General features: G+C 34.4%; 1 long non-coding RNA gene across 1 annotated transcript; it reads left to right on the forward strand.

Moving 5' to 3' along the window:
* The first annotated feature begins 13,109 nt into the window (after positions 1-13,109).
* Positions 13,110-46,809, forward strand: LOC129059784 (uncharacterized). Its single transcript, XR_008525870.1, has 3 exons — positions 13,110-13,292; positions 18,067-18,259; positions 46,431-46,809. It is a non-coding gene; the product is annotated as an uncharacterized LOC129059784 (long non-coding RNA).
* The last annotated feature ends 25,280 nt before the right edge of the window (positions 46,810-72,089 follow it).

Here is a 72,089-nt window from a genome sequence, read left to right on the forward strand (position 1 = left end):
TGCTTCTGTCTTGTATCGTCTGCTCCAGCCACACTGTATTCTTTGTTGTTTTTTGAACACATCAGGCACGCTCCTGCTTCAAAGGCTTTTCACCCACTCTTCCCTGTGCCTGGAACATTGAACCCCAAGACATGGTCTCTCCCTCATTGTCTGTCTTCAGGCTTTACTCAGCTACATTTACTCAGTGCTCAAAATTTTTGGCCATTTTAATTTACCTATGGACTTCATAAGAATATTAGATTGATTTCTTTTGTTTACTGTTACAGCTTTTGTTAAGGTTACTAAATTAAGAAGTGTCATAGTTATCTAAAATACATCAATTTTTTAAATTATAAATATCAAATGTTTTTCTGTAATTCTGAAATATTAGGAGATTTTCTATGAATACCTTTTAAAATGGCAATACCTTTTATTTTATTAAAGTTTTTAGCCTGTAAAATGTCACACAGATATGTGTTTCTCATAAAACCCAATCAAATTTTCTTAGAGTCAACCTTTACCTTCCTTAAGCTCCATTTAATAGAATCTCATCATTTTAACTTCATGCCCTCTTGCACAGATTACTATGTTTCTTAACCAGAGATAAAAACTCTAAAACTTTCTTCAGTCGTTCACTTCATTGTAGTCAAATATGAGATCAAAATGCATTTTATTTGAAAAGGATATAACACATTCTTAATACATATTAAATTTATATGCTTAAAAATTGCTTTGTACAGATATAGAGGTTAGGAAATGAAAACTTAAAGTTTTGCTCTGATATAAACAATTATATAATTAGTATTACTTAGATTCTATATTGAAGCAAATATGTATTTTCCAATATCATAAAAAAAGTCATTTGCAATTTTATATTCACATATTTTTATGAAAGACCATATGTAACAGATATATATGTTATTTTTAACATTTGAAAATTTATACTATTCTATTATTATCAAAATTCCAGCAAATCTGAAAGTTCTATGAAATATATAAAGCTTAATTGACAGTTTTTACTTAGCTAATTTTACTTTATCATCAATCTTTAATACAGATATTAAAACTGGTTTGTTCTGAATAATGAACACTAATGCCAAGAAAAGTAAAGAAATGTACAATGCCAGAAACTAAAGTAAAATGAAAAGAGATTTTTTCCTAGAATATAATAGCTTGTATTTCTTATTTTTGATCTTTAAAACAAAATCTCAAAAATAGTTTATGGTTTTATTTCTTGGCTTTGGGCAAGACTGCATACAGAAATGACCTTCTGTTTTGCTCTGTATTCACTGTAGAGTTTCTAGAATATCCGTGGTTTACTTTGATATGTTTTTCTTCAGATCTTGTTTTTTAGGGAGTGGGAAGTAAACCAAGATTTTTCAATATCTTTCTTATAATCATCTTTTATTTTCTTTGTTTTTTTTTCTGTTTACAAAAGAAAACAAAATAGAGAAATTGTTTTTACTTTCTATATATATCATTTCTAAGTTGGCATTTTATTTTTAAGGTAGAAATATATAATGTTACATCCAGTTCAATTTAAGCTCTTTGGCACCTTGGTTCTGATTCAAGAAATTAAGTGTGGTGAATATAAAAGCTAGAACATGGAAAAATTTCCAAGTGAAGAAAATGACATAAGTAAAGGCGCAACTGTGAGAAATTTTGGACAGATTTGGGCATCCTTAACTGAGCTGCCTTACATGAATTGAAGAGGAAAAGCATAAGCATAAACTTGCATGTTAGGATCATGTGAAAAGCCCTGAATGTCAGGTTAAACTTTACAGCAAACAACAAAATAAAATGTTTTCAAGAAGCAGGGATGGGAAAAAAGTATGTGTAGGTTATGTAAAATATTCTAAAGGGTGTGAATGTGGCATTGCAAAAGTGAATGGGTGCTTTCTCAGTGTATGAAGGGAAAAGCAGCATAGCAATGCATGGACAAAGACTCAGCTTTCTCTTACACACACACACACACACACACACACACACACACACACACACACTTATTAACACACTGTAAGTTTTTCAATATACCCATGTTCAAATATAGATAGAAGAATGTATTATCATGGCTGGCTAATTTAGCTAAAGGAGAAATTGATTGGAGTTCAACTGTTAACTGCAATAATGTTCATAGCAAACAGCATCAAAATCTCATTGGCTGGCAACAAACAAAATTAGTATTTTCTCATTCACATGTTGGCCAGAAGCAGGGATGACATTTAGATACAGATTTACCTCAAAAGCCTCCTTTTTCTCCTTGACTAATGCCTTCTTAGTACATGCATTCTCACAGCAAATGGCAGAACCATTATAGGTGCAAATGAGAACAGGCAATAGCTATTAAGTGTTCAGCTTGCTACTAATCATTTTCTGTCTTCCACCCACCTTCCATTGGCCCAAACAAATCATATGGATACCTGATATGGTTTGACTTTGTCCCCACCCAAGTCTCATCTTGAATTGTAACTGCTACAATTCCCACGTGGTGTGGGAGGAACCCAGAGGGAGGTGATTGAATTATAGGGGCAGGTCTTTCCTGCACTGTTCTCTTGATAGTGAATGAGTCTCATGAGATCTGATAATTTTAAAAATGGGAGTTTCCTTGCACAAGATCTCTTTTTGCCTGCTGCCATCCATGGAAGACATGACTTGATCTTTCTTGCCTTCCACCATGATTGTGAGGTCTCCCAGGCAATGTGGAACTGTACGTCCCTTAAATATCTTTCTCTTCCCAGTCTCATGTATGTCTTGGTCAGCAGCGTGGAAAGGGACTAATACAGTACATTGGTACCAGTAGAGTGGGGCACTGCTGAAAAGATATCCAAAAATGTGGAAGCGACTTGAACTGGGTAACAGGCAGAGGTTGAAACAGTTTGGAGGGCTCAGAAGAAGACAGAAAAATGTGTGAAATTTTGGAACTCCCTAGAGACTTGTTGAATGGCTTTGACAAGAATGCTGATCATGATATGAACAATAAGGTTCAGGCTGAGGTGGTCTCAGATGGAGATGAGGAACTTGTTGGGAATTGGAGTAAAGGTGACTCTTGTTATGTTTTAATGAAGAGATTAGCAGCATTTTGCCCTGCTCTCGAGATTTGTGGAACTTTGAACTTGAGAGAAGTGACTTAGAGTATCTGATGGAAGAAAGTTCTAAGCAGCAAAGCATTCAAGAGGTGACTTGGGTGCTGTTAAAGGCATTCAGTTTGAAAAGGGAAACAGAGCATAAAAGTTCAGAAAATTTGCAGCCTGATAATGAGATAGAAAAGGAAATCCCACTTTCTGAGGAGAAATCCAAGCCTGCACAGAAATTTGCATAAGTAACAGGGAGCCAAATGTTAATCCTAAATACAATGAGGAAAATATCTCCAGGGCATGTCGGGGGTCTTCACGGCAGCCCCTCACGTCACAGAACCAGAGGCCTAGGAGGAAAAATTGGTTTCATTGGCCAGGCCCAGGGCCCCTGTGCTGTGTGCAGTCTAGGACTTGGTGCTCCGTGTTCAAGCTGGTCCAGCCTTGACTAAAAGGGGCCAAGGTAAAGCTTAGGCCATGGCTTCAGAGGATACAAGCTGCAAGCCTTGGAAGCTTCCATGTGGTGTTGAGCCTGTGAGTGCACAGAAGTCAAGAATTAGTGTTGGGAAACCTCTGTCTACATTTCAGAGGATGTATGGAAATGCCTAGATGTCCAGGCAGAAGTTTGCTGTGGTGGCAGGCACTCATGGAGAACCTCTGTTAGGGCAGTGCAAAAGGGAAATGTTGGGTCAGAGGCCCACACAGAGTCCCTACTGGGGCACTTCCTAGTGAAGCTGTCAGAAGAGGGCCACTTTCCTCTAGATCCCAGAATGGTAGATCCATTGACAACTTGCACCATGCACCTGCAAAAGCAAAGACACTCAATGGCAGCCCACAAAAGCAGCCAAGAAGGAAGCCGTACCCTGCACAGCCACAAGGGTTGTGCTGCTCAAGACCATGGGAACCCACTTCTTTCATCAGCATGACCTGGATGTGAGATATGGAGTCAAAGGAGATCATTTTGGAGCTTTAAGATTTGACTGCCCCACTGGATTTTGAACTTGCATGGGGCCTTTAGCCCCTTTGTTTTAGCCAATTTCTCTCATTTGGAATGGCTGTATTTATCCAATGACTGTAACCCTATTATATCTAGGAAATTACTAACCTGCATTTGATTTTACAGGCTCATAGGCTGAAGGGACTTGCCTTGTCTCAGATGAGACATTGGACTGTGAACTTTTGAGTTAATGCTGAAATGAGTTAAGACTTTGGGGGACTGTTGCAAAGGCATGATTGGTTTTGAAATGTGAGGACATGAGATTTGGGAGGGGGCAGGAGTGGAATGATATGGTTTGGTTGTATCCCCACACAAATCTCATCTTGAATTGTAACTCCCACAATTCCCAGGTTTTGTGGGAGGATCCCAGTGGTAGGTGATTGCATTATGGGGGCAGGTCTTTCCTGCACTGTTCTCATAATAGTGAATGAGTCTCATGAGATCTGGTGGTTTTATAAACACGAGTTTCTCTGCACAAGCTCTCTTTTTGCCTGCCACCATCCATGGAAGACATGACCTGCTCCTCCTTGCCTTCCACCATGATTGTGAGGCATCCCCAGCCATGTGAAACTGTAAGTTCATTGAACCTCTTTTTCTTCCCAGTCTCTGGTATGTCTTTATCAGCATTGTGAAAAGGGATTAATACAATAACCAACTGCAATGGGTGAAAATTATATTATAGGCCCAGTTAACTGTGATAATTAATGTTGAGAAAGGGTAGAAGAACTGTAACAAAATTAAATAATCTTTCACAGTCTGTTAGAGGCCCAATTTGTTAATGGTGAAGCATATTCTACATATCAAGTTTACAAGTCAACACTTGTTTACAAGCCAGAACCTAAGTAAAATTATTAGGGCCCTACTCCTACCAATATTTGATCCTAAATTTCTGTCTTTCTAGTTTCTGCCACAGAAATTCATTTATACATTTGCAAAAAAATTTAAAAACCTTCACATGTGATTTGACTAATATATATTTCCTTTTATTCTGTTATAAAAGACTGAAGCTTAAGAAACAAATATTTAGCTCTTAAATTTAAGGAGTTATTATTTTATTTATTTATGAGGGCAACTGAAAATTTATTATATTGGTTGTAATCTATTCCACATGCTTGCATGCCAACTCTGATGTAATACTTTGTGTCAATGATTTCCAAATGGTGGTAACTACACATAAGGGAGTTTTTAAAAATATCTTTAAGAATATTTTAAGTGGTCATTATGGCCATGTTTAATACATGTATGCTTTCTCACTTCATTTTCAAGTTATGTACTAAAATGTCAAATAATTTGAGATTACAGAGAAACATGTATTAAAAAATGTAAAAGCTATTTTTCTTGACTTTTTTCCACTTAATATATATTAGTACCATTCTTTATAAACAACTTAGAATGTATTATAGTTTCTATCCAAAAATATATTGTCTTTTTTAACCATACATAGTAAAAATAAGTGTAATTTGTTTCCTTCTTTTAGATTAATTTTCCTTTAAACCTTAAATTACATGTTTTTAAACCTACGCAAATTAAAAATAAAACCACTAAAATATCCCAAAGATAAATTATAATATAACTGAATACATAGATCATCTGGCCCTTTTCAATGTCATGTGATATCAAAGAATAGACTGAAAAGTTTCTCAGAGTCAACTTAAAATAAATGTCTCTGTGGCCTTCTAATAATCAAAGCACAGTAAAAATGTGTATAGATCATATATAATATATGTATAATGTAATTTCAGACATTGTGATGGTTAATTTTACTCATCAACTTGACTGTCTATAGGGTGCTGAGATTAAACATTATTTCTGGGTATGTCTGTGACAGTGTTCTTGGAGGAGATTGGCATTTGAATCTTTAGGTTGAGTAAAGCAGATTGTACTCCCCAGTGTCAGTGGGCACCATCCGATCCCTTGAAGGCTAAATAGAACAAAGGTGAAAAAAAGGAAGAATTCACTTCTTTTTCCCTGTCTCAGTGACTGAGCTAGGACATCTCATCCCAGTTCCTCTGGCCCTTGGACTGAATTTTACACCATGGACTTCCCTGGTTCGCAGGCCCTCAGATTCAGGTGTAAGGAATTATACCATCAGCTTCCTTAAATCTCCAGCTTATAGACAGCGTATCTTGGGACCTCTCAACTTCCACAAGTATGTGAGCCAATTCCTCACAATAATTTATATATATTGGAATTATCTCACATAATATTCTATATATAATATATATGATTGGGCCAGGCATGGTGGCTCATGCCTGTAATTTCAGCACTTTGAGAGTCTGAGGCAGGCAGATCACTTGAGATCAGGAGTTAGACACCAGCCTGGCCAACATGGTGAAACCTCGTATCTACTAAAAATACAGAAATTAGCCAGGTATGGTGGCATGGGCCTGTAGTCCCAGTTACCTGGGAGACTGAGGTGGGAGAATTGCTTGAACCCAGGAGGCAGAGGCCTCAGTAAGCCAAGACTGTGCAAAGACACTTCAACCTTGGAGACAGAGCAAGACTCCATCAAAAAAAAAAAAAAAAAAAAAGAAAAGAAAAAAACTATGTATTTCTCTATAATTGAATTATATATAATTTGTGTGTGTGTATCTCCTACTGATTCTATTTCTCCAAAGATCCCTGACTAATGAAATATTCATCATTATAAAAATTTTTATAATCATTTTGAACACAGCACAGAAAAATTTTACAATGATATAATAATTTTCTGTTACTTTATTATCTTTTCAGAGTAGTTTTAGGTTGACAGCAAAATTCAAACGAAGGTATGGAGATTTCTCATATGCTCCTTTGTCCCTACCCATGCATAGCTTCTTCCATTATTAATATACCCAACCAGAGCCACCAGAGTGGCACATCTGTTATAATTGATTAACCTACACTGCTATATTATAATCACCCACAATCCATGGTTTACATTACGGCTCACTATTGCTACTGTACATTCTATGGGTTTGAACAAATGCATAATGACATGCATCCACTACTCTAGTATCATAGGATATTTTCACTGCCTGAAAATTCCTCTGTGCTCTGCATATTCATTCTTCCATCCTACTCAGCCCCTGGCAAGCGATCACTGATGTTTTTACTTTCTGTATCATTTTGGCTTTAACAGAATGCTGTAATATACCTTGATTTATTTATCCATGATAATTTTTTTAAATGTCATATTTCCTTATGGCTGAACATATGAATAATTCTCTTTCTGAACATATATGTGATATTTAAACTTTAGAGTTTACTATATATAAGCATGCTAGATGTAAATAACTACTACTATATAAATATGGCTGTATAAATAAAACTAGTAAACCTCAGCAATCTTGACTTTCTAATAGCTACTCCTAAATCAGTGAAAACAAAACTTACTCTGAACATTTATAAGATTTCACAACAATATGTTAGCAGAAATAATAAAAACACAAATTCTCAAATTGGCACCAAAAATAGTGACCACAAGGAGCCTACAGCTTTACATGCTCATCTTGGTTTGCTCAAAAATTATGTGCAAAAAAATCAAGAACAAATATAAAATACTGTCATGCATTGCCTAATGGCATTTTGGTCAACAATGAACCACATATAAGAAAATGGTCCTGAAAGATTGTAATATATTTTTACTGAAACTTTTTAATTTTTAGATGCACAATACTTACCATTGTGTTACAAATGCCTGCAGTATTCAGTAGAGTAACATGTTGTACAGGGTTGTTGGAGCAATAGGCTATAATGTATAGCCTAGGTGTGTGGTACACTGCATCATCTAGGTTTGTGTAAGTAAACTCCTCGATATTCACACAACGATGAAATTGCCTAACAACACATTTCTCAGAACATATTTCTGTCATTAAGCAGTGCTTGACTGCAATGGGGCAATTTTTTTTTTTTTTTGAATGGTCTGTCACTCTGTTGTCCAGGCTGGGGTACACTGGTGCAATCATGGCTCACTGCCTCTCCAGGCTCTGGTGATTCTCCTGCCTCAGTGTTTGTATTTTATTTATATTTTTACTTTTTTAGTAGAGGTGGGGTTTCATCATGTTGCCCAGGTTGGTCTCCAACTCCTGGTCTGAAGCAATCCACTCACCTTGGCCTCTCAAAATGCTAGGATTACAGGTGTGAGTCATTGCGCTCGGCTGAAAAAGTTTTTAAATCATGTATTTCTCCAAATCTTAAAATTATTTCAAAAAATATTTACTCATTCCTAAATTATCGTATAACCCGAGGAGTTCTGTTGCAGTGAAAGAACACATATTTTAATAAATTCAATAAAGACAAAAGTAAAGTATAAATTCATATTAATCATAATTATTCTTCACTTATATTTGTTTGTATTTATGAGAAGTTTATAAGCCAGAATGAATATTTTTTATTGCATTCCCCCAAACTTAATTTTGAAACATCTGATTCTAGTAATTTATATTACTCATTTTATTTATTTGTGGTGTCATCTTGGGCTCATTAGTTTTAGAAGAAAAGCAATTTTTAAAAAGTCATTTGCTAAATAAATATTGGTATTGATAAACCTTTTTGTTGTTTTTGTTTTTACAAAACAGCAGCCAAATAATTTTCAAAAATGCCCATCTTTAAGAAATTGATAGATACAAATTTGTTTAAAACAATAATAAATATAAGCAATAACATTTTTAACTAAATTAAACCAACAGCTTAAAGTATGACTGATTGTAGTTAACACATGTTATTTAATAATAGACAGTGGGAGTCAATTAAAAACTTCTGTTAAGCATACTTTTCTTTTTATTGCATAATGTTCATTCTACTTTCACTATCCATTTTTGGAACATGCCTTTTAAAGCTTGAAATCAGCAGCATTACTTTTTCTGCCAGTTTTATATACACTTATGTGGTACCTACGGAAAATTTACATATTTTTTATTACAACTAAAACAAGTTTAATACTGCTAAAACTTGTCAAAGTCAGCTTACCTATTCTTAAATAGTGTGATTTAAAATATTTTAGAGGTTTAAACTGAAATATAGGAAAGCTAATTTGAATCTTTAAATTGAAGTTTTTTTGTTTCAAAACTCAAGGTTGTCTCTGGATAAAAAAAATCAAATTGACAAATATGATCATGCTTCTGCTATGTATCAGATCCTTGAGCAGTTCACTGTGAAGGTAAAGACATTTTGTACCCTCCACGTTTGCAATTTATATCTTAATGTTAATAGTTTACTGCCAGTATCCAGTGACTTACTGTTGCATGTTGGTGCATGAAGTTTCTAATAAGTTTCCTGCATTGGGTCAGTCCAATTTCCAATTAAAGTGGGTGATGGAATGCTAATATTTGCTGTCACTTCACACCAGATGTGTTAAATGTATGCTAGATAAAAAGAAAACAAATGTTAAGGCACAACTCACAATTCATTTTGCTCCTATTCATGAGTTTGAGGGGACACACTTGAGACAGAAAGAAGGCAGGTGATCCCGGTCTAATCTAGTAAGCACACTAATAACTGACCTTCCGGCAAACTAATGACATACGCCAGCAAGAGTCTTTATATGAGCCTAGAAAATATGCTCCCGTAAACATCTTAAATGTCAGATGTCCCTGGTCTAAGATTGCTTACTATAAATAAATCTGGAATCTATGGATTTCTGGGGGATGGCTCTCTGGAAAATGCCACACAATTTATTTATTTATCTGAATAGTAAATGGAGATAGTTCATGACTGAATTGGCTTCAGATTGTGTCAGTAAGGAGACCACACACTTCCTTAACTTGAGACCTCAACTTTCAACTTGGCCAAGAGGGTGTATCCGGTGTGGGTAAAAAGGCACACAGAAAATCCTCACCTCTTGTTTCATCTATGCCTCTTAAAAGCTTGTTTACTTGAAATTATTAATAAAGCTTGAAGCTGAGTAAAATCTCTGATTTGTGTGTCTCATTTGACAACTTGATTATTTTATGCTAACTCATTTGCTTAAGTGTTTGGTGGGATTGTGATGAAATTTTTCTAATAATGAAAATTGTACACAAAAAGAGACTTGCTTCCTTGTCTACTTCTGGCTAAAGTAGAGAATACATTATTTATTTCTAAAAAATTACTAAACGTTTCTGACTTTTCTAGAGTTTTTCTCTGTCTTCAGATAGGTTTAGAAAATTTCCAGTTTACAGAACATTTTGGAATTATAGTTATATCTGTGATTTAGGTAATAAAATAAATTACTTTTTTTGGTTTAACTAAAATGTACCATGTGACATTTGGCTTAAAAATCCATTTGTGAATGTATATGCTCAATGAAAAATTAATTAGGCTGAGATGAGTTTTCTCTAGATATATTTGTTCTTGTCAGTTTTTATTCTTATTTTAATTTCAGTCTAAGGAAAGTGCCTCTATTGGTAAAATTGTGAATATTTAACACTCTTAGTGACTGTGATGTCTAGATGTAAGTGGCCCTCACAGATGAGCAAACTTGGCAGCTATCTCCCCTTCACTGTTTTTGCAACCACTCAGATTTTCCTCTTTCCTGAAGCACTTTTTTTGAATATTTATTTATATAATCATTCCCATGTGAAAAGGAAAACTTCCATGTATTCTACGTGCTTGAACCTCATACCTACATACAAAAATGAGAAAACTAAATATCAAATATCTTTATAAATTATTGACAATGAACTAGAAATATGCAATATGGTATAGGAATAGATGAATATTCATGAAAAATAGAATATGTGGCATGTAGTACAAGATATGCCAGTATTTTAAGAAATAACTGCAACCCATGATTTCAGGGAGATAGTTTGTTAGATAAACGACAGGATAGGAATCAACTTTTTAATTAAATTGTTTTAAGCTACCAACTTAGGAAGAAGATACAACTATATAAATAAAAAATAAAAGATCAAAATGACAGCAGTAATTTGTACTCCTTTGGGCCAATAGATCAGATGTTGTGACCATAAGAAGCCATTCAATAGACCTCATATGCCCCATAGAATGCCATGAAAGTTAGATCATTGTTCAAATTCAAATATTTCAATATTGTTTTGAAATTATAAATGACATTTTAAGAAAGCATAACTGGTAAAATTTTTATTTCTCTCAAAGGGTTATCAAGTATATTTTGACTTTGTAATCAGTACTCCGAAAGATTATTTTTGTAATTCTTTCTCTTTGTGATGAGCCAGATGGTGGCATCATTTTCATTCAAATTGTAGCTTTGAACTTTATTATCTAAATATTTTGGTTATTTATGTCACAATAGATTCTGAGTGGTGTTTTTATGGCAGATTTTAGTTTACACAAATTTATAAAATGTCAACTCTGATTTGGCATCTTGCTAAGAGATGGGGATAAAACGATGAATGTTGCCTGCCCTTACAAAACTTTTATTTTGCTGAGAGAGGCAAAACTTTCAAATAAACAATTAAAATTATTATTTTATATGTTTTTCTAGAAATATGTAGAAACAAAACTGGTACCATGTACCGTGATTATCTTCATCTATTAATATTTCTATTAGGAAAGCAATATAAAACACAAAGGAAAAAGTGACATCTAACTCGGCTTCTAAGGAAACACCTAAGGAATAGGTATTTACTGAGCAGAGGAAAAGGATATTTGGGGCAGAACTGGAAGTTGGTGTAAAGCCATAGAGGAAAACTATAATGCTGGGTTATGACTTTACATGTGGAAGGGTATTATGGAAAATAACAACGAAAACTGAGAATGTAGTACCAAGTCAACAAAAATCAAATATATGGTGAGAGAACATACACACAATGACTGGAAGTATGAGACTGGATCATCGGTAAGAGTGTGGCTCTTCTGTCAACCATTTAATTTTGGGTCAAGGCCAAGGGATAAAGCAAGAACAGATGTTAGGTTCTGGGAGAGGGACCCAGCCCTTGGGCTGTGGGGCTATTTAAACTGCATAATTAAAAATCACCATCCCCTCCAAGGTAAGATTCTATAGCACTCTGATGGGCAAGAATATTAGTGCAAGGCCAAATTTCCCAGATCAGCATCCGTGGTTAGAGAAATACCAGTGTGGAGAAGCAACATAGTGTGATCGGAAGGCTGGGTTCTCAGACATGTGATTGCATCAGTACAACACACTAGGCCGGTGTCTCGGTCCTTCTTCTCAGCCTCATACAAGGTTGGCTGCCTGAGAGCTCAGCAGTTGTTGGTTTCCATGGAGGTTTGGAGGAGACCTAACTTCAGCGACCTCATCATAGGAAAATTGACTCTTATTTATCTAAAGTGTTTACAACCCATTCTTGCATAAAATCACATCTAAAAATATTTATTGTTTTTTATAAATATTTCCAGTTGGTTTGTGGTAGTTGGCATTTAAATTTAGTCATGCTTGACTTTTCAGCACACAATTCTAAATACTATACTATGATGACCTTGGGATCATTCAGTGTATTTTCATTCATGTTTGGGAAGAATAAGGTGATCTTTCGTTCCAGATAGTTTGGGCAAAATAAGGTGTTTTTCTTTAATATTTCCCTTCCATTTTCTGAAGTAGTAGAAATGACTGCAGTAAGAAAAGAAAGAAAGGGATTATATTGCATTCTGTTTGCAATAAATGAATGGAAGAATCAAGCACGATGCATTTGCTAAATAGGTAGTGTTGAACAAAAGTAATATTCAAAATCATAGACTATAAAATATGTTGAATATACCCAAATATGTTCTTGAAATTTTGGGGCTAAATTTTGAAGAAAGAGAATAAAGACTAAATGTTATGGCCATTTTTAAAAATCTTGGAGTTTGTAGCTGAGGCAGTTCATGCAATTTGAGAGACATTTTCAGTTCAAAATCAATCTAGGCATTACTTTGTCATCAAAACTCCAAGAGCATTAAAATTATTTTATTAAGGCAAAGGAAGAGATGAGAGAGTACACATAGAATCTTAGCAAGAACACAGGATGGACTCTATTCCTAGGCGTTGGTACTCAGAATATGTTGGAGGCTGTAGGGGCTTTATAATCTGCATAATTGAAAATAGAGATAGCTGACGTATTGGAAATACATTTTACAGAAACCTTTAAGTAAGCTTATGTTTCTCTCTTTCTTTGTCATCAAAGGAAATATTGCTATGTGGACCGGAGTGGCACAAGATTCTCACAGAACAGAAATTTTAAATGAATCAGAAACTCAGAGTAAAAGAGTGGAATAAACAAAGAGATGGAATCCAGTAGAACCCTCAAGTTTCAGGACTTCATAACTGAGTATATACTTATGACACTAGCCAAGATAAGAAACGGATAGTAAGAACACATTTATTTGATGATATGATTGGTTCCATTTGTGGTATTTTGAGGTAATTCAGATGATTAATAAAAATGCAGTACGATGGAGACATTTAGTTGTATTAGGAATCCAAAACTAGGCAAAGGCTCAGGAATAAACTGTCTAATTAGCAGAAAATTAAGATGACAAAGAAGTAACTTAAGCCCTAGCCAATTCTGTGAGGAGCATGAAAATCCAAGAAAGACATAGTTTTTCATTTTAGAAAAACACAACATGCTGAAATGTAGAAATACATTTTAGATGATTAAATTCTTATTATTGTTAAATGTTCTTGATTTTTTACTCCTTTCTATAATTTTCATCTATAATTTTATCCCTATATATTCTAAAATATAATGAATCCAAGCATTACACTTCATCTATAATAACGACTTCATCTATAATGACTTAGCTGAGCTAACTATTCAAAGTTTCTGAAATATTTTGAACTTATTGGTTGATATATGTTTACTTGATTCATGTATGAATCTCCAAATACATCTAAAAAATTGAAACTGTACAGAGATAAAAAAATTAAGTCTACACACTCATGAAATAAGTATTTGGTATATTTTGATACAAATTTGATTTTAATATGAGTATGATATATAATCTGTGTCTATTCAATATATAGGCATATACCATGTATATCTATTCAATATATAGGCATATGTTATGTACTGCATCAATGCATACAAAATAGACAAAACTAACACACGCTGTAATGCTGTTACTAACATTAAATCTTAGACTAAGTGATTTAAAAAATATAAACAGGAAGCCAAAATAATTCTTAGTATTGTAGATAATTCTACATTCCAGTTTCTTTTTTTTTGGGGGGGTGGCTATTTATTTCATTGTCTTGACTTTTCTCATTTACATCCCTGACAACACTGGCTTTTGTCATTTCTCTGCTGGTTTATTGCATTTACCTATGACTATCTGCCCTAACTTCAGTCTTTTCTTGGCTTAGAAATATTGTCTACTTAACTGAAGAAGAAATCACCCAAAACAAAAATCTGACCATGTAATTATTAACTCTAAAGCATTGATAGTGTTCTGTTTACTCAGACAGGGAAAGGAGTTAACATTTGGTAAGTAACTGCTATGTGGGAGAAATACAGAGGAGTCTTGCATGATTCACTAAGCTTCATTAATTCAGTTAGCTGAAATTGTTATGGAAGAGCAAATATAAACAACAGACAAGCATGGAAATAGAAATACCTGTAAATAAAATACATTTTGTGCATGTGGAAACCCGGTGTTTGGATTGCTTCATACTAGAAAAACAAAAGCAAAACCAATGAATTCAAAGATGACTCAAATATTAAAATCACAAGAACTCTGGTAAAATGTATTAATCTATCCCAGGATAATCTTTCCACTTTTTGCTTTGTATTATATCTCTTCTATTTCCTCAGGATTTTACACCATAGATTATTTATTCTCACTCTTGTATATTTACCTCTTTTCCCTATCCAATGGATAATTATCCTTTAAGTTAAATTCATTCATTCAATTCATTCGCATTCTTTCAATGAAGATGAATGTGTAGATAGATAAATGGATAGATAGATATGTACATACATATGTAGATATACAGATCTCCCACTTGACAACTCATGGTCCCGGAGCTATTGCACTTTGTTTTCTTTCACAACCAAGTATTGAAGATTTTATCCATAATGTTGTACTAATTCTCCAATCTCTCATTAATTCTTCAAACCACTCCTTTCTTGCTTTCACCATAACACTCTTCTGAAAATGGGAAATCTCACTATTTTTTTCAAATACTTGCTACTGTCCACAATTGATTATTTCGTCTGCCTTTGCTTATTTTTTTGAGACGGTGTCTTGCTCTGTCGCCCAGGCTGGAGTGCAGTGGTGCGATCTCAGTTCACTGCAACTTCCGCCTCTCTGGTTCAAGCAATTCTGTCTCAGCTTCCCAAGTAGCTGGGATTACAGGTGCCTGCCACTACACCCGACTAATTTTTGTATTTTTAGCAGAGACAGGGTTTCACTATGTTGGCCAGGCTGGTCTCTAACTCCTGATCTAAAGAGATCACCCCGCTTCGGCCACCCAAAGTGCTGGGATTACAGGCATGAGCCACTGCACCCGGCCTGCCTTTGCTTCTTAACAGCATTCAGACCTGTTCACCATTTCCCATATTTTGAAGTGTTTTATGTCCTTGAGTTTAATAATGCAAACTCCTTGGTCTTCCACATTACTTGTCTGGTCATTATTTCTCTTCTGTTTAAAGATAGCATTCAGCAAGTAGCAGCTCTATTCGTTACTCTTCCTCTAACACCTTTATTTACCCCTTCCTGCAGGAAAATCACAAATTGAATTTTTACCTAGACCAGTGTACTCCCACAGAATTATCCACTAAGATGGAAATTTTTTATATTGGGACTGACTACAACAGTAGCCATTAGCTACACTTGGCTATAGGGCACTTGACATGAAGCTAGTGAGATTGAAAAACTGAATTTTAAATTTAATTTTAATAACCACATGTCTACTGGCTACCGATTGGACCATACAGATCTAGACCTCCCAACAGTCTATTTGGCCTTACCTCTTGAATGTCTGCATACCACCTCTCACTAAAGGAATCAGACTGAATTCATCTTCCTCCTATTCAAATTTGCATTTCTTCTAGATTCTACAACTTGTCTATTATGTAAACGGAATATCCAGGAGTCATCAGACAATGCCCTCTTCAATTTTCCTGTGGACTTTTCCTTCAAAGTACATCTCAAATCAGATCACTTCACTGGTATCTACCAGAAACCACTCAGTCTAACTACTATTTCTATCTGTTTTGCTTCATCAGCCTCTTATTATAATCTAATTTACCTAATTCATGTTTAAACACACCACAGTACTCTTGAGGAAACACAAATCTGATGGCCTTCATTGGCTCCACCCCCATTCCTGTCTATCCAATTTAAAACTTTCTAAGAGTTATATTTGTTTTAAAGTGCAGACAGAACTCCTTAAAATGACCTACAATAGTCTTACATTTTGAGGGCCACATGTACCTCACTGGCCTCGTCTCAAAGCACATTTACACTTGTTCAATGTAAAGACAATATTAAATATAGAATTGTTCTTAATATTTGCAAGACCCTTTATCAACTTATAAAGCACTTTTTTTTTTTTACACCTATCTGGTTTAATTCTCACATTCTCCTAAGCTGCATCCATTCCAGCCACACAGGGTTTTTTTGTTTTGTTTTGTTTTTCTTTTTTTTTCATTTCATTGAACACGATATACTGCCTTCAACCACAGGGTCCTGGAACACATTTCCGTCTTTCTCATTGTATCCAATTTCTATCTAAGCATCTCTTTCTAATCTAGCTCCTTTTTTTATTATAAATGTTGCAAAAAGCTAATAAAATTTAAGCTTCAGAGTCTCTCATTTGCATGGGCTGCTTCCAAGACTCTCTGCTTAGTTTGAATTATTTTTCTTAAAGTGGGCCCACAGATTTTGGTATACTAAACTGGACCCAATGATGGACACAAAATGCAACAATTTTGCTTCTTAATCTTTTAAAATATCTTATGATAATTGCCAACTGGGTGAATTCTTATAATGAATTGGGAGAAATCTCTATAATCTACTGTTTAATTTTTGTAAGATTGTCTGGAGCTTATCCTGTGTACAAAGTCAGAAGAAGAAAATGAGTTTTTGAGAGGTTAAGACATTTTTCCATGACAATCAACTAGTGATTTCCTAACTACAATCTAACTCTTCTCCTACCTGGTAGAGGGCTCTCGTATGCTTTATACCTCAGAGAAGAAATGTTGAAAGTATTAGTATATTGTTATTTTGTTATAATATGCTTTTATCTTAAAAATTGTATTGCTAAAAGCTTTTGAAAAATAACGCAAATAACAAAACAATGATTTAATAAATAAAATGTAATATGCATTCAATTGGCTGTTAAAATGTAATCACGTCTATATTTTAATAGTAAGTTTATATATTATTTGAAATAAAAAAGAGAAAATTACTCACTGGCTATTCAAAGTAATATAATAATTTTATTCAGAGTATGTAAAAAAATCAAATGTATTTTTTCTATCTTGCTTAAAAAATCTTAAAAGCAGATGGTAAATTCAAAACAATAAAATTTGTTATCTTTTATTTCATTAGATTATATATCTGCTAGAGTGTACTGGACCTTGATTAAAATGGGTTTGAGCTGTGCAGGTCCACTTATACATGGATTTTAAAAAATAAACATATGGGAATAATTTTTGGAGATTTGTGACAATTTGAGAAAACTCACAGATGAACTGCGACCCTAGATATATCAAAAAATAAGAAAATGTTATGTATGTCATGTATGCAAAAATATATGTAGATATAAGTCTGTGGTATCATTTCCCACCATAAATTATACACAAATTTTAATAAAAATGTAATATTTATAAAAACTTAACACGCACAAACACAGACAGTACATGGTGCCATTTGCAGTGGAGAGAAATGTAAACAAATATAAAGATGCAGTATTAAATTATAACTGCATAAAATCAACCATAGTACATACTGTACTGCTGTAATAATTCCATAGCTGTTTCTTATTGCTACTGCAGTGAGCTTAAGTGTTGTGAGTATATGCTTAAAACACCGTGTGATGCTAATCATCTCTGCATGAGCAGTTCATTTCTCCAGTAAATTGCGTATCACATACAAAGTGATCTCTCATGGTTCTCACGTATTTTTCATTGTGTTTAGTGCAATACTGTAAACGTTGAGTAACATCATGGAACTCATGCAAAGTGCCACTAGTGATGCTGGAAGTGCTTCCAAGAAGCAGAGAAAAGTCATGACATTACAAGAAAATTGCTTGATATGTACCAGAGATTGAGGTCTGCAGCTGTGATTGCCTGCCATTTCAGACAGAAGATTCATCTGATAAAGAGATAAGGTAAACTTATGGTATCAATAAATACAATAAGGTACTGTAAATACATTTTCTCTTTCTTATCATTGTCTTAATAACATTTTCTTTAGCTTACCTATTGTAAGAATACAGATAATACATATAACATACAAAATATGTATATAATACATATAACATACAAAATATATGTTAAATGACTATGTTATCCATAAGGCTTCCAGTCAACATAAACTATTAGTAGAGATGTTGTTGGGAGCCAAAAGTTATAAACGGATTTTCGACTGTGACAGCAGTTGGAGGGGGGTCAGTGCCCCTAAACCCTACATTGTTCAAGGGTTAACTGCATTTAGAATGGCTCAATTAACTTTTTCATTGTAAAAATTGAGCACTATTTTCTATATTATAAGGAATGACTGACATATACTCTTCAAATGTGGGTTCTCTATGGAATGTTGAGGACATGTTTCAAGAACAGATCAGCAATGAGCAAAGAAGTGGGTTTACTTATCTTTTTATGAGAGTAAAGTATTTAACATGAGAGGTATAGAGTAATAATTTGTTTAAATCCTTTTGTATTTATGGAAGATGTAAAAATGCACAATGATTTATAGGGAGAGATTTTTGAAAGTATAAACTCATACAAAAAATATGATAAAGTCTCTCCAAAGATTGCAATATTATTGGGGAGGGGGAAGGACTTCAATTTTTGTTCAGTTTAAAAATATGGCAACATTTTTTAAAGCTTGTCAATGTGATATTGAAAGAAAAAATCTTCTTTACACTCAACACGTATGACACCAGATGTGTGGGGGTTTTGCCACACCAAGCGATTCTCCAATTTTTAGTGAACACTGATTGAGTATCCTACAATCTAACTCAATTCTGACACTAAATTTATGGATTTAATGCCTATCCCACAGGTTAACGGTTCAGTCCCACAAGACTATCCCTGACCTCAGACACCAATTACAAGTCCAGATTGTCACTTGTGTGTCTAACAGACTGCTGCAAATCAGGCATTCCTACAACCTCCTCCTAAAACTTTATAATGTGCTAGAATGGCTCATGCAACTCAGAGGAACATATACTGACATTTACCAATTTATCACAAAGGATGGATTAAAGGATACAGATGAATAGTCAGATGAAAAGGTATGTAGATGGAGGTCCAGGAGGGTTTCTACTGCAGGAGTTTCTGTCCCAGTGGAGTTGAGGTGCACAACCCTCCTGGCATGTGGATATGTTCACCAACCTGAAACAATTTTGTTCAGAATATGAATTATGGAAGCTCTCCAAACCTTGTACTTCAGGTTTTTTTTTGTTTTTTTGTTTTTTTTTGAGGCTTAATCACAGTGTAATCGATAATTAACTCAGTCTCCAGCTTTTCTCCAATTCCCAGAGGATTAGGTGGGCTGAAAATTCCAACCTTCAATAATTATGGCTGAATCCTTTGGTGACCAGCCCCTATCCAGAAGCCCAACAACAGTTGCTTCATTGGAACAAAAAATGCTCCTATTACCCTGGTTCCAAGGAGCTCTGTGTGTGAAACTGATGTCAAAGACCAAATATTTTTAAAAAGATTATTTTAGCACCCCTATAACTCAGGAGACTAGGAGAGTTCTAGGAGCTCTGTGTTAGAAACTGGGGGCACATGGCTTATGCCTGTAATCCCAGCACTTTGGGATGCCTGAGATCAGGCGTTTGAGACCAGCCTGGCCAACAAGGAGAAACCCAGTCTCTACTAAAAATACAAAGATTAGCCCAGCGTGGTGGTGAGCACCTGCAATCTCAGCTACTCAGGAGGCTGAGGCAGTCTGGCAGGCAGAGTTTGCAGTGAGCCTAGATCACACTATTGCACTCCAGCCTGGGCAACAGGGCGGGACTCAGTCTCAAAAAAAAAAAGGCAAGGAAAGAAACTGGGGGCACAAACATACATCATACAAACATTGCGTTTACATATATAAGTGCATAAAATGAATAAGAATTTTCTAAAATTCTATACAGAGTTTACACCTCTGTTATTGGAAAATGATGCAAAGATTAAATACATAGCATAACAAATTGTTTTACCAGGTTCTAGATAGTTCTTAATCTCAAATTATCGTCTAAAATTAATTCAACTAGTCCACCCATTGTCAGCTTGACATCCATATGCATCAAACTTAATTTTCAAGTAAAGACAATGACAAGTTTCTAGTTCTATCTAACATGATGATGTTATGCTGTGATTGTGATTGTGATTTTGGGGATTTCAGACATCAGCGATTTTTGACTTTAGTAATTTAGACTTTAAAGATTTTGATATTTTGAGATTTTGACATTTGGTATTTTTGCATTCAGCACTGTATTTTTCAGGAATATGATTCAACCCCAAAAATTATTATAAAAATAAACATTTAAAGGAAAAATATAAAATAAAAGATAAGGTTTCATTCTTATTATGGGACCACTTACATGTTTACCTGTGAAAGCAAATAAAAGTTTTGTTTTCACTGACAATTATTTGATAAAATTTGATAAAATTTTCTCATACCACATAATAGTGAAACTATGCAACCCGTTCATGAGGAATTAGTGTAGGAATCTGTTTGGCACTGAAGAAACCACTCATACTACTAGCGGGGAGAGAGAGATACAATGTAAGATATTTTTCCTCAAATGTTCACCTGGAAAAATCTTCTCATTACCTAGATGGTGAGACCTAAGCCCAAGAATTTTAAGCGATGTGCCTAAAGACCATTGTTTTCTAGCTGCTTCTCCAAAGATCATCTAGAGCACAGATTGCTTAAGGAGTGGACAGTTCTAGTGCTCAGTAATACAGGGAGTTATTTAATCAATCACCATTATCTATCAAGATAAGATTAACCATTTTTGTATACTTAACCGAGGTACCAAATGCATACCTCAGACTGATCTCCTATTTTGGTGGAGATAACTATTTTATGAGACTTTCTGTATATTTGGTAAATAGCACAGTGCTCGGTACACAGTTAATACACACTATTTTTTTCAATTAGCTTGAATACATCTCCTAAAATTCTAATGTTTGAATATCTATTTTAATAAAGTTATACATAATGCTTTTTAAATAAAAATACATCTATTAACTTTGCAATAAGAAGGATTTGAATTGCAATAAAAAGGATTTAAATAATTAGCATACTCAATAACTTTCCCTACAGTATACAATAGATTTATTTGAGGATAATATGATTCCTTAAATTTCTATGTAATAATATATTTCAGAGTTTAAAATTGCATTCCACTTGAGAAATTTCAGAAACACAGTATACAACAATGCTTTACATAGTATGATTGGAATAAGCCAAATTATAAGAAATAAAACTATCTCAGAGTTAATATTAGGAACAAATTGGTAAAACGTTAATGAACATTATAGCCATTGTGTTTTATGTATTGAAATCTAGGCACTGAGATGCACAAATGGTTTCCCCCACTTAATTGAGAAAGGCACAAATAAGATGGAATTCCTCCAAGGTCAGTACTGAGAGAAGTAAAATATATGCAAGATAATCATATTGAATTTACACAATACAGAATAGGAAATACATATTCTTTGCCTGTTCAGATTTTCAAATTGCCTCCAGTTAAGGAATTTTTTTTTCCCTGTGGCAGGAAAAACAGCTTTTATTTAGCAAAAAGTAGGTTTTTTTTGTGAAGATAACTGAAATGTCAAGAAAATGATGAGAAGGAAATTGCTTGGAAAATTGCAAAAGATAGGCATGAAAACTGAAAAAGTTCTTAAAATGTCATAAAACTCTAAATTAATGCCGACGTGAGATTTTGCTAGTTTCATCACACTCTTCATATATACAAAACTTAATTCAATTTTGACTCACATTTTGAGCAGTTTCATAATTAATTTTTATTATTTTGTCCTCAGAGTATTTATGTAGTTATTTTGTCATTTAGTTTTATCATAATATATAAATTTTGAGTATATTTAAAAAAAATCTTTATTTGAAGCTTGATTTGTTGAATTTCAAGCAATGTGGATAATAAATCTTGTTAGGGCTTTCATTTGGAACACTTCTCTGGTTTGTTATGTTTGAGAAAAAGCAAATTCATATCCTTTGTGAAATATGATGAGAAAATTTTGAGAAATTATTTTTATTAAGAAGGTTAAGGATTCAAATTTTACATTCAAATTGCACAATTCTTCAATCCTCATTCTGTCTAAATTGCTTTTAAGTAATACAAAATATTCAAAATAGTTTTTTAGGATATTAGTTTATATCCTTCAATAGATTAATAAATTGGTAAATCCTCAAGCGAGAACCACTTGTGCAAAAATAGTTTAAACTAAAATTTTATATTTATTAATAAATAGGGCATTTTGGCAGCTTTTGAGCATTTTAGAAAATATAGATAAGTTTAACATAAAATTTTTCTCATAAGGTTTCCCATTCCTGATTTTGCCCGAATTTATTTTTCCAGTTCTTTTTTTTTTAATTAAAATTAAAGCATAGCACAAGTACAAGATTCTTGAGATTGGTAACCCTAAAATGTGTATTTTTTTGCTCAATATTCTGAATCCTCAGAGCAAGTTGGGCAGCCAGTAATTCATGATGTCAGGCTGAATACCCATTACTTATTTTATTGAAAACTTGCATTTGTGTGAACTTCACTTAAGTCCGTTTTAATGTAAATGATTGTTAAATAGAGTATTGTTTGTAAGGTACTGACAGTGTTTGTAGGATCTCATTTAACTTGATATTGTAAAATATGAAGAAATTTTCTAAGAATAACATTAGGTACTAAACTATCACAAATCTGATCCATGATTTTCAATAAACTTTTTTTTTTTTAATTCAGAATTATGGTTTATAAAGCACCAGGCACTCTCTTTGGGAAAGAAACTTTAAAGTGTAAATGATTAGAGAAATTGAAATCATTTACTATTTTCAGAAAACTCTTTTGAAGATTAGATTTAAAAATTTAAATGGTATTGATTTATTTTATTACTTCAATAAAAACTAGATCAGATAAATGAATAGGAAAACTCTGGACATGTCAGTTTCGTGTACATAGTAAATATGATGTTTATAAGAAAGTGTGTGGTTAATTTTCTTGACTTAACAATGCAAAATAGTTTTAAAGATTACCAAACATAGCAGTAAAGGAGATGTTATTAGCTTGTGCACAAGGGAACTAGTCCCTAGAAAGGAAAAAGGAGCAGGCTGCTCCCTGAGGGTGGTGTGTAGCTCAGAGTCTTTTCATAAGGAAGGGTCACTTCAGGGCATGTATAAGAGGAGTCTTCTAGCACTTGTGCAGTTGCTCAACATGCTTCTTCATACATTGCATGTAACATTGGCATTTTAAATCTCTATCCCTCAGCATGAATCTTAGCATTAAAATGAGGAAAATGTAACTTTAGGTTAAAGTCTAACTGCACACGTGGGGCTCCACGAAAGTCGTTAGCCCCTGAAATAGAAACTTATGATTAACAGCTTACTGAGCCTTTTGTTACTGATTGGTTGTGGGTTAGATAAGCTAGAGCTTGATTGAAGGGCTTTTATCCTTTTCCTTAGACCATCTTAAAATAGGAAATCAGCCAGCCCACCTGTCCCAAAACCCTGAAGAAACTTTATTTTCTTAACTTTTCAAAATAATGTCAGATAAAAATACTTCAAATGTATAATTACTGAAAAAAAAATACAGTTTTCATATAAGGCCAACACTCTTTACATTTAAATTAAAAAAAATTTGTAGAGATGGGTCTCACTATGTTGCTGGTCTCTAAATTCCTGGGCTCAAGCAATTTTTCTATCTTAGTCTTCCTGTGTGCTATGATTGCAGGCATGAGCCACCATACCAGGCCTCCTTTATCTTTTTAAAGATGTATTTTGTTTTTGAGAAATTTATAGATTAAAAAATAATTTATTTGTGGTTTCTTTATCCTTTGCCTGAATTTGTGAGATCTTTTCTAACCTAGAATTCACATATGAACACAAGATTCTTTTATTTATCTGAAATTTAGTTTTGGAATGGGGTAAGATATACTTTTTTTATATAAGTAAGTAGATGATTATCTTAATACTAAAGAGAACTTTCCTTGTTCACTAAATGTGAAATGACACATTTATCACAAGCAAAGCTCACATATATTTGTATATGTATACACACATATACATTTGTCTATTTTGCATAAATATCACACAGCTATGATATATATAAAATAATATGATCCCTCTCAGGAATGAAATATAGAACCCTGATTTGGATACAGATCCTAGAAAGATAATGGAACTCACCTAAGATCACATAATTAGCAATACGGTGTTTGAACCTTAACCCTACCAATTGCTAATTATGTGATCTTAGGCAAGTTCCATTATTTCTCTATTGTTAGATTCTCATCTTATAAAATGGGTATAATAAGTATATCACATAAGATTGACATAATGATTAAATGAATATATGTATAGTGTTTACAATGTTGTTCAGCACATAGCATTATATGTGTTAACTCTTGTGTTATCAACAAATTTTCCAATTTTAAAATATTTTAATTCATTTTCTTTGTGAAGCACATCATGGGATACATAAAAATCTTTTGGAATTTTGATTGGGATTATACTAACTTTTAAAATTTATTTGATTTTGAAAGTAACCCTGAAATACATTTTCCTTCCAAAATATATTTTTTAAATGTTAAAAAGAGGAATGTTATTTGATTACTGATAGTTTGGGATGTAGCATTGTAAATATATTTTCTATGCCTGTGACAACATAAGCATATGTCCAGCCAACACATTGCATTATATATTATAGTTGGTATTATTTTTCTTTTACATGAATAGTATATAGCTGTAATTCATCTTGGTAATATTTGGTTGCTCAAAAATACATCCTTCAGATGTTTGTATTTTGTTTTAAAACCTTCTTAATCCAAAAATTTTATTGATAAACATATAGAATATTTCAAAGAGATGGAAAAATGCTTAAGTTTTACAGTAGCTTGCATGCCTCCTTTTGTGCATATCTGTAACCTATTCTTTGAGTAAATATAAAGAGAGAATTTACTGGCATTTTGAAACAATTAAATTTGTTTTAAAGACATAGGGCAAAAGATGTAAAGTATTTTCCTGTGGCCTAAAAAATTGTCAGGTATGAGAGATAGTGTTTCAAACATTAATTTGGCCTGAACGAGAGCTGGCTGATTAATTTGAGCAATGTATGCACTTATGGGCTCTTTTTATTTTTATATAAACTATTTTATTACAAAACAAAAAACAGATTTCAAAGGTCACACAAAGTAATGTACAATTCAAGGTGAAAATATTTGTAACCATCACCCAGGTCAAGAAAATAGTCCTGGGCTGGGCGTGGTGGCTCACACCTTTAACCCCAGCACTTTGGGAGGTCCAGGTGGGCAGATCACCAGGTCAGGAGTTAGAGACTAGTCTGGCCAATATGATGAAACCCCGTCTCTGCGAAAAATACAAAAAACTTAGAACTTAGCCAGGTGTAGTGGTACGCACCTGTAGTCCCAGCTTCTCAGGAGGCTGAGGCAGGAGAATCACTTGAACCCAGGAGGTGGGGGTTGCAGTGAGCTGAGATTGTGCCACTGACTCCAGCCTGGGTGACAGAGTGAGACTCCATCTCAAAAAATAAATAAATAAATAAATAAAATAGAATAATCCCTCCGTGTGATCTATCCTAAACCTAATTTCCTTCTATTTTTCAAAATTAATCACTATTGTGACTTTTCTATAAATGTCTTTCTTTCATTATACTTTTAATTTCTCAGTCTATATCACTAGATTTTATAGCTTACTTATGTGTCCCTCACTTTTGTGATAGTTCTTTAATAAGTCTATCATTTAATGTGTATGTATTCTCTTGACCTCACTTTCAAACAATTTTTCCCTTGGTTCCTAGGCTACTTAACACATAAGGTTGAATTTTCTAAAAGCAAATGCCTTGTTTCTTTGTTGACTTTCTGTCTTGATGACCTGTCTAGTGCTGTCAGTGGAGTATTGAAGTCCCCCCACTATTATTGTGTTGCTGTCTAACTCATTTCTTAGGTCTGTTAGTAATCTTTGTAGACATTTGGGAGCTCCAATGTTAGGTGCATATATGTTTAGGATTGTGATATTTTCCTGTTGGACAAGGTCTTTTACTATTATATAATGTCCTTCTTTGTCTGTTTTAACTACTGTTGCTTTAAAGGTTGTTTTGTCTGATACAAGAATAGCTACCCTGCTTGTTTTTGGTGTCCATTTGCATGAAATGCCTTTTTCCACCCCTTTGCTTAAATGTATATGAGTCCTTATGTGTTAGGTGAGTCTCCTGAAGGCAGCAGATAGTTGGTTGTTGAGTTCTTATCCATTCCTTGGTTCCATATCTTTTAAGTGGAACATTTAGGCCATTTACATTCAATATTAGTATTGAGATGTGAGGTACCATTCCATTCATTGTGCTATTTGTTACCTGTGTACATTGTTTTTGTTTTTTAACTTGTATTTTTGTTTCATAAGTCCTGTGTGACTTATGCTTTAAAGAGGTTCTGTTTTGATGTGTTTCCAGGATTCGGTTCAAGATTTAGAGCTTCTTTTATACTTATTATTCATTTTACATTTTTCAGCCTGCTATCAATTTAAATACTTTGTGCATTTGTCATGTTTTTAATATTCTGCTTTTTACTTTGAAAGATTTTCCTTTAGCCCTTGTACCCCACATTAACCCAACAAACACATGCACACGTACATACACATTTCTCTGTATCTTCTTCTTCTTTTATCCACTTATTGTGAATTTTTAAGATTACAGCTTCAGGATTTTAGAGATTGCAAATAGCTCTTCCAAATCTGTGATTCATGAAATAATTTTGGTTGTGTTATTTTTCACAGAACACAAAACCTTTGTTTTTCCTTTGTTGCTTCTGTTTTGTGGGTATTATGATAAATCTTTTACCCACTCAGTTCTACATTTTTTAAGTTACTGTTTTGGTTTATTACCCATAATTGCAATCTCATTTGGTATAATCTACTGGGAACTTATTATTTATATGGTAATTATATTTTATAAAGTGATCTAGTTATGCAGTGTCATCAGTGTTGTCTCCCACTGATTTTTTACACAATATCTATCAGTTATTTTGTTGCTTTTGATATTTAGGTCCGTTTCTGGGTTATGTGATTTTATTGTTTTATTTCTTTGTTCCAGTACAATATTTTTATTATTATAACTTTGTAGGATATTTAAAATCTGGTAGGGTAAATCCTGATATTTTCTCTATTTAAAAAACTGTGGGCCTTATATTGTAAATTTTAATTTTTCTACATAAACTTTACATCTATTTAATTTTATGTTGTTGAAATCATGACTGGAATTGCATGTAATATGTACATTTTAAAAATCAAAGCTCATATAATTTAATGTTATATAATTCTACATATGAAAATGATATATTTTGTGTCTATTAGAAAAACTTATACTTAACTGTATTTTTATCTTTCCCTTTATCTTAAATTCCAGGTCTTTATTTTCATTAATTTTTGCTGGGTATTGCCCAGCAAATATCCTTTTTACATTTTTTTAAAAGGACATATAGTAAATATAACTCTAAAATTTCCAAAGTATCTTTATTTTGCCCATGTATACCTTTGAAGAAATTTTTCTAAACTCTTCTGGCATCTATTGATGTTAACTTTATTTCCATTATGCTGAAATACATTGTTTTTATTTTTTGGAAGATTTTACTAGCATCTTCATTCTTATCAATCTACTTATTTAGAAATTATTAACAATTTTGTCTGTTTATGAAACTTTCAAATTGCCATTGGTTTTTGTAGACATGGATATGCTTATGGATGTGGATAGATTTATATAGATAAGGATACACAGTTAACTAGCACAATATCTATTTTTAAGGGATTCAATGTATCTGCCTAATCCACATTAATTGAGAAGCTCTACTTTGATTTGTTTAATTTGTTTATTCTCACTTCTTTAAGAAAGTTTATCTATTCCCTTAATTAAAAAAAATCTTCAAAAATGGGTATCTGTAAGCTCTGACTTTATTCTTTTATTCCAAACATTTTAGATAGAGTATATTAACTGCTGTTACAAAAACCTCTAAAATCATAGAGATTTACTTAAAGAAGGGTTATTTCTTACTCACGTTATAAGACAGTATGAACTGGAAGAGAGGAACACTCTATGTCATCATTCAGGGACATAAGTTCCTTTCTTTTCGTGGTTCAGGCATCCTCATGGTCTTCAGAATCCTCCACTGGACCTTCTACATTCATCAGTAAGAAGAGTGATAAGAGAGCATTGCAGAATCCTACCATTTTTTTTTTTATGGAGTCAGACAAGTATCTGCTCACCAAACTGCAGAGAATTCTGAGGAATATATTGTAGCTTTGGGCCCAGGAAACATGAGGAATTAACTTTAATGAATGGCTACAATTGTCTCAGTCTCAGTTTCCCTTTCTTGTCACCAAATGTGTCAGTATGCTTAGAGTAGAAAAGCAGAACCACTATGAGTGAAATACAGTTAAGAATATATAATTGGGGCTGGGTGCAGTGGCTCACACCTGTAATCCCAGCACTTTCGGAGGTGGAGGCAAGAAGATCACAAGGTCAGGAGTTTGACACCAGCCTGACCAACATGGTGAAACGCTGTCTCTACTAAAAATATAAAAATTAGCCAGGCGTGGTAGTGCACACTTGTAATCCGAGCTACTCAGGAGGCTGAGGCAGGAGAATCGCTTGAACCTGGGAGGTGGAGGTTGCAGTAAGCCAAGATGCACCACTGCACTCCAGCCTGGGCAACAGAGTGAGAGTACATCTCAAAAAATAAAAAAATAAAATAAAATAAAGAACATATAATGGGGATTCAATCTTACACGAGTCTGAGAGCAGCTGCAGTGGTAGCATCCACTTATTGGATGCAAAATAGGGAAAAAGTAGAATAGACAGGATGACACAATAAAAAACAAAAAACAAAAAACAAAAACATTGTAATCTACAAAGACAAAGTGGAATTTCTGAGAATGAGCTGGAACCCACTTCAGTGTCTCCTGATATTTAACACTGATAACATGAAAGACTTGCAAAAAATACTAAGTGCCCTTTTTCACAGAACTGCACATGTGCTTAATCTGGGACTCAAACTAAAGGAAGAGATCTTGCAGGTGTAGAAGGAACTGTAATCCAGTTATCTACCTCAGAGCCAAATTAGTAAATGTGAGCTGCAGTGATGTCTTTGGCTCTGCACTGATTGCTGGGAAAACTTGCTGCTTCTTTACTTCCGCTTTCCAAATCTAGCACAAATTTCTCTTGTGACCAAGTCTAACCTAGAACCACACAGGGAACAAAAATCAGACAATATAATTGCAATTTAACTTCAACTAACCACAAAATAATTTACAATGATTTTGAAAACCCCACTGTACTATACAGACATATCACTCTGACTCTGTGGTTACAAAATTACATTGGCAAAATAATTTTTTAATGTGCCTTGAGGTTCTTCATATTAATATATTCTTATGCTATAGACTCAGTAGTGCCTGTCAAGTATATAATTACATATTAAGCCCATTTAAAAATGTCAGGAGACCAGCTGCAGTTGCTCATGCCTGTAATCCCAGCACTTTGGGAGGCTGAGGCGGGAGGATCACCTGAGGTCATGTGTTTGAGACCAGCCTGACCAACATGGTGAAACCTCATCTCTACCGAAAATACAAAATTAGCCTGGTGTGGTCTGGGCACATGTCTGTAATCCCAGCTACTCGGGAGGCTGAGGCAGAAGAATCGCTTGAACCCAGGAGGCAGAGGTTGAAGCGAGACGAGATGGTGCCATTGCACTCCAGCCTGGGCAACAAGAGTGAAACTTTGTCTCAATAAATGAAATAAAATAAAAATGTCACAGGAGAGAAAACAATGCGTCATTTCTTTCTAGACTAATGGAGGAGAAGTATCATTGACACAGTTGAAAAATCATAACAACATTTTATTATTTTATTAATTAAAGGTTTTCATTATTTTCCTTAAAACTAACTTTTTAAATTCTGCAATCTTAAAGAATGTAAACCTGTAGACTTAAGATTTAAGCCTCTTAAGTTCAGCAAACTTTTGCTAACAAAGTTTGCTTGCCAAGCAATTTTTCACCAGTTCTCACAGCTATCTAAACACAGCTCCTTTTTTCAGTATCTGACCTAAATGTATTTTCTTTAAATGGAAAGAACCTAAAGAACAAGGCCTCAGGGATATGGTATTTCTTGAGCCATTCACTTTGAGACAAAGAAAACATAAATTCATTCTTTCCAAGGTAGTGGGAGTTTGGGAGGCACTGTAAATTGTTTTGTGATAGATGAACCCTAGGAAAATACATTGGCTGAGGAAGAACAATCAAAGACACAATATTCGAGTATGACCCTTCTATCTATGGCACAGTTGAGATGATGGTTAAGATACTACATATAGTGTCATAGAACCTGAAAAATGCCAAATCCTTACAACCAGGAAAATGTCAACAGAGTCGAAGTAATCACATAGCCCAAATACAACAGTCAGGCAGGATGACAAATGATTCCTCTAAAATATAAATGGATATATTAAAATCTCACAATTCTGAAAAAATATACACTCATGTAGTGTTGTAGCATAATCAATTTTTCACGTATTTGCTGTTACAGGGAGAAGTAAACATTTGTCATTCATCCCGGCGTTCTCTTTCCAGGTTTGTAGGTTGTAACATCCATCATAGCTGATGAAAATAGAAACGAAAGAAATATTTTGCTTTACATTTTTCCCATGTTGTTTCTTTTAGGTAATCACCTACTTTTGCTTTGAAATATGATTTTTTCTTTATAAATTTCTCAGCTAAATGAAGTTACATAATATTGTAATTGATGTTAATTAAGAGAAAGGAGGAAAAGACGATGGCAGATATGGAACATTTATATATAAATGGAATCACATATAATGTTATATAACTTATGCAATTATATATTGTATGTTATATATAATATGTACATATAAAATATAAATATATTAACATATAAACAGATACATGTGTACATTTCTAAATATATAAGTTATCTGTTTACATAAATGTATAAACAAGTTATATACATATGTAATATATTAAAATATATATTTACTTTCTTTTTCACATTCTTACTTGAAAAATAGAGGACTACTTTCCTCTAGTTCATTGTGAGGTGGTGGAGAAACAAAATGGGAATATGTGGGGTCCTTGTGACTACCTTTCTGTTGATGGATTCATAAGACTGAGATAAAGAAAACCAACAGATCCATTTCTGAATGATTTTTCAGGGGTTGTTTTATTCTGATTTGGGTTTAGCATGAGTAAAATTAAAGAGAAATGACTCTGTGTATTCCAATACAAGGAGGTTAAATAAACACCCTTGAGTAGAGAAGAAATTTTCCCTTTACCCTCTAAATGTACTTAACTATGTTATGGAACAGGAAACAATGAAAACAGCTTCTCCTTAGAAGAGCAATGCTAATACAATGTAGTCATGACTCCATAATAGCATAGTTTGACATAACTTCCCAGAAATAAATACTAATTCATGTACAAATTTTATATTACCACAAAAGAATAATAGTTGTACAAGGGACTGAATTATCTGAGAAGGAAATACATATCCAGGTCATCAGCCCAAAACATACACACAAATATAAGCATACACAAAATAGGAGGTGGAACAGAGTTAAACTTACTATATATAATTCTTATATACACAATATATAGAATATATTACTGTTGTGTTTAAAAGCAGAATCAACCAAAATAAGATTAACAGATTTGCCTCTATAAACATTTTAAAGTTTCTGTCAAAATAATAACCACAGAACCACAATGAACTTATAATTAAAATGAAAGGATGAACACTAATTTAGGTGAAAAATTTTTGCTACAAGTATGAAGATGATCAATATTTATAATAAATAAATTCATATCAATCAATAAAGACACCAATACAAGCTTAACTAGAAAAAAAATAGATCAGAAAGAGAATATCTATATAAAGAATACAAAGGGCTGTCAAATATTTTTCAATGTTCAGCTTCAGGAAAATAATAAAATAACAATCACTAAAAATTTTTCTATACCTAGAAAATTAACAAAATTTGGAAACATTATAATATTATAATATTTAATTCCATTTAGTAATGTCAATAAAGATAGTTTTGGCCAGACACGGTGGCTCATGCCTGTAATCCCAGCACTTTGAGAGGCCGAGGCATGAGGATCATGAGGTCAGGAGATCGAGACCATCCTGGTAACATGGTGAAAACCTGTCTCTACTAAAAATACAAAAATTAGCCAAGTGTGGTGGTGCACGCCTGTAGTCCCCACTACAAGGAGTCTGAGGCAGGAGAATCTCTTGAACCTGGGAGGCAGAGGCTGCAGTGAGCTGACATCACGCCACTGCACTCCAGCCTGGGTGAAAGAGTGAGACTCTGTCTCAAAAAAAAAAAAAAAAAAAGGTAGTTTCAAGTAATATCAGTAGGAGTTATATTTGTTAAAGCATCTTGTAAATTTTTTAGTATATTAATTAATTAATTAATTCTATTTAGAGTGATAATTTTATTCCTGAGAAATCTATTGTTGAAACTAGCTAGAATTGCCAATCAGTGTCAGAAAAATATTCTAAGACTTAGATGTGGGCAAAAGAGACTACTGGGTATCCTTTTGTAGACACTTCATAATAGCCTCTTCTAAGGTAATCTGATAATATAAGGAAATTAATTAGGATGTGAACCTTAGTATTTATTAGGATGCAAGCATTTGCACTTTTGATTTTCATTCTAATGTCTAATCTAGTTGATAGCTTTGTAAGTGTACAAGCTGTGTTGTTGAATAATGATAATACAAATTACTCTTATCCTTAGCAAAGCAAATGGATGCCATCCACTACAGAAAAAATGGGCTTATCACCTCAAAAATGTAACTCTAACCATTACATTTTATATTCTCAGAGGATACTAAACAAAATTACATTATTAATATATTAAGTTGAGCATTTCTAATTGTTTTTATTTATCTCTGGTTTTCAAATTTTCCTTTGCAGTGCTTAACATCTTAATGGTTTCCTCATTGATCAATAAGTTGAATAAAATATTTGATGAGTGATTGATTATATTGCATGATACTCATATTTTAACATTTTGAAAATTATGTTTTAACAAAAGATTATGCTCTACAACATGCATTGTAGTTTTATTTACACAATAATTTTATAATAACCAACAGTAATAAATGGATAAAGGTAAGATCTTAGGATGGAGCAACATACTTGAGAATTTGTAATAACCTTGAAACATTCTTATGTTATAATGTATGGTAATTAAAAGCAAATGTCACATTAAACTTGGAAAAAGAGGGAGTCTAGCAATAAATACATCAAAGCTAATAGAGTTTTTCTCTTGTTGGTGATTTATTTTTCTTTTCTGCATTTTTTCTTTTTATATTATAATCAAGTTTTATACTTTATTTTATTCACTAACCTTACGTCTGAAAATGTTGTTGATTAGAAATAAGGTAATAGAAATATAAGATATCATATACTTTTGCTAAACAAATGCTATATAATATCTATTTTGTCAATAGTGAAGTCTTTGTCTAAGGAGTTAGATGTTACATTTACGACAAAATATGCTACGCACACTTTTCTAAACACACTGGTCTACTTTATAGTGTAATTTAGAGAGGCACTTCATAAAGATCTCACTCATAATCCTAATAAATACATACACTGCTTCATTATGATTTTCTAAATCCAAACTAATATTTTAATGGATGACTTAACATGAGACCACTTCCCAAAGATATTTGCAATTTACTGGGAGTTTTCTCCAATATTATCTAAATCCACAGCTCCAACTTTTCATTAAAGCACCTTTCTAATTATTCAAGTGTGAAACATCAAGGGAAGCAGTGGTGGGGATAATCTCTGCAGCTAAGTTAAGACCATGGATTCAACTACCTTCAGGAAAGCCTGAACCCAGACAAAAAAAAAAAACAAAAAACAAAAAACTTCTGCATCAAACTGAGCTTGATATTCTCTGTATAAAAAAAAAAAAAAAACAGTATTGGCTCTCCTCAAGACTTGTAAAGTCCTTTTGGTAGTTTCATACTACCTTATTTAGATCATTAATTTTCTGAGGATAAATGTGTTTTTATCATGTTCATGTGTACCTTCCCAGTACTCTCTCTGTATATAGTCTTTGAGTGTTTGAAATATATGACATCAAATTTGAAGAAACTATTTATATACTTCATAATTAATTCTGACTATAAAGAGACTATGTGAAGAAGTCACAAAGAACATTAAGAAATTGAATCAAGAATTAGCCATCAACAATGAATTTGGGCCCAAAATAAAACAAGACTGAATTACCCACGTCAAAGATGAATTCAAAGAAAATATATGTAATGGGAGAGTCAGCAAAACATTTACATATTAACATAACTTAAAATGGGAATGAACTGATAAATAACATTGCACGGTAAAGAAGGAAAGAACCTTTTGTAGAAGTGATATATTCAAGAAAGAAAGTATTTTCCTCCTCTAATAAATACTTCTAACTCAACACAATGGAAAAGGTGATATAATAAGGATTGCAAAATCAATTAAAAGAAAACTGATTAGGATGAAAAAGCAAAATTATATAATTAAAATATGTATTTGACTCCAAAAAGATTATTATTATATAATCAATAGAGGAACAAAAATCACCAGACAGAAAACTCAATCAGATAATTAGAAAATGTTCTTGGTAATGATAAATGCACAGCAAAGAAAAAAACAATTGGAGGAGATAGTAGTTTTCAAAGATAGGTAATTGAGACAGATCACAGAGGCTGAGGGTATTTTATAACTAGACAAAAGATTATATACCAACAATCTTAAAAGTGTTATAGATAAAAAGTTGTCTTAAATGAAGAAATAACAGAATCTACACATTTAAGACAATATATCATGCTAACGAAAAATTCAATTCAATCTAATCAACATTGCTTAGATTTTGACTAAGTTTTTTTCTTTTTTTTAGCATGAAGGAAAAAACATCAAGTCCATAAAAGAGAATGTGTCAGATGGCTGCATAGCCTGTATATACACATTCAAAAAAGTTAAGTAAGGTCTGAATGAATTATCATTGAACTCAATAATTTTCCAGTCAAATTTCCTTTCAGTCATAAATGCAACAGAGAAATTTTTAAACAGTCAAGGCCTTGGGGCACAGTTCCATTTCTTCCCTCATCCTTTTCTTTCTGTACTTTTTATCTTAAACAAAAGGTAACATTTTTATCCAGACTGAGAGTTGGCATATGTAGGGTATAAGGGAATATTTTAACCTTGTGTTAATTCTACAGCCTTTTAATCTATATTAGAAATCTTTTGCAGCTTCCTATAGATTAAGCAGTTTGGTACAGCAAATTTAGTTTTAATTATACTTTTTGCCCTGGTGCATCCTTCCTCTGAGGTAAAGAACGCCGAGTGATTCATCTAATTTTATTGTGGTGGGGTGGGGAAAATAGTTAGAAAAAGCAGGAACAATTGTTAATCTCAAATAACTAACACAGAACAATCTATTAATAATAAATATTTGTATCCTTATTATATCAATCAAGGTCCCATCAGGAGGCAAAATTATACCACTAGTTGAACAGGGAAAATTCAATGTCAATGTGTTAAATACTAAAGGGGAATTAGCTGTTAATAAAAATAAACATGCATTTATAAGAAACAGGAATAGCAGATATGAAGATACAGTCAGAACTACTGGGGCTGATAGATTACCTAAGGAAGAAAAAGACTTGGGAGAGTCACCAACTTCCTATCTCTAGTATCCTGAAGCTAAAGTTAAAATGTGTTAAATAAATTTTAACCTCTTACCTCCAATACCCTAAAACAGAGCTTATTGCTTTAGCACACTTCATAACAAAGTTAACTGAAGAGAAATTTGATGTAGTGGAGAGCAGAAAGCTTCCCACGGGTGCTGGCTAGAGTTGTTGGGAATCTACTCAATAAAATATTGCAAAAATTCCCTGGAAGCCAATGGTGTGCCATAGCCCATCTCGAGTATTGCAAAGGAGAAAAAAAAGGGTGAATATTAACGAAGAGCCCGTAATTTGATAACTGGTAAACCCATAGAAATAATTACTATATCCAAACTTTCTCTCCTAAAAAAATTAGAACTTGGACATCTATACTACATTGAGTTCACCATAACCAAAACTGCAGCACTAAAAATAGAACAAGACTATATGAATATTTTTTTCAAACGTTACTTTGAGTTGATAAATCAAGACTCAGGGTGAAAGTTTTTTCTTTTTAAATATGAGGATAACTAATTGTCCCCACTCCATCATCACATGAATAAGTTCCTTCTAGATTCTAGTTTCTTCATTCTTCTGCAAGCTCTCCTCCTTCTACTCCCTTTCCCCTTTTTTTAATTTTAACATTTCTATGTGTCTCCTGATTTTTGTATTACCACTGATATGGTTTGTTTCTGTGTCCCTAACCAAATCACATCTGAATTGTAATCCCCATAATCCCCACGTGTTCAGGTAGGAACCTGATGGGAGCTGATTGGACCACTGGGGCTGTTTTCCCCATGCTGTTCTCATGGCAGTGAGTTCTCCTGAGGTATGGTGCTTTTATAAGTGTTGAACAGTTCCTCCTTCACATACTCTCTCTTGCCTACTGCTATATAAGATGTGCCTTGCTTCCCGTTTGCCTTCTGCCATGTTTGTAAGTTTCCGGAGGCCTCTCCAGCCATGCAGAACATTGAGTCAATTAAACCTCTTTTCTTTATAAGTCATCCAGTCTCAGGTATTTCTTTATAGCATTGTGAAAATGGACTAAAACACCCACCTAACATGTGACTCTGACTTTACCATTTTTTAGCCCCTAGTGAGTTAGGATTACTAATTATCAGCTTTATTTTAGTGACTGTTCCTAGTCTCTCCTCTGGAGAGTATAGAAGTAAATGTTCCAATATGTTTTCCTATAGGTCAAGGTTATTCTTTGGAATTATTTTAACTTGTCCTTCTCCATTCTTTTTCCACACTTGGTAAATGGGAGAATTTCTGAATATTTCTGAGATGATGCCAGAATGCTTGTGCAAGACATCTAAAGTGTTTACAGCAAAATCTTCCCTTTCTCTGCAACTACCAAGGCCCTGTGTGATGCTTACAGTGAGAACAGAAAGGATTTGAAGTTTAGTGGATATATATATACATACACATAATGGTTGGAAGTCAACTATTTCTTCATGTTCTGTGATCAACATAGAAGTCACACCCCAAGAACGGGGTTAATTAACAAGGATTCTGTCTTATACATCATCCTCCCCAGAACCTAAAACGGTGCCTGAAATATTTAGTGCTTAACTGTTATACACTGAAGGCCAGGTGCTATGGCTCACGCCTGTAATCCCAACACTTTGGGAGGCTGAGGTGGGCACATCACTTGAGGTCAGGAGTTTGAGACCATCTTGGCCAACATGGTGAAAACCCATTTCTACTAAAAATACAAAAAAAAAATAGGTGGGCATGGTGGCAGGGGGCTGTAATCCCAGCTATTTGGGAGGCTGAGACAGGAGAATCGCTTGAACCTGGGAGGCTGAGGTTGCAGTGAGCCAAAATCGCCCCACTACACTCCAGCCTGGAAGAAAGAGCGAGACTCCATCTCAAAAAAAAAAAAAAAAAGTTATACATTGAATAAGTGAATAATAATTTTGTTTTTTCATTTCTTCTATATTCTGTCATCTGTTTTTCCTGTTATTTTCTAATAAGCTTAAATAGTAATGCTTGTGGAACTCCGGTGGTCTCTGCCTCTTCTTGAAATGCTACAGTTAAAATAGAGAATTATCTTGCTCATCATAGGTCATTAAGCGCTTTGTATTATGCTCTCCAGTTTACTCTAGCTTTTATTTTTATTGGTGTATCTGTATTTTTCATTATTATTTTTAAATTACAGAATTACCAAGTAGCCAAGGTAAGCCTAAGAATGTAGCCTCTACACTGTCACATTTAAAGGCCACTGGCAGCTCATGATACGTTTTAATTTTTGCTTTGTTTCTACCTTTTTCTATTTGATTATGTGTCCAGGGCTCTCTCTTTTTTGTTTGTTTGACTTCATTTCGTTTTTGTGTTTAATACAGATATTTATCAATCAGTATATGTATAACTTTTTTATGCGAGCCTCTGCTTTATTTTTCTTGATACAGTTTATCCACACAACATGCCTTCTCTAGAGTGAGCATAAATTTGAATTTGTGCACAATAACTTATTATTTTAGGACCTTGGGAAAAATAGTTAACTTAATTTCCAGTGAAATTAATCTGAAGATAAGTCTCTTATTGAAAGAGTTACTTCTATAATGAATATTCCTGGCATATATTAATAGTTATTACTATTTTTAAATGCTGAGTATTCCTTTATTATTTAAGGACACGTATTTAAATTCAATTCATATGCTTCTCTTATTAAAAAATTAAGTTTATACATTGTTTTTCCAAGTACTATTGCATTGAGTTTTTCTTGTTTTGTTTGTTTGTTTGTTTTGGTGTGTTTTTGTTTTCTTTTGCTATCAAGAAAGGGGAAAAGAAAACAAAACTTTACCTACATTGATCAAGCGTTAAACAAATGAATAAAAACAGTTGAATGTCACCAAGGAGATTTGAAGAGAACCTCATAGTTATAAATAATTAAGAAATCCCTCTGATTAAACTCCACATGATGTGATCAGTGGCAATGAGAAATTGTTAATAAATGTCTTGATTAATTCAGAGACAAATCTTAAAACAAGTGAGAGTAAATAATCAAGTTACTTTACTATTCTAACAAATTGGTGATATGTTTGATCAAGAAATATGAGATTCAATAAAAGATGAGAACTTTTAAGTATGCTACTTCTAGTCAGTGCTCTCCAAATTAGCGGCCAGAAAATTCTTCCAGGTGCAGCTGCAAAAAAGTCAATCTCCACCTGGTTTCTAAATTATACATCCTTCCTGAATGAGAAGTCATCAGCCTAATCTATTACCAAGCACACAATTCTTTTTAACAGAATGAGCATAATATGATTGAGAGAACATGCTGTGGGTTTCTTGTCGATAGTCATCTAAAACTCTGGTTTCTTAATATTTGGCCAACATCATATTGGCTTGGTTCGCTGGATTTTTACATTAGAATTTTTTAAGAATTTCCCAAATATCTATTGATTTAAAGATAGAAATTTTATTTTTAATTAACTTGCTGGTCTTGGCCTGTTCTAAAAGATAGGATAATGGATTTTAGCTTCTCAAAAATGGAAATATCTCTGTAGAAATTTCTATTTAATTATTAGCAAAATTAATCCAATTTCATATTGAAATTTGATATTAATTTTATATTGTTTGGTGCATATTTTATCAACTAATTCTATTTAAATATTACATTTATATAATCTTGATACATCATGACCAGGTGGGGTTATTCTAAAAATGCAAAAGTACAAGACAAGGATGCCCTGTTCTCACCACTCCTACTTAACACAGTATTGGAAGCTCTGGCCACGGCAATCAGGCAAGAGAAAGAAGTAAAGGGTATTCAAATAGTAAAAGAGGAAGTCAAATTTTCTCTATTTGCAGATGATATGATTGTATATTTAGAAAACCCCATCGTCTCAGCCCCAAATCTCCTTAAGCTGATAAGCAAATTCAGCAAGTCTCAAAATCAAGGTATAAAAATCACAAGCATTCCTATACACCAATAACAGACAAACAGAGGGCCAAATCATGAGAAAACTCCCATTCACAATTGCTACAAAGAGAATAAAATACCTAGGAATACAACTTACAAGAGATGTGAAAGACCTCTTCAAGGAGAACTACAAACCACTGCTCAAGGAAATAAGAGAGGACACAAACACATGGAAAAACATTCCATACTCATGGATCTGAAGAATCAATATCATGAAAATGCCCATACTGCCCTAAGTAATTTATATATTCAATTCTATACCCATCAAGTTACCATTGACTTTCTTCACAGAATTGGAAAAAACTACAATAAATTTCATGTGAAACCAAAAAAGAGCCTGCATAGCCAAGACAATCCTAAGCAAAAAGAACAAAGCTGGAGGCATCATGCTACCTGACTTCAAACTATACAACAAGGCTACAGTAAGCAAAAGAGCATGGTACTGCTACCAAAACAGATACATAGACCAATGGAACAGAACAGTGGCCTCAGAAATAATGCCACAGATTACAACCATCATATCTTTCACAAACCTGACAAAAAACAGCAATGGAGAAAAGAGTCCCTATTTAATAAATGGTGTTGGGAAAACTGCCTAGCCATATGCAGAAAACAGAAACTGGACCCCTTCCTTACACCTCATACAAAAATTAACTCAAGATGCTTGAAGATTAAATGTAAGACCTAAAACAATAAAAAAACCCTAGAAAAAAATGTAGGCAATACCATTCAGGACATAGGAATGGGCAAAGACTTCATGACTAAAACACCAAAAGCAATGGCAATAAAAGCCATAATTGAAAAATGGCATCTAATAAAACTAAAGAGTTTCTGCACAGCAAAATAAACTATCATCAGAATGAACAGGCCACTTACAGAACAGGAGAAAATTTTTGCAATCTATCCATCTAACAAAACTCTAATATCCAGAATCTTCTAAGAACTTAAACAAATGTACAAGAAAAAAACAACCCCATCAAAAAGTGGGCAAAGGATATGAACAGACACTTCTCAAAAGAAGACACTTATGCAGCCAACAAACATGTGACAAAAAGCTCATCATCACTGGTCATTAGAGAAATGCAAATCAAAACCATAATGAGATACCATTTCACACCAGTTAGAATGGTGATCATTAAAAAGTCAAGAAACAACAGAGGCTGAAGAGGATGTGGAGAAATAGGAATGCTTTTACACTGTTGGTGGGAATGTAAATTAGTTCAACCATTGTGGAAGACAGTGTGGTGATTCCTCAAGGATCTAGAACCAGAAATACCATTTGACCCAGCAATCCCATTACTGGGTATATACCCAAAGGATTATAAATCATTCTACTGTAAAGACACATGCACACATATGTTTATTGCAGCACTGTTCACAATAGCAAAGACTTGGAACCAACCCAAATGCCCATCAGTAATAGACTGGATAAAGTAAATGTGGCACATATAAACCATGGAATACTATGCAGCCATAAAAAAGGATGAGTTCATGTCCTTTCCAGGGACATGGATGAAGTTGGAAACCATCATTCTCAGCAAACTAACACAAGAATAGAAAACCAAACACCAAATGTTCTCACTCATAAGTGGCAGTTGAACAATGAGAACACATGGACACAGGAAGGGAAACATCACACACTGGGGCCCTTTGTGGGCGGGTGGCTAGGGGAGCGATAGCATTAGGAGAAATACCTAATGTAGATGATGGGTTGATGGGTGCTGCAGACCACCATGGCACGTGTATACCTATGTAACAAACCTGCATGTTCTGCACATGTATCCCAGAACTTGAAGCATAATAATAAAAAAGAAAAAAATGCAAAGTTAGTTCAATATTTTGAAATCAATGAATATAATTACAATATTAATAGAGCTCAGTAGGAAAAAGTCATATTATCTTCAGTGATCTAGATAAGGCATTTGTCAACATCCAATACTTTTTTCTATTAAAAAAGCCTCAATAAAATAAGAATAGACAAATATTTTCATATGTGTAATATACACTATAAATATTTATATATTACATATAAATTAATATGTATATTTGGTATGAAAAGCAGTATCTTAGTTGGGAAATGATGTAATTAGGAGTAAGACAGGGATGCTCATTATCTTCCTATTTAGTGTTATGTGGAGGTATTACAGAATGCCATTTGACACAACAAAACAAATTAGAGGCATAATAACTGGAAAGGTTAGATGGTATAATTGCATGTGGAAAATACAAAGAATTCAACGGAAAACCACTACCAAAAACAAAGAGAATTAATAATATAAGAAATCATAAAATCAACATAACAACAAAAAATTTTTATAGGAATGATGAAAATTTGTCTACAGATAACAGGAAAGAGAATTTGAAAACAAAACAATAAAAACTGTAAACGCAAACTTAATAAAAAATGTGGAAAACATATATGAGACCTATAATAAAGTGCTCTTGAAAGGCAGAAGGCTTGAACAAATGCAAAGACATACTATGTTCCTGGATAGGTAGATATAATGTAAAAATATCACTTATCTTTAAGTTATAACCAGAATTTTCTTCCGAGCTAGAGCAATGGATTACAAGGTTCATTTGGAAGAAATTTGCGTGGATAAAAAGGGAAATTATGATAAAAGAGAATCAATGAAGTGGGAAAAGATTGATACTAAAACATAAAATCTCTGTAATTAAAACACGACATTTGCACATGATTAGATAATAAAACCAATACAACAATATAAAACCCAGAAAGTGGCCAGGTGCAGTGGTTCACACCTACAATCCCAGAACTTTGGGAGTCTGAGGCAGGCAGATCATTTGAGGTTAGGAGTTTGAGACCAGCCTGAACAACATGGTGAAACCCCTTCTCTACATAAAATACAAAAATAAAATAAAATATAAAATCCAGAAAATGACCAGTTTTATGTAGACATACAATACATAATAATGTTTTTTCAAATGAATAGTGAAATATGCTATTTTTAGCAAGTGATGTTTGGATAACAAGAACACATAAAAATAGAAAGATAAAATTAGATTATTGTTTTTATATCATGCTCCAGGACACATTTTAAATAAATGAAATATTTTAATGTAACATACCAGAAAATACAAGTTCTTAAAGAGAATGTGTATCTATGTCTCTCTGTTCTAGTTACTATGTGTGTGTTATAGCCCAGGCACCAGAGAAGCAAGTGAAAAAATCTTAAGGTGATTTCTGTCCCCAACCTTTAAGTGTTCCAACAGAGATCACCAACACTATTGTGAAGCAGAGACACATTATCCCAACTTTGCCCTCTTCAAATTTCTGGCCCCTAGTATACATGAACATAAGAAGTTATTTTTTATTCTATTAAGTTTTGGGAAAATTTGTTTGTTTTCTGACTATTGTTAATGATAACTTAAAAGAGGAAACTTTGAGGGTACCTAAGTTTTGAGGGTACCTATGGTTTTATGTAAACATAATTGTTGCTTAGTTTATCATATAGTGTATTTTTGAGTGCATGAGTACTAACTTTCCAGGCTCCTTAAGAACCATGCTAAAGAAATCATTGAGCCATATCCCTTTAAAACTTAAGTATGGATGAAAACATGCAATGCTTGTCTTTCTATGCCTGGCTTATTTCCCTTAATATAATGATCTGGAATTTTTCTGCCTACATAAAGAATCATAACCTTTTATATGTATGCAAAATTAGAAATTCGGTTTTCAAAATGTTTCTTGATCATCCAGGCATTTCTCTTTTCTCTTTGTAAGACCAAACAGGAGTTACAGAAAACCAATCAGTTAAGATGATTCTGACTGGAGAGTTATAGAATGAGAACAAAGAAAGTTACAAAATAATATTGATGAAACAATAAAATCATGTGTTCAAATAAGAGTAAATTGATAAAGCTGATATATTTGTATATTAAGTTGCGACTTTAGTGAGGCATGAAAAGACTAAATGTTATATGAGCTTTGAAATCATATGTAATTTATAATTATTACATATATAATTTTCTATAAATGTATATAACAACTACCACACACTACAATTATTTATACCTGTAGAATAATATTTTGAACAATACATGAATAATATATATGAACAGGAGTATACATATTAATAATAGAACGATATATATAGTAATGCCTTGGTATATGTGGTGGATTTTTCCAAGATCCTCATGTATACCAAAATCAGCTTATTTATTTATTTATTTAGAGACAGGTTCTCACCCTGTTGCTCAGGCTGGCATGCAGTGGCACAATTACAGGTCACTGTAGCCTCAATCTCCCAGTCTCAAGTGATCCTCCCACCTCAGCTTCCCAAGTAGCTAGGATCACAGGTGGCACCGTCATGCCCAAGATAATTTTTTATTTTTTGCAGAGAGTGAGTCTCCTGATGTTGCCCAGGCTACTCTCCAGCTCCTGGCCTCAAATGAACCTCCTCCACCTTGGCCTCCCAAACACTGGGATTACAGGCATGAGCCACAATGGCCAGCCTCAAAATCAGCTCTTATTCAAATCCGTAGTTGTCCCTGTGGAATCCACTTATATGAAAAGTCAGCTCCCTGAACACATAGGTTTTGCATTCCATGAATTGTTTATTTTCCATTTGTGTTTGATAGAAAAAAAATCCTTATAAGTTGACCCACATGATTTAGACCTTTGTTGTTCAAAGGTCAACTATATTTTTCCATTTGCCACAAAGCAGCTTTCCTCAAGATGTATTCCATGTAATAATAGCTTACACGTATTCAGAAACGGGGGCACCATTTTATCTGTGACTTAGACAAATATTATCTTACATTTTACTTTTGAAATAATCAAGATTTAAATATTTGCCCCGAATTTCATCTACAAAGTAATAGTGCTGAAGTTTGAGTTTGGCAGCATATATTTGTCGCTAGAAATTTAAGTGAAAATGTGTCTGTGGTAAAATTGATTTGGGACAGAGTTTAACAACATTGCACATGTTCCTTTATTGCTGAAATTTTCAGTCTTTAATATACTAATGCATATTGTGTATATATAAGAAACGTATAATATGCAGACTTGTTCAAATTTATTGTATTAGGTCACTCTTGAATTGCTAGAAAGAAATACCTGAGGCTTAGTAATTTATAAAGAAAAGAAGTTTAATTGGCTCCCGGTTCTTCGGGCTTTACAGGAAGCATGGTACTGGCATCTGCTTCCGGGGAGGCCTTAGGAAGTTTACAATCATGGCGGAAGGTGAAAAGGGAGTGGGCATATCACATGACCAGAGCAGGAGCAAAAGAGAGAGAGTGGGGTGAGAGGTGCCACACACATTTAAACGACCAGGATGGCATGTGAACTCAGTGCAAGAACTCACTTATCACGGAGGGGTTGGCCCAAGCCATTCATGAGGGATGATCCAAATACCTCCTACCAGGCCCCATTTCCAACACTGGGAATCTCACAATTCAACATGAGATTTGGTGGGTTTATACATTCAAACTGTATCACTTATTGACCACATGCTCCTTTATACTCCCCTCAAAACATTTTTAGTACTATTATTTCAAGTAATTATTTTGGAAACTACTACTAAAGCAACGCATGTAAAAGCACTATCATTGGAATGCATTTATTCCAGAAATTAGATAAAATGAGCACTGAGCACATTTAAGTAATATTTGATATTTTGTCTGTGGATGCAAGTTATATACAAGTAGGTAAAAAATGACAAAAAGGGACAATCAATCTCCTGCACCTTTACTTCTTTCTTCTGACCTTGCTCCCACTTATATTTCCACTGGTTTCTTATTTATGTTGTTTTTTTCACCAACTTTATTGTACATAAGAATCACCTGAGGCAATTGTAAAAACGCATATTCTGGTTTGTAATACTAAAACCCAAGATTTGGCATTTCTAGTGAACTCCTAGGTGATGCTGATTCTGCTGGTGTTGGACCACACTTAGTAGTTAAGAGTTAAGACGTCTTGCTGTATTAATAAGTATAATTTGAAAAGGTTTTTAGAGTAATGAAAGTCTATCCCAAGCAAACTCTGATCTTATATAGTTGTTCTACTGAGAAATGGTAATGTCATAATGTGGTGAAAATGTATAATAAGAACAAAGTGATTTTTCCTTCTTCTGAATATTTGTATTATAACAAGATATAAACATACTTTAAAAAGAGATACCTTAGTGGAAACTTTTTTTGCATTTTGATACTAATTTTATTGCTTTCATAATGTTGTAAAATAATTATGAAATACATGTCAAGAAAGATGATTCTGTAAGAATAACTTGGGAGAATTTGGTGACATGGTGTTATGGGCTCAATGTGTCTTTCCCAAATTTATATATTGAAGTCCTAAACTCCAGTACCTCAGAATGTGACTGTATTTCACAATAGGGCCTTCAAAAAAGTAATTAAAGTTAAATAGGGTCATTTATGTAGGTCCTAATTCGTGACTTGTGTCTTTAAAGGAAGAGGAAATTTAGACCCAGATTTCTGCATACAAAGAAGAAAGACCATCTGAGGTGGCTATTTTCAAGTCAAGGAGAGAGGCATCAGAAGAAGCCAAATCTGCAAATGTTGCTCTGGAGGTGATAGTCCCCAGAACTGTGAGAAAATAACTATTTCAGTTATTTAAGACCCCTAGTCTATGGTGTTTTGTTATGACAGCTATATCAAGCTAATACAAAAAGGGTTCATCCAGAATTTGTGACTACATTTTTAAATTAAGGCTTAATTGTGTTAAAGGGCCTGCAACATTGTACCTAGGTAGATATTCTAGATTTCTTTTTATACAGAATGTAATGTAGAGGTGAAGCCTCAGATAAAAAAATAAAAATGAAATGTGTCTGAAAATTTGAATTTTCTAGAAAATGTGTGTATACTGTGTAATATACTTTACACTTTCAACCTTAAGTTAATAGAAGGTTAAAATATTTCCTACTTGTTTTTAAAATTCGTTATCTGAAGGTAATAGTAACCAGCTAAACTTTTTTTGTCAAAAGAAATAGAATGAATATACAATATATACCACAGTGCCTAGAAAAACTAAGTAATTAAATATAATCTATTATTATTACAAGTACTTCACCTGCCCTGCCCTGCCCTGATTTTGCTCCTAAATAAACTTTAGTAAAAAGACCCATTTATTTTTAGGATGTTGCATTGTTAGAACACCTGTGATCAATTTAAGCCAGTTTATTAATGTTCGTGACTGCCTCTGTGGACATGCTTTGCTCCCATTCCTTTATACTGTGCAAACACAGCATTATTAATTATTACCATTAAAATCATTTTGAAGGAATGGGATTAGGTATAGGGAAATGGAAATAAAAAAGAGTAGCAAGTATACAATTGTCAGTTCTTTTCCATATGAAATATGACGTAATGTTGGTATCAATAGGGCAGCCACAGACTTGTTAAGTTGTCCATTTGCACTGGTGATCTGTATGGTATAATGGAACAAATCACAGTAAAATAAAAGAAAGAAACATTAAAATTCTAGTGCATTGCAAGAAAAAAAATCATTGAAATAAAATAATAATAATATAAATATGTCTTTAGTAAAATAAACGTAAAAAAACTCCTTAGATCTTATTAGCTATTTTCACATATAAAAGTGAACATTCTCCAATATGTTTTTAAATTATTAACAATGGCACTTTCCTTGTCGGCCTGAAAATGTTGTAACCCTAGAATAATTTTCCTATGAAGAATCTTACTGTAATTTATTAACTCCCCAAAATTTTAACTTACCTAATTGTGAATATAATGATAAAGTTGCTGCATTAAACTGCATTGTGAATTACTAAAAGCAGGTTCTATCATTTTGTAAAATCACACATTTGCAGTCCTAAATATTCATCTCTACACTTTTATTTGCAGATGAATATTTGTGATAAAAAGGAATAAATCTGAGATCATTTAACCTAGGTAGTCTTACCTGCAATATAAAATGAGACAGTTGCAAAAACATGAATGTAAAAACACGTGGAACGGACTTAGATAAATATTTTTGTATTCAGAGTGTGGTGCAGCTGACCATATTGAATGAGACCTCATTTACTCTCTTTAATTACAGTTTAACTGTAAGTTAAAAGTCATTTTTAAATGGATAGTCTTATATATTCATATGCTTTTATAATACATTCTAAAAATTCAAATTCATTCTTGATTGAAGTCACTACATAAAGTTCAAATGTTATCTCATGGACACTAATTTTCTCCTCCATAACTAGTTGTGTGAGTCTACATTTCAATTCTAAAGCCTTTTCCTTTTCACTGTAATGTATCTTGAAAGATTTAAATCACACATTCAAAAATAATTGCCATTTTAAATTGAACTCAGAGCAGAACAAACCAATTATTGTAGTTGCATCAGTGTAAAGCATTTTACTCTTCTATCAGCTGTAGAAGTGTGCATACTTCGTCTATCACAATTATTATTACATTACTATTGCATTTGTATTCACCTCCTGGAGCAGACTAAAAAGCTTCCATGGGGATGAATATTCTTGAAGTTCATATTGGCTTTTAATAGTCTTATTTGTCACAATTTAAAATAAGAGAAACCTATAGTTAAACTAATTTCTATTCCTCCTCAAATCCTTGGCTAAATTCTGATAGTAGAAATGGTAAAAATGAAAACATATACACATACAATACACATTTTATGATCCTATTTAACACAGATGTTTAACTAGAGAGATCAAAATCTATAAATGCATATTAAAGAAGAAGAGCATCTTAAAACCCAATGCTTTATTTATAACATGTAATAGTTATAAATATCAGATAATCTGACTAATGTTCTATTATTATTTTTATCTTTTAAATCAACTTTGTTGAGCTATAATTTACCTATAATAAAATGTACCCTATTTTAAATGTATATTGTGATTCATTTTGACAAATAAATGTACTTTGGTAGCCACCACTGTAATCAAAATATTGAATATTTCCTTCACTCCAAGAAATTTCCTTTGCCTCTTCACAGTTAATCTGACTTTCACTCTGACCCTTGGTAACCACTGCTTTGTTTCCTATCACTATAGGTTAATTTTGAGGATTTTAAAATTTCATATAAATGAAATCATACAGTAGGTACTGTTTCTGTGACTGGCTTCTTTTGTGCAACATAATGTTTTTAATTTGTTCATAGTGCTGTATTTATCAGTAAGTCATTCCTTTTGACTTTAATTTTAATTAAATGACTCTACCTGTATTTTTTTATTTATTTATTTGTTGATGAACATTTGAATTGTTTTCCGTTTGGGGCTATTAAAAAATAAGGGTGTTAGAAACATTCATTTACCAGTCTTTTTTGAGCACATATTTTAATTTCTTTTGGGAGAATGCCTATCAGTGAAATTGCTGGTATATAATGGTAAGTGTATGCTTAACTGATATGGTTTGGATCTGTGTCTCTCCCCAAATCTCATGTCGAACTGTAATCCACAATGTTGGAGGTGAGGTTTGGTGGGAGGTGATTAGATCACGGAAGCAGTTTCTCATGAATTGTTTAGCACTATCTTGTTGGTGCTGTTCTTGTGATGGTGAGTGAGTTATCAGGAGATCTGGTTGCTTAAAAGTGTGTAGCACCTTCCCTTTCTCTCTCTCTTGCTGCTCCAGCCATGTGATGTGCCAGCTCCCCCTTCCCCTTCTGCCATGATTGGAAGTTTCCTGACGCCTCCCCAGAAGTCAAGCAGATGACAGCATCGTTCCTGTGCAGCCTGTGGAACCACCAGCTAATTAAACCTCTTTTCCTTGTAAATTATGCAGTCTCACATATTTATTTAGAGCAACATGAGAAAGGCCTAACACATTATGATTATAATAATCTGCCAAAGTGGTTGTACAATTTTATCATCCAAGCAATAATAAATGAAATTCCAATTGCCTTACAATCTCGCCAACACATGATAGTGTCAGTCCTAGTGGATGTGTAGTAATATTTCAATTTGGTTTTAATATGTATTTCTCAGATGTCTAATGTTTATCATTTTAAAATGTGTTTATTGCCCACTTACATGTCTTTTATGAAATATTTGTTCAAATATTTTACCTGCTTTTATGCATTGTTTCCCCTTATTATTACTAAATTATAAGATTTCTTTACATATTGTAGATACAAGTGTCACATTGGCACCACTAGCTATAAGAGAGGCTACCAAAGCAATTACCTAGCTTTTTATAGCCTTTATAGTGGAAAACAGGCAAGTATTAAACAGTTGGTTTGCATTTGCCTTAGCCAGTCAGGATTGCTTTCTGTGGTTAGAAATTCATATTTATAACAGTTAGCTTAAGTAATTATTATAAATTGACATGCAACAATACGTGTGGTTATAAAGACACATGTGTGCACACACATACACATATATAGTTATGTATACAGTATGTAGCATCAGGTAAGGAATCAAAGAGCACCCTATTTGCTTTCTGATTAAAAGCAAAATGAATAAAACAGCTAAATAAGAGAACACCAAATATTACCAAGCTTTACCAGGTTAATGTGATATCTAATTAAGAAAATATTACGTTATTACATTGTATTTGTAATATACTGAGATTGATTGGTGGCTTAAAATATCAATTTACCATCTACTTAAGGAGAAATGTGATGGCATATGGATTCAAATGCTATGCCATATAAAAACACAAACAATAAGATTTATAGGCATTCATTGTAAGAGATAGCAAATAAAGGATTATAAAGCAAGTGTGGATTCAATGAAAATTAGTACAGACAATAAAAAAATAAAGCAGGGTTTTCTATGTAAAATGAGTCTCAGCTGGGCGTGGTGGCTCACGCCTGTAATCCCAACACTTTGGGAGGCAGTGGCAGGTGAATCACGAGGTCAGGAGTTCAAGACCAGCCTGACCCACAGGGTGAAACCCCATCTCTACTAAAAATACAAAGAAGTTAGCTAGGGTGGTGGCGGCGGGCACCTGCAATCCCAGCTACTCGGGAGGCTGCGGCAGAGAATTGCTTGAACCCAGAAGGCGGAGGTTGCAGTGAGCCGAGATCGTGCCACAGCACTCCAGCCTGGGTGACAGAGTGAGACTCCGTCTCAAAAAAAGTCATAATAAAATAAAAACATAAATGAGTCTTAAAAGATAGAAAGGAAGGCATTGAATATTAGAAACAAAAAAAAGATGCACATTCTTTCCAATTTGTCACTAGGTGTACCAAAGTGATTCATATAGTTAGAACATATATAGTTTGTATACATGTATGTATGTATCCAGCTATATGCAAAAAGAAAAAACAAAAAAAAAAACAACAACAACAACAATAAACAGTTAGGGGAAAATCAGAGAACACAGTATTTGGAACCAGGCTGCGTTAGTCAGGTTCTCCAGAGAAGTAGAACCAATAGGCTATTGAGTTAGTTATTATAAGAAATTTGCTCATGTGATCACAGAGCCTGAGAATTCCAAAGATGTGCAGTTTGCAAGTTAGGGATACAGGAGAGCTGATGGTATAGTTCAGTCTGAAAGCTGGCAGGAATAAGACCCAAGAAGAACTGATGTCTTAGTTTGAGCCTGAAGGCAGGAGAAGACAGATGTCCCAGCTCAAGGCAGTCACACAGGACCTTTACTCAGCCTTTTTGTTCTATTTAGGTCTTCAGTTTATTGGATGAGGCCCACCCACATTAGACAGGTTAATCTGCTTTACTCAGTCTACAGATTCAAATATTAATCTTATCAAGAAATACTCTCAAAGATACACCAGAATAACATTTGAACAAATGTTCAGGCACTTTGGGGCCTAGTCAAGTTGCTACAAAAAATTAACCATTATGGCTACATTTCTTTTTAAACATAGGGTAAGTCTCTACATTCTCTATCACTTATCTCAACTTCGGTATACAGAAAGTGCAATAAATGTGAATGATGTAACATTTTCTTTGTTACATACAAGTAAAAAAAGGTAGAATTTGATTATACTTGTTTCTTTGGCTTTCTTGCTTAAAGGTACATAACGGGACTGCTTTTCCTTTTACTCTCTGTTTGGTCTTCTCTCATGTTACATGTTACTATTTGCGTGTTTTATTATTATTTTTTGGGCCATCTTCTTGGATTTAAAGTTTATTGAGGTTAGAAAACATGCTGCAATATGTATTTCTATTTTGTTACAATGCCTAAAAGAATTCACATACTTTGGGTTCAGTCACTCTTGCAGGTTAATTTTTGTGGTAAGTAAATATTTGGTGGTAGAAATTAATTTTGGTTCTGTATTGTATGGAGGTTGATGACACATGAGGATTTTGCTGTGTAGTCAGTATTTCTAGACACTGAACTTTCCATTGGGTATTCAGGAGTCCAGTATTGCATTACTACCACCTTTTCTCCCTTTGAATAGTTTTCTGGAATCTTCACTTGTGATGTATTCCTAATCCCATATTCTCTTTCTGGTTTCTGTTGAAGGAAAAACAAATATATTCAAGCTTCTAAAGATCTCCCTGGCCTCCAGTCCACTTGGCCACTTACCATGCCAGACTTGGTCTTTCTGTATGATTCTGTATTGTGGCTGTAATAACTCACCTGTTTTAACCCAACTGATACCATATTTCAACTTGGTTGTGCTATCCTGTGTGTGAAATGAAACCATATTTCAATTCGGGTTAACAAAAAATTGTAATAATGTACACGAGTAAAGATGAGAGGAATAGTTATATCTCAATCAAACAATGCTGATATGTCTAGAGCCATAAAAAGGAAGAGATTCAAAAAGACAATGCAGTCCTTCGGGAAAAGAGAACAGAACTGTAAAAGAAGCAGAAGCGAAATGAGTCATAGCACTTATGAATAAGTTCAACGAGATGGAACTTATTCATTTTATTTTGATCATCTTTTTTGAGATGCCATTAATGTTTTTTTGCCAAATTATACTCCATTCTAAATAGTAATGTTCAACCTCAAAAAGCAATACCTTGAATGTGACATTTGCCTTTTTACATTTTGGTCCATGTCAGTACTACATCTAATCCATCCTGGAGTACAGACTATTCTAACTTTGTTAATCTCTCAAATGTATGTCATTACCTTTCTTATTGTTCTTATTCACTATTTGTCATCTCTCAGTGTCTACTGTCTATATTCATTTGTTATTACCTAAAATAACATCCATTATATCCAAAGATATTTCCTTTTGCATTGATATCATTAAAATATCATCAAACAACTTAAAACATTTATATATTGGCTAGTGAAAATACAATGTTAAATAAATGGCAGTTCCCTTTTCCCTAACTCCTTTTTGACTAATGGGCTTAGGTTTATATTTTCATATCAAATATGACAATTATAGCAATTTTAAACATATGTCATATAGCAAGTTGAATAATGATAATTTATTACACTCTAAGTTACCTAGATCTACAGGGCAATTAATAGCAAAGTCCATTATGTGCACATTATTCCTCCTTTCAAATATCCAGCTCCTGTTAACATTTGTCTTATTAGAGTTTTTTGTGTGTTTGTTTCTTTTTAGTGATGAAAAATAAAGGCAAAATAGACATATGTTCAAAATTATAGGAATGCAAAGACTTACTCGGCCTGAAACTTTTTTCCACACACAAAAAATTTAGAATCAGAGGGAGGAGCCAAGATGGCCGAATAGGAACAGCTCCGGTCTACAGCTCCCAGCGCGAGCGACGCAGAAGACGGGTGATTTCTGCATTTCCATCTGAGGTACTGTGTTCATCTCACTAGGGAGTGCCAGACAGTGGGCGCAGGTCAGTGGGTGAGTGCACCGTGCGCCAGCCGAAGCAGGGGCGAGGCATTGCCTCACTCGGGAAGGGCAAGGGGTCAGGGAGTTCCCTTTCCAGGGGTGACAGAGGGCACCTGGAAAATCGGGCCACTCCCACCCGAATACTGTGCTTTTCCGACGGGCTTAGGAAACGGTGCCCGAGGAGATTATAGCCCGCACCTGGCTCAGAGGGTCCTACGCCCACAGAGTCTTGCTGATTGCTAGCACAGCAGTCTGAGATCAAACAGCAAGTCGGCAGCGAGGCTGGGGGAGGGGCGCCCGCCATTGCCCAGGCTCGCTTAGGTAAACAAAGCAGCCAGGAAGCTTGAACTGGGTGGAGCCCACCACAGTTCAAGGAGGCCTGCCTGCCTGCCTCCGTAGGCTCCACCTCTGGGGGCAGGGCACAGACAAACAGACAGCAGTAACCTCTGCAGATTTAAATGTCCCTGTCTGACAGCTTTGAGGAGAGCAGTGGTTCTCCCAGCATGCAGCTGGAGATCTGAGAACTGGCAGACTGCCTCCTCAAGTGGGTCCCTGACCCCTGACCCCCGAGCAGCCTAACTGGGAGGCACCCCTCAGCAGGGGCAGACTGACACCTCACACGGCCGGACAGGTACTCCAACAGACCTGCAGCTGAGGGTCCTGTCTGTTAGAAGGCAAACTAACAGAAAGGACATTCACACCAAAAACCCATCCGTACATCACCATCATCAAAGACCAAAAGTAGATAAAACCACAAAGATGGGGAAAAAACAGAGCAGAAAAACTGGAAACTCTAAAAAGCAGAGTACCTCTCCTCCTCCAAAGGAATGCAGTTCCTCACCAGCAACGGAACAAAGCTGGATGGAGAATGACTTTGACGAGCTGAGAGAAGAAGGCTTCAGACGATCAAATTACTCCGAGCTACGGGAGGATATTCAAACCAAAGGCAAAGAAGTTGAAAACTTTGAAAAAAATTTAGAAGAATGTATAACTTGAATAACCAATACAGAGAAGTGCTTAAAGGAGCTGATGGAGCTGAAAACCAAGGCTCGAGAACTATGTGAAGAATGCAGAAGCCTCAGGAGCTGATGCGATCAAATGGAAGAAAGGGTATCAGCCCTGGAAGATGAAATGAATGAAATGAAGTGAGAAGGGAAGTTTAGAGAAAAAAGAATAAAAAGGAACGAGCAAAGCCTCGAAGAAATGTGGGACTATGTGAAAAGAGAAAATCTACATATGATTGGTGTACCTGAAAGTGACGGGGAGAATGGAACCAAGTTGGAAAACACTCTGCAGGATATTATCCAGGAGAACTTCCCCAATCTAGCAAGGCAGGCCAGCATTCAGATTCAGGAAATACAGAGAACGACACAAAGATACTCCTCGAGAAGAGCAACTCCGAGACACATAATTGTCAGATTCACCAAAGTTGAAATGAAGGAAAAATTGTTAAGGGCAGCCAGAGATAAAGGTCGGGTTACCCACAAAGGAAAGCCCATCAGACTAACAGCGGATCTCTCGGCAGAAACCCTACAAGCCAGAAGAGAGTGGGGGCCAATATTCAACATTCTTAAAGAAAAGAATTTTCAACCCAGAATTTCATATCCAGCCAAACTAAGCTTCATAAGTGAAGGAGAAATAAAATACTTTACAGACAAGCAAATGCTGAGAGATTTTGTCACCACCAGGCCTGCCCTAAAAGAGCTCCTGAAGGAAGCGCTAAACATGGAAAGGCACAACCGGTACCAGCCACTGCAAAATCATGCCAAAATGTAAAGACCATCGAGACTAGCAAGAGACTGCATCAACTAACCAGCAAAATAACCAGCTAACATCATAATGACAGGATCAAATTCACACATAACAATATTAACTTTAAATGTAAATGGACTAAATGCTCCAATTAAAAGACACAGACTGGCAAATTGGATAAAGACTCAAGACCCATCAGTGTGCTGTATTCAGGAAACCCATCTCACGTGCAGAGACACACATAGGCTCAAAATAAAAGGATGGAGGAAGATCTACCAAGCAAAAGGAAAACAAAAAAAGGCAGGGGTTGCAATCCTAGTCTCTGATAAAACAGACTTTAAACCAACAAAGATCAAAAGAAACAAAGAAGGCCATTATATAATGGTTAAGGGATTAATTCAACCAGAAGAGCTAACTATCCTAAATATATATGCACCCAATACAGGAGCACCCAGATTCATAAAGCAAGTCCTGAGTGACCTACAAAGAGACTTAGACTCCCACACATTAATAATGGGAGACTTTAACACCCCACTGTCAACATTAGACAGATCAACGAGACAGAAAGTCAACAAGGATACCCAGGAATTGAACTCAGCTCTGCACCAAGGGGACCTAATAGACATCTACAGAACTCTCCACCCCAAATCAACAGAATATACTTTTTTTCAGCACCACACCACACCTATTCCAAAATTGACCACATACTTGGAAGTAAAGCTCTCTTCAATAAATGTAAAAGAACAGAAATTATAACAAACTATCTCTCAGATCACAGTGGAATCAAGCTAGAACTCAGGATTAAGAATCTCACTCAAAACCGCTCAACTACATGGAAACTGAACAACCTGCTCCTGAATGACTACTGGGTACATAACGAAATGAAGGCAGACATAAAGATGTTCTTTGAAACCAACGAGAACCAAGACACAACATACCAGAATCTCTGGGACACATTCAAAGCAGTGTGTAGAGGGAAATTTGTAGCACTAAATGCCCACAAGAGAAAGCAGGAAAGATCCAAAATTGACACCCTAACATCACAATTAAAAGAACTAGAAAAGCAAGAGCAAACACATTCAAAAGCTAGCAGAAGGCAAGAAATAACTAAAATCAGAGCAGAACTGAAGGAAATAGAGACACAAAAAACCCTTCAAAAAATTAATGAATCCAGGAGCTGGTTTTTTGAAAGGATCAACAAAATTAGATAGACTGCTAGCAAGATTAATAAAGAAAAAGAGAAGAATCAAATAGATGCAATAAAAAATGATAAAGGGGATATCACCACTGATCCCACAGAAATACAAACTACCATCAGAGAATATTACAAACACCTCTACGCAAATAAACTACAAAATCTAGAAGAAATGGATAAATTCCTCAACACATACACCCTCCCAAGACTAAACCAGGAAGAAGTTGAATCTCTGAATAGACCAATAACAGGCTCTGAAATTGTGGCAATAATCAATAGCTTACCAACCAAAAAAAGTCCAGGACCAGATGGATTCACAGCCGAATTCTACCAGAGGTACAAGGAGGAACTGGTACCATTCCTTCTGAAACTATTCCAATCAATAGAAAAAGAGGGAATCCTCCCTAACTCATTTTATGAGGCCAGTATCATCCTGATACCAAAGCCTGGCAGAGACACAACAAAAAAAGAGAATTTTAGACCAATATCCTTGATGAACATTGATGCAAAAATGCTCAATAAACTACAGGCAAACAGAATCCAGCAGCACATCAAAAAGCTTATCCACCATGATAAAGTGGGCTTCATCCCTGGGATGCAAGGTTGGTTCAATATATGCAAATCAATAAATGTAATCCAGCATATAAACAGAACCAAAGACAAAAACCACATGATTATCTCAACAGATGCAGAAAAGGCCTTTGACAAAATTCAACAACCCTTCATGCTAAAAACTCTCAATAAAGTAGGTATTGATGGGACGTATCTCAAAATAATAGGAGCTATCTATGACAAACCCACAGCCAATATCATACTGAATGGGCAAAAACTGGAAGCATTCCCTTTGAAAACTGGCACAGGACAGGGATGCCCTCTCTCACCACTCCTATTCAACATAGTGTTGGAAGTTCTGGCCAGGGCAATTAGGCAGGAGAAGGAAATAAAGGGTATTCAATTAGGAAAAGAGGAAGTCAAATTGTCCCTGTTTGCAGATGACATGATAGTATATCTAGAAAACCCCATTGTCTCAGCCCAAAATCTCCTTAAGCTGATAAGCAACTTCAGCAGTCTCAGGATACAAAATCAATGTACAAAAATCACAAACATTCTTACACATCAATAACAGACAAACAGAGAGCCAAATCATGAATGAACTCCCATTCAGAATTGCTTCAAAGAGAATAAAATACCTAGGAATCCAACTTACAAGGGATGTGAAGGACCTCTTCAAGAACTACAAACCACTGCTCAATGAAATAAAAGAGGATACAAACAAATGGAAGAACATTCCATGCTCATGGGTAGGAAGAATCAATATCGTGAAAATGGCCATCCTTCCCAAGGTAATTTACAGATTAAATGCCATCCCCATCAAGCTACCAGTGACTTTCTTCACAGAATTGGAAAAAACTACTTTAAAGTTCATATGGAACCAAAAAAGAGCCTGCATCGCCAAGTCAATCCTAAGCCAAAAGAACAAAGCTGGAGGCATCACACTACCTGACTTCAAACTATACTACAAGGCTGCAGTAACCAAAACAGCATGGTACTGGTACCATAACAGAGATATAGATCAATGGAACAGAACAGAGCCATCAGAAATAATGCCACATGTCTACAACTATCTGATCTTTGACAAACCTGAGAAAAACAAGAAATGGGGAAAGGATTCCCTATTTAATAAATGGTGCTGGGAAAACTGGCTAGCCATATGGAGAAAGCTGAAATGGATCCCTTCCTTACACCTTATACAAAAATCAATTCAAGATGGATTAAAGACTTAAATGTTAGACCTAAAACCATAAAAACCCTAGAAGAAAACCTAGGCATTACCATTCAGGACATAGGCATGGGCAAGGACTTCATGTCTAAAACACCAAAAGCAATGGCAACAAAAGCCAAAATTGACAAATGGGATCTAATTAAACTAAAGAGCTTCTGCACAGCAAAGGAAACTACCATCAGAGTGAACAGGCAACCTACAAAATGGGAGAAAATTTTCACAACCTACTCATCTGACAAAGGGCTAATATCCAGAATCTACAATGAACTCCAACAAATTTACAAGAAAAAAACAAACAACCCCATCAAAAAGTGGGCGAAGGATATGAACAGACACTTCTCAAAAGAAGACATTTATGCAGCCAAAAAACACATGAAAAAATGCTCACCATCACTGGCCATCAGAGAAATGCAAATCAAAACCACAATGAGATACCATCTCACACCAGTTAGAATGGCAATCATTAAAAAGTCAGGAAACAACAGGTGCTGGAGAGGATGTGGAGAAATAGGAACACTTTTACACTGTTGGTGGGACTGTAAACTAGTTCAATCATTGTGGAAGTCAGTGTGGCGATTCCTCAGGGATCTAGAACTAGAAATTCCATTCGACCCAGCCATCCCATTACTGGGTATATACCCAAAGGACTATAAATCATGCTGCTATAAAGACACATGCACACGTATGTTTATTGCGGCATTATTCACAATAGCAAAGACTTGGAACCAACCCAAATGTCCAACAATGATAGACTGGATTAAGAAAATGTGGCACATATACACCATGGAATACTATGCAGCCATAAAAAATGATGAGTTCATGTCCTTTGTAGGGACATGGATGAAATTGGAAATCATTCTCAGTAAACTATCGCAAGAACAAAAAACCAAACACCGCATATTCTCACTCATAGGTGGGAATTGAACAATGAGAACACATGGACACAGGAAGGGGAACATCACACTTTGGGGACTGTTGTGGGGTGGGGGGAGTGGGGAAGGATAGCATTGGGAGATATACCTAATGCTAGATGACGAGTTAGTGTGTGCAGCGCACCAGCATGGCACATGTATACATATGTAACTTACCTGCACATTGCGCACATGTACCATAAAACCTAAAGTATAATAATAATAATTAAAAAAAATTAGAATCAGATTGGCAAGATGACTCAAACACTAGAAAAATGAAATGGCATTCAATGTGTTATTAAATGTAAGGAAATGATGTCATTTATTAAAGAAGTATTTAATGAAATTTTTACTGGGTACTTCAAATATAAATGGCAACAAGGCACAGTCTAAATTTAGAGTTCATGTAACAAAAATATTAAATCATAGTATAAAGCAATATCATACAAATACCATTACATTGAAAACACAAAGTAAGTCTGTGACTTGAGAGAAGAAAAATGATCCTTCTTCATGAAGCAGATGATGACATAAGACCCAGCTCTTGATAGATGGCAGGAGTTTGTCAAATCATAAAAGGATAAAAAAAATTCTGTGTAAAAAACGAATAAACACAAGGCATAGATATTTGAAAGACTCTACCATGCCACATTTGGTAAAGCAGCTGGAAAATAAAAACAATTTGGTATGCTCTTTACACTCCTTGCTGAGTAGTTTAAACTTTATTCTCCTTCAGCGTTTTGTGTGGGAATAATATGAGCAACTCTCCCTTGATGCTAGGTGACTCTGGCATCAGTATGAGAGTTCAGTGAGAGTATGGCAATTTTCTACCATTCTAAGCAAGAGAAAGGACTAGGAATAAAGTATATTAAAGGGAATGACAAAAAATAGGGTCTATAAAATGTTTGAGAGAGACATAAATAATTCTGACAGCCTGGATAAAAGAAAAAAAATGATAGGTAGAAATAAGGCATGAGTTTGAGGGTTCTATCTTGAGCTTGAGATGATCTTATTAATAGAGGTAGGCAATACAAAAGTAGAAGTAAATAAGTCAATCAGTTGGGGGCAAAGGAAAAAAAATAAGATTACATTTAGATGCAAATTTCAGGGCCGCCTATTTTTCCAGACCTTTTCCAAGATCCTAGGTGGTGGTCTTAGTAGAAATGAATTCACAGGATTATGTATTGTTTATATTTCATAATTTTTAAAAATTTGCTTAAGTATTTTAATTTGAATTCATTATGGTTGCCATCTTTTTTCCACCCAAACTACCCTTCTGTCACACTTTTTTTTTGTAATTTATTATACTTTAAGTTCTGGGATACATGTGAAGAATGTTCAGGTGTGTTACATAGGTATACATGTACTATGGTGGTTTGCTGCACCCAACAAGCTGTCATCTAGGATTTAAGCCCTGCATGCATTAGGTATTTGTCCTAATTCTCTACCTCCCCTTGTCCCCCCAGCAGGCCCGAGTCTCTGATGTTCCCCTCCCTGTGTTCATATGTTCTCATAGTTCTACTCCCACTTATGAATGAGAACATGTGGCGTTTGGTTTTCTGTTCCTGTGTTAGTTTGCTGAGAATGATGGTTTCCAGCTTCATTCATGTGCCTACAAAGGACATGAACTCATTCTTTTTTATGGCTGCATAGCATTCCATGGTGTATATGTGCCACATTTTCTTTATCCAGTCTGTCATTCATGGGCTTTTGGGCTGGTTCCAAGTCTTTGTTATTGTGAATAGTGCTGCAATAAACATATGTGTGCAAGTGTCTTCATAATAGAATGATTTACAATCCTTTGGTTATATACCCAGTAATGAGATTGCTGAGTCAAATGGTCTTTCTTGTTCTAGATCCTTGAGGAAAAGCCACATTGTCTTTCACGATGGTTGAACTAATTTACACTCCCACAAACAGTGTAAAAGCATTCCTGTTTCTCCACATCCTCTCCAGAAATAACACCACACATCTACAACCATCTGATCTTTGACAAACCTGACAAAAGCAATGGGGAAAGGATTCCCTATCTAGTAAACGGTGTTGGGAAAACTGGCTAGCCATATGCAGAAAACTGAAACTGTACCACTTCCTTCCACCTTATACAAAAATTAACTCAAGATGGATTATAAACTTTAATTTAAAACCTAAAACCATAAAAACCCTAGAAGAAAACCTAGGCAATACCATTCAGGACATAGGCACGCGCAAAGACTTCATGACTAAACGCCAAAAGCAATTGCAATAAAAGCCAAAATTGACAAATGGGATCTAATTAAACTAAAGAGCTTCTGCACAGCAAAAGAAACTATCATCAGAGTGAACAGGCAACCTACAGAATGGGAGAAAATGTTCGCAATCTATACAGCTAACAAAGGTAATATCCAGAATCTACAAGGAACTTAAACAACTTTACAAGAAAAAAACAAAAAACCCTATTAAAAAGTGGGCAAAGGATGTGAACAGACACTTCTCAAAAGAAAACATTTATACGGCCAACAAATATATGAAAAAAAGCTCATCATCCCTGGTCATTAGAGACATGAAAATTAAAACAGCAATGAGATACCATCTCACGCCAGTTAGAAAGGTGATCATTAAAAAGTCTGTCACACTTATTATGCTGCTGGCATGCATTGTAGAGGCTAGAGTATTAGTGGGATTTGACTAAGAAGGATTTGAGTTGGAGATACAGTTAATTTTTAGAGGGTTATATGGCTACAGACATTTCTATTTCCAGATTTTTAAAAAATAGCCAGCTATCCTCTTGTACAAATAACTTTCAGAAATATTTATTTTGTCCAGTGTGTGCCAACATACCTACAATGTGACACAAAATCACAGGGCCAGACGTAGTCTTGTATTAACATAGTTTTTGTTGTTTGGCAACAGCAGTATGTATTTGTGGAAGAGAAATAGGATTTGAGACATACTGAGTCAGAAGCTAATCTTTGGACTATTCTTCTAATTATCACACAAATAACATTGTCAGTGTGAGGAATTAGTTCTTACTGATGCCTAATGAAAATTGATCGCTTTTTCTGTCATTCAGTAATATAGCATAAAAAGCATATACATGCTAGATTTCCATATTTTTTCTTTCTTTCTAAATACATAATTTAGAAGGACTAAGTTTGCAAAGAACACAACTGTAGTAGCTGTATGATAGAAAGTTTATCTGTAACAGTTCATGTCTGAAAATACTTGATAGAAATTTTCCAAAATGTAATAAAATTTCTAAGAATTATATGCACCCCAATTGCCCATGGGAGGAGTTTCACTTCCCATAGGAAGGGTTCAGAACTATTTCCTCTGCCAAGCTCTGTTACTGGTTGGGAAGGGCCTAGGAGAAGTGTGTCCTTGGCATGAATACAGAGGTAAATTAGCAGGATGATAGCTGGAGCTATTAGTCAAGAATGTGCCTCAAAGCAGTAAATCTGAGTGGTACATTTCTATGGTCACTATATTTCACCCCTTGTGTTTCAAAAATCTCCTTTTTCATGTAGGTTTGAAAAATAGCCCCTCCATTGCTACCATGTGCCCCTCTTTCAAGTGTAAACTTAAAAGAGGGAGGTTAGTGTGAAGAACTATGGATCCTGATACTATAGTTGGCCTTGGGGTGGCCTAGGGGTGCCACTGGTATTCATCTTCTTGGTCTTCCACTATGCGTCTCAAATTAAAATCACCCTCATTTATCACTTGGTGATGTGATTCAAACCAACATTCTGGAGCAGTCTGAGACAAATCTTACCCGTCTCAGGCTGGTGCTGTGCCCATTCATTTACAGATGTAACAGGGCAATTGAGTGCTAGGAGACACAATAATTGATCTCCTGGGCTCCACATATATTTTTTTCTCTTTATCTATTGAGTAAAAGCTGCTGGTATTTGGATACGAGGAATCCCTATCTTGTTTATAAGCTGTTTATAAGCTGCCATAGCTTATAGTTTAATGTGGCCTTTGTGTGCCCTGGAGAGAGTCTGTCTCCTTTGGGAGCCTGGGGGATATCTAAACTTAAAGAGCTAGAAGTTGTGGGGATTGAAATTTTCCCACAAATTTCCACCATGAGTTATTGGAGGTGATAGAAAAACAGGTTACTTCTATTTTAGCCTCTCATTCCTGGATAAATATATTATTTTTATTGGGAACATAACATCATTTAAAGATCTCTGATTTAATGAATACTCAGTATATGGAAGGATGACACTTTGTTCTTTCAGAAGATTGCCTCCAAACTATGAATTTAGCTATGTCTTGAGCAGATCATTCCAGGTTTCCACGTGGATAGCTGCTTCTGGGTGATACACTGATAGGTCCCATGGTCATAGGTCTCTCTCCTCTGCTGTAAAGTGAGAGGCCTATTTAGATGCTATGCTTACTCCTGTGGATCTGGCATTCCATAAGTTCCATGCTGGCTAAGGCTCTAAATGCAGGAATAAATACCTATACTCAGAAGAGATATTTATTCCTATAAAGACAAATTTTTTTCCCTCTAGGATAGAAGGGACTCAATATAAACAACTTACTACAAAGTTACAAGTCGATCTCTTTAAAGGATAGTTTTGTTTGAAGATTTAATACTGATCTCTGTTGCTAACAGTTTGGATATTTATTGGCCATAGTAACTAGGCTGGCATTGGTAATTTGGAATCTATGCTCTCAGGCCTGTATATGACCTGCCTATGTGGCCACTCTTTTCGTGTGTTCATCATGCCATTTCCGTAGTACCTTCTTCTTTGTGGTAGAGGATGCAGCATGTGTTGATCTGCTTTTTACATTAAGGAAGGTATCTTGGCATGCTCCTACATACAGGAACCTAAAACTTCACTGAATGCTCCTGAAACTTTGTAGGTTTAGCATGTGTCTTTTGGATGTTATGTGTCTTACCAAAGTCTCCAGGCATCATCTGTTGGATCAACATGATGTTGCTAAGGTAATGGCTGTAATATAAAGCATAATGTTACATGAGATATCCAGGTGGTACAAATCTCTTCAGACTCTATTGTGTTGTAAGATAAAATGGTTAACATCCCTCAGGTAAAACAGTAAATAGCTATTATTTTCTACTCTATATGAATTAAAACTATTTCTGATTCTCTTTTGTAAGTGAAATAGAAAATATTGTGTTCACCAATCCCATGGCTCTATGGCATGTACCTATGTATGCAGTACAGCCTAGTAATCTTCTCTAGCAATAAGACCTCATTACAGTGATTCTCCAGGATCCATTCTGTTTCTGCAGGGATTTCATGGTAAGTCAAACCATGACGTGACAGGGACCACTGCTCCTGCATAGTCTTTAATGTTGGCACTAATTTTTGCCAACCATCCCTCTAGAAGGCAATATTGATTATAATTTAGTCTCAGAGGTTTCCACTTGGGTTTCCCCACTGTAATAGCTTATTCTCAAATGGCAAAAAAAAAAATGTGGTGGTTACTTAACTTCCAGATATATCAACTCTAATTATATACCCAGGAGTGGGAAAATGATCATGGACTCAGTCCATAGAACAAGTGAGTTAGACTTCAGCCAGAATTCATTTATTATTTGGTCCCTGTAAATCTTCACTCTAACGAGTGGGACATGATGGCAGATTGGATTTCTTGATATCACTTGTTTCAAACAGGCCTTAAAATGTCTTGATATTCATCTTTCTTTAGTTCATAAGGTCGTTCAATAGTCGTAGGTCCCCTTGGAAAAGAAATGGCATCAGTACTTTATATAGTTATTCTGGTGTTGCAGTGATCTTTTTTTCTGGGATCCTAGCCACCTCTTCAGTCAATGGATTTTGAATCTGAAAATTGGTTCAAATCTGAGAGCTGACCAAGTGATTCATAACATTTCACTGGAATGATTGCCCTCAGCCTCCTGCACCTTTATTCTTGTCTTCTTGTTATGAATGTTAAGAAGTTCCGTTGTTCTCTGCCCATTCATTTCTCTCTTAGGGTTACCAAACTGTTGTAATCATAAGATTTAGCTTCCTTGTTTGTCCCTCTGAACTGCCATTATTTATCATGGCAACTATGGCCTCCCAGCTTCTGGTGATTAAGTGCTGCCATAGGGCCTCTATTACTTCAGGACCCCATCATCCCTCTTAAGGAGTCCAAATCTGTTAATACCTCTCCTAATTCATCACTGTCCTGCTGAGAGGAGACATTATTGAATGCTTAGTGGTTTTGTTTGTACTCTTGCCAGCACATTTCTAATGGCTTTGTGAGTGGCGTGTCCTCTTGGTCATCCCATGGAACATAATCCCTGGTGTGTCTTCTGGCACCACACAAAATGTCTATTACAGTGTATTTACTTCCCCTTATTCTGTCCTGTACCATCTTCCAGAGAAATTCAGGCATGTTTATTTTGCTCAGTATTCATCATCTTTTTTTTTTTTTTTAGGTTTCTAATATAGAGCCACTGCTCCTGGAGTTATTTCCAGAATGTGTAATCCCATGTCATGAGAAAGCATCCCTAAATGGATGTCTGGTCTATCTACTCTTAAGTTCTAACTTCATTTCCTATCAATATAACACCCTAAAAATCCAATCCCAGGATACTCTCCTGGCTTCTGTTACTAAATGTAGCCAATTCTTGCAGCTCCTGTAGCGCACAATCTTTTTCCTCCGCTATCAGGTCACCTGTATTTCCTGTAGCAGGATGTCTGAGAAGTGCATTTTCATGGTCACCAAAACATTATTTCACATTTAATATTGTGTATTCTTTATCCTAACAAGTACCTCTCAAATCATATATGCTTTACTCATAACATTAGGTCAACTACTAGGCCGAAAAATAAATTTGCAGTGTGGTAATTTCGTGATATTCTCTCATTTTTTTCTGCCAATGAAACAAAAACTAGTTTGACTGTTGATAAATGGGTAGGAGTCAAATATTTCAGAAAACATAAAGAGATTTCTAAGTAAGGAAAAAGGTAATGTTATAGAAAAAACAAAAACAAAAAAACAAACAAACAAACAAACAAAAAAACAATGGCATTAGCAAACTGAACCAGTTGGCTGGAGCAAAGAATACTATGCAAAGAAACAGAAAATTGAAGAGACAATTTTAGCACCAGAGCTCAACTGAACAAAAGCATCAGGTAAGGGAGCAGAGAAGTTATGCTGAAAGTGTCACTCTAGAGAGATGTGTCTGATGGCTTTGTAAAAAATAGTATTTGGAATGTGGAAGCTGGCCTTACACAAAGTGAAAAAAGGAAAGAAAAAGGGGTAGAATTTTATGAACAAAAAATGATTAATTCACAAAGAAATCACTAATCACTCCATTTATAATCACAGCCAGCATAAAAATTTCTCACACATGTGAGTATTGGGAACAACACACTAGTACTGTGCTGGTGAACAGTTAATAACTGTTTATTCAGAAAAGAAAAAGGGAAACAAAGAAGCAAACAAAAAATCAATTTATTATACTTGCCAATATACGTAGTACAAATATACTATTTCCAACTTCCAACTACCAGTGTGCTCACAAAATTCCTGAACATCAGCCGCTGGCTCTCAAGGCCTGATAGGAGCCTGCTTGCTCGCTTCACTGCTGAAGCTAAAGAATGACTTCCATTAACAAGGCTACCAAGATACATGGTACAAATATCCTATTTCCAATTTCAAACTACCAGTATGCTCACAAAATTCCTGAACATTAACCACTGGCTTTCAAGGCCTGATAGGAGCCTGCTTGCGCACTTCACTGCTGAAGCTAAAGAATGACTTCCATTAATAAGGCTACCAAGATACATACAGAAAAACTAAATTCCCTCAAATGGCCCTTATTTAAAATGAGCATAGGAGAAAAAAGTGAACCTAGAATATAAAGTGTAATTAAGGCTAATTTCAGATATTGATTAAACCCAGGAGTGTTCTTTATTGACCATGTAATGTATGTTTTATGGGGTTTCTGTAAATCTGAGAAACAACTGTTGTGGCCTTATAAAATCTATGCTTTTGGGAATATTATTTCTAGAATAAAGTAATTATCCTTACAAAGTAAGTACTTCCATTTTCATTTTTCAAAAATGCTTTTCCTCCATTTGAACGAACTTAACAAAGTAAAATGCTCGTCTTGTGGCCTCTGGCAGACTAATTACCTAGAAAATGAAAATTCTATTATATATCCTTATAATTCTTGTTTGGTACAGGCACAAGAGCATATAACTGAATACAGCATCTGTTCTTAAATATATGGCTTTAAACATTTGAAGTAATTAGAGGAATGTAGGAAAATTAAATTCCATGGAGCTAACAATCTAATTTTGAAAATTCTATTTTGAAATATTTGCTGAATAAGTATTTTGAATTTTATCTTTTAAAAACTTGGACTTCAACTACATGTTCTTGTGTGTGTGTGTGTGTGTGTGTGTGTGTGTGTGTGTGTGTGTGTGTGTTTAATTAGGTCTCTTTACCAAATGTATTGATCTAAAAATCCCTTTAGCTAAATTTCTTACATTTATGCTACATGAACTTAGCAGTAAATTTGTTCTACTTTTAAATGTCTCTTCAATGCAAAGTAAGTCATATAAATATTAAATATATTATAAATATTAAATATATAGTTGAATCTCTTGTAATTATGTGGGTTTTCATAAAGATTATTTGATTGATATATAGATCAGTGACTAAGAATTTAAAAAGCATATAATTCATCAAAATATGTAGATTAAAACAAAAGATAGGCATCTAAAATATGAAATTTCATTAAGGCATATGAGCTGTATGTTTAACAGTTCTGCTAATTATATCTGATGACTTTTTCTCTTCATAAATTCTCACATTTTTGGTGCCACAAGAGCTAGCCTAGTGAACATAGGAATTTTGATTACTTTGCAAAGGCATAGAAGGATGTGCAGCCTGCAAATTAACATTACATAAAATAATCTTTGACCAAAGTTTTTCAAGAATGCTAACTTTAATAAGCAAAACTCTTTACATATTTTAGATCTCTTAAAATGGACTTGAGTCTTACCTAAATGTAGATTTAACTTAAATTTTTCCCAGTTTAAAAAAAATATTTATGGGAGTCTAGCAATTAAATGCCTACAAGTAACATAAAAAAAAATTTGATAATTTCATATAATTTTTAAAATGTGTGATGTGCTTTATTTTGTTTTATTTTGTTTTGTTTTGTTTGGCTTAGTTTGGCCCAAATGCATATTGTGTTATTCTAGGTTTAGAGCAAACAAATTATGAAGGAAAACTTTGCTTGGTAAAATTTCCCCTCTACTTGACCAACAGTAGTTCTTGAGTTTAGGTTAAAAATTAAATGTGTGAAACACAATAGCCTTCAATGAGCACCGCATATACATAGACTTAAGCCACAGTAGAGCAGAGGTCTTGTGGCTCCCAGGCATAGATACTGATGTACCCAGATCACTGTGACTTTGGACATACAGAGCTTATGCAGACTATGCCAAATGAGAGAAGCCATCAGCTCCTTAACTTTTATTTCCTCATAATAAATATTTAACCTCTTCAGGGGGACAAGTCCAGCTTCCATTATCTGGAATGATTATAGTTCACCAACACTTATTTCCCTCTGTACTTGATAAATAGTCTTGATAATAAGAAATATTTACTTGTTCCTATATATTATAACCCCTGAAATACTTTCATTTATGTGGTCCTGGAATATGAATGCTCATAAAATTACTGAGTTATTTTTTGAGGGAAGATTTAATGGAGGTTAAAATCTTCAGACATCCCTGGGGCTAGGGGAAAGCCCAAAACGTACCTGTTAACTCTTTTCTTCCTTTTGGCTTCTAGAACAGACCAGTACAAGCGCAATCCATGCAACCTGGCAGCATGAGTATTTTCTGTTTTAAAAATAAAATACTGAGGTTTCCAAAAGAAAACAACAACAACAAACAAACAAAAACAAACGATGAACTTTAGCCTGTAAAATAAATGAAAAAACGTAAAAATTATTAGTAATAAATAAATAGTTTTAAGAAATACAGCATCACCACAGTTTTCAATCCTCAGAAAATGGGAAGTCAAAGCATTCTTAAAATTATGTTAAATGTCAATATTAAATTTGATTGACTTAGACTTTGTTTTTACTTGGATAACATTGTTCTTATTTTAAAATAATTTTTAAATTATATTGTCATTTTTATGCCTTAAGACCCATATTTGATCTAGAAGTAGAAGGATTATAAAATAACCAGGATTTGCTAAACATTTTTAGCAAACCAAAATACATCTATGCTGATATAGATAAAAACACTACTTCACTACTCAATTACCTGTATATTTTGAAAGTATATTTTGAAATATTTATCATGAAAGTAAGTTAATTATATTAGCTTAATATGTTTTATACTAAAATATCATATTATAGTACATTTTGTACTAAAATAAAAAAATTTAAAAAAAATTGTAATCTCTAGTTCCAGCAGTGTCATTGATAAAATATTCCTCATTAAGATTATAAAGTTTCTTTTTATAACTTGCATAGTTATAAGAGCAGTTACTTGGAAATTAATCTAAAATATGAACCAAAGGTTATGAGGTGTACAGCGAGAGAGTATTTTTAATATTTTTATGATGAGATTCTATATTATAAAATAAAGTAAGTTTATGAGAGATGATATAACACAGTTTGTAATATGGCATTAAACTGACACATGAACACATAATCAAACAAAATTAGTTTGTCTTAATTTTAAGTGAAATACAGTCTACACTGGAATGATAATATTTGAATCTGAAAACTAATAATGAAATGATAAGTACTAATTAAGTTCTATTTTCTATCCATATATTTTAAGTCTCATTGTATGTTTCTTAGATGGTAAAGAAGGACAAAAACATCAGTATTTTTACTGATACATTAGATACTTTTATTCGTTTGTCAATTTATTTTTACCAAATTTTCAATTCTTAAAATCAACATGTTGATCACATTTCTTTCCATGGGCAAGCAGATCTACTTTGTACATAGTAAGGATAATAAGTCAGAAGATTTCTTACTATGTTTGGAGTCAGAACAGAAAAAGTTAAATATATAAAGTGTTTGATATTACTAAGATAACACAAATGATTAATACATTAAAAATAAAAATTGCTTTTGCAGCTGAGATTGAAAAACTTAAATACATCAGCCACAACTAACTATATCTATCACCTCTTTAGGAAAGGCATTATAATGAGATGAAATGCTAAATATCTGATAGCTGAGGTTCCTTATGCCCCAGATAATGCTAGGTAGTCACTGTCTTATTTTATCTTATTCAATTATAAATGCAAACATACATACTTGAAGAATATAGCAAAGAAACTTTAAATGTAAAAAAATAAATTTTAAAATAATTTAAAATGTAATAAAAGTCTCCAGATCTCTCCATCTTGCCTCTGTCCTCAGCCTGAAACCACTCTCAATCGATAGTTGTTTTGAGCAGAACTGAATGAGATAAAGACATGAAAAAACATTCAAAAAAATCAGTGAATCCAGGAACTGGTTTTTTGAAAAGATTAACAAAATAGCTAGCTAGACTAATAAGGAAGAAAAGAGAAAATAATCAAATAGACACAATAAAAAATGATAAAGGGGATATCACCACTGATCCCACAGAAATACAAACTACCATCAGAGAATACTATAAATACCTCTACTCAAGTAAACTAAAAAATCTAGAAGAAATGGATAAATTACTGGACTCATACAGCCTCCCAAGACTAAACCAGGAAGAAGTCGAATCCCTGAATAGACCAATAACAAGTTCTGAAACTGAGGCAGTAATTAATATCCCACCAACAAAAAAAAAGCCCAGGACCAGAAAAATTCACAGCTGATTCCACCAGAGGTACAAAGAGGAGCTGGTACCATTCCTTCTGAAACTATTCTAAACAATAGAAAAAGAGAGAATCCTCCCTAACTTATTTTATGAGGCCAGCATCATCCTGATACCAAAGCCTGGCAGAGACACAACAAAAAATTAGAATTTTAGACCAATATCCCTGATGAACATTGATGCAAAAATCCTCAATAAAACACTGGCAAACCAAACCCAGCAGCACATCAAAAAGCTTATCCACCACGATAAAGTTGTCTTCATCCCTGGGATGCAAGGCTAGTCCAACACATGCAAATCAATAAATGTAATCCATCACATAAACAGAACCAATGACAAAAACCATGTGATTATCTCAATAGATGCAGAACAGGCCTTCGATAAAACTCAAAATCCCTTCATGCTAAAAACTCAATAAACTAGGCATTGATGGAACGTATCTCAAAATAATAAGAGCTATTAATGACAAACCCAGAGCCAATATTATACTGAATGGGCAAAAGCTGAAAGCATTCCCACTGAAAACCTGCACAAGACAAGGATGCCCTTTCTCACCACTCCTATTAAACACAGTATTGGAGGTTTTGGCCAGGGCAATTGGGCAAGTGAAAGAAATAAAGATATTCAAATAGGAAGAGAGGAAGTCAAATTATCTCTGTTTGCAGATGATATGATTTTATATTTAGAAAACCCCATCGTCTCAGTCCAAACTCTCCTTAAGCTGATAAGCAAATTCAGCAAAGTCTCATGATACAAAATCAATGTGAAAAATCACAAGCATTCCAATACACCAATAATAGAGAAACAGAGAGCCAAATCATCAGTTAACTCCCATACAAAATTGCTACAAAGAGAATAAAATACCTAGGAATATAACTTAGAAGGGATGTGAAGAACCCCTTCAAGGAGAACTAAAACCACTGCTCAGGGAAATAAGAAAGGACACAAACAC

This window comes from Pongo abelii, chromosome 5 (assembly GCF_028885655.2).
Source record: "Pongo abelii isolate AG06213 chromosome 5, NHGRI_mPonAbe1-v2.0_pri, whole genome shotgun sequence".
Taxonomy (NCBI): Eukaryota; Metazoa; Chordata; class Mammalia; order Primates; family Hominidae; genus Pongo; species Pongo abelii.